This window comes from Herpailurus yagouaroundi, unplaced genomic scaffold (assembly GCF_014898765.1).
Source record: "Herpailurus yagouaroundi ecotype Mexico unplaced genomic scaffold, PumYag 221, whole genome shotgun sequence".
Taxonomy (NCBI): domain Eukaryota; kingdom Metazoa; phylum Chordata; class Mammalia; order Carnivora; family Felidae; genus Herpailurus; species Herpailurus yagouaroundi.
In genome coordinates, this window is record NW_024412452.1 from 10,577,037 (window position 1) to 10,639,974 (window position 62,938).

Sequence of the window (62,938 nt, forward strand, 5' to 3'; positions counted from 1 at the left end):
GGTTTGAACTGAACAGGCATTTCTACATGGATTTTGGGGGGCGGGGGGGTAAATACAGTACAGTACTACAGAAGTAGTTTCTCTTCCTTATGATTTTTTTTGTTAACACTTTCTATTCTCCAGCTTACTTCATTGTAAGAAAACAATACATAATACACATAATGTACAAAATATGTGTTGGGGCGCCTGGGTGGCTCAGTTGATTGAGTCTCACTTTGGCTCAGGTCATGATTTTGCAGTTCGTGAGTTCAAGCCCTCTGTGTCGGGGGCAGGGGGAGAAGGGGGGTCAAGGCTGAGAGCATGCAGCCTGTTTGGATCCTTTGTCTCCCTCTTTCTCTACCCCTTCCCCCTTCTTTCTCCTCAAAAAATAAACATTTAAAAATATGTGTGTGTGCATGTTAATTGACTAGGTGATCAGTAAGTCTTCTTCTGATCAATAGTTGGCTATTAGCAGTTAAGTTTTTGAGAAGTCAAGTTACATATCGATTTTCAACTGCATTGGGGGTAGCCTCCCCTAACCCCCACATTTTTCAAGGGCCAACTATATTTTCAATATGGGAGAGGTCAAAAGCATCAAATGCAACAGAAAGACAAAATAAGAACTGAAAAGCGTCTAATGAATTTGGCCTCATGAAATTATTGGTAACTTGCACAAGAAATTATTTTGATGGAATGGTGGGAGCAGACTACAGATGAAACAGTTGGGAAACGATTGAAGGTGAGGAAGGTGAGATGTTGAATGTAGAAAGGAGGATTTTGGCCATGAAAAGGGGAAAGAATAAGGGGGTAACTAGAACAGGAAAGGAACCATGGGAGTTTGTTGTTGTTTTCAAAATGGAAGACATTTGAGTTTATTAGTATGCGAAGATTGACCCAAAGGAAAGAAAGACATAGAAAGAAAGACAAAAAGACAATTGATAAAAGCAGAGAGGATGACAGGGGGTTCAGCTGGAAGGATTATCCTCAGAAGTACATGGATTTCTCACAGAAAAGACAGGTATCGATAAAAATCTTTTATTCAGGTGAGTGGAGCAAGAAGTTGATTGAATTCATGTTTCTTGGGTTTTATCCATGTTAGTTGAAATGTGGTCTGCAGACCATGTTGATCAGAATCACCTGAGGTATCTATTTTATGAAGAATCCCAGCTGCCATCACCCAGAGAATAAGATTTAGGAAGTCTGGGTTGGCACCCAGGAATCTGATCTTTAAACTAGCACAAGTACCACCCCCAAGTAATGCTGATCCATCATAATGGTTGAGAACCACTCCTTTTTTTCTCTGTGAAATATCAAGGACAATACAGTGTTTCCCCACCCCCTATAGAAAGTCATCCCTCTGCCTGCCACCTAGCAGCCAAGGTAGCACCCTCTACCTGTGACCTAGATTTACACCTTTGGATGCTCCCATTTGTGACTTTGTTTCTTAAGGGAGTGAAGCAGAAACAATTCAGAACTTACCACACAAAGCATAGTATGGGACTGGTAGCATCACCTGAGAGCTTCTTAGGAATGCAAACTCTCAGGCCCCATCCAAACCTACTAAATCTGCACTTTAACAAGATATCCAGATGGCTCCAAGCCACATTGAAGTTTGAAAAGCACTGGCTTAGAACATATCTGTAGTGGTAGAGTCAAGAGTTCTGCAGCAGCAATGGCCAATGGAACACGTAGCATGACCTCAGCCCTGGGTTCTGTTCCCCAGCCTTCCTTGATTCTTGCCTTTCTTGGTCAGCTACTCTACTTAGTGCAGGTAACAAACAATCACAAAATCTCAGCAACTGATAATAAATAATGCTGTTTCTTGCTCATGCTCCAGCTGGCTGCCTGGGGATATCTGTTTCAGGCTGCAGTGGATGAGTTGGCTGGGGTGACTTTAGTACATATGGCTTTCATTCTTTTGGGACCAGTGGCTTACTCAAAGAATGCTTCTTCCATGAGGGAGTTTGGAAGCTCTCAAAAGTGAGTGGAAATACAAATGCCTCTTAAGGCCGCAGTCACCCTGTCACTTTCCCCACACATCATTGCCCAAAGCACATCACATGCATAAATCCAACATCATATTCCTCCTATGGAGGTTGATGGAAGAGAGGAAATAAATATTTACCGAATGATGAACCTAACATACAATGTCACCCCTTTTCCAAGCCTGGTTTCTAGCTTTCCCACCAGTTCTAAGGGCCCCACAATAACCTTCTAGTAGATTCCTTTTCTGCTGAAGTTAGCCAGCACTAGCTTCTGCTGCTTGAAACTAAAACCTGCCACTGATCCATGGAAGGAAGTCTAGGCCAAATGCAGGAGAAGGTAAAACCCCAGGATGTGGCTGTCAGACTTGGAGAAAAAGCATGTAGAGACTATATGCACAAGATGATTAGACAAATAAAGGGATGAATGGAAAAATAGGAGGTCTTGGCTGGAAACCAAAATATTGGAGTTTTAAAGGTCCAAGATGTGGCTATAGGAGTTTAAAAGGCCCAAGGTATGGCCACAGGATTAAGTTCCTGAAACAAGTCTCCCCTTGTAGTTATTAAAAACCCCTGGGATGAAGACATAGCTGAATGCAAAAGAAGGTGAGTCAAGTGCCACATTCTTCCTGCACACTAACCAGGTAAGTCACAAAGAGGGCCATGTGGGCATCAAAGGGACAGGAGGGAAGGGAAGACTAAGGCTTTTTGAATGCCAGGGACTACGATGGGTATACTATAATTATTGCCTCTTCTAATCTTCACAACAATTCGGCAAAGCATTTTACAGATGAGGACATCAAGGTTCAGATAAATCATATTCCCAATATAATCCAGCCACTAGGAGGGGGTGCAAGGTAGCTTCAAGCCCAGTATGTTTGACTACATGGTCTATGCTTCTTCCTGTTGAACCATACAGTGTAGAAGCCACACAGCAAGCCCTGTTGTAAGAGGAACATAGGGAACTGTCAATCTCCCTTGCAGAAGCTGCAAGGACAGCTGTATCCTCAGGAGCAAGCTGGGTGTCAGTTAAGGATGGGATGATGTGAGAGGCTGTGGGGGAGGGGAAGCTTGTCTACCATTATAGCACAGGTTTGGAGGAAGGAGGTCAGCATAGAGGACAAACCAAAGACTTGCAGAACTATGCAGATGAAAGCCCTGTATCAAGGAGAAATCAAAAGAGCTTGCATTCCTGTATGTGGCTGAGGATGAAATTTAAAGGTATGGATCTAGTTTCTGTGATAGACCATTCTCAACGGGGGAACAGGAGTGATCCAATTAAATAATCAACCGGAGGGGTGCCTGGGTGGCTCAGTCGGTTAAGCTGCCAACTTTGACTCAGGTCATAATACCGCGGTTCATGAGTTTGAGCCCTGCATCAGGCTCTGCGCTGACAGCTCAGAGACTGGAGCTGCTTCAAATTCTGTGTTTCTGTCTCTCTCTCTCTGCCCCTCCCCTACTCACACTCTCTCTCTCTCTCTCTCTCTCTCTCTCTCTCTCTCTCTCTCTCTCTGTCAAAAATAAGTAAATAAATAAAAACATTAAAAATGCTTTTTAAAAAAATAAAAAATAAATTTAATCAGAGCATTTCATGTCTTTATTCAAAGTCCTGCAAGGACTTTCAGTCTAACTCAGAATAAAATCCAAAGTCCTAACCATGGTCTACAAGAGCCTGCATGATCTGGCTCCTACCTACATACCTCCAGATCTAAACTCCTGCCCGTCCCTCCTGCTCACCCACTAGAGCCACACTGGCCTCCTCACTGTTCCTCAATATGCAAGCCCACTCCCACCTCAGAACCCTTGCATCTGTTGTTCCCATGGCCTGGAACACACTTCCACAGAGTCTGATAACTTTATCAGAGGGCTCTTCTCTGATAACCCAGTACACTCACCAATGCTTTATTTTATTTCTTAGAACTTATCACCACCCAACATGTATGCATTTGTTTATTGTCTCCCCTGACTAGGAGGGACAAGCTCCATGATGTAATGGATTTTATCTGTTTTGCACACCACTCTGTGCCTAGTGCCTAAAACACTATCTGGCCTATGAGGTGGTGCTTGGTAAACATTGTTGAATGAAATCAATGGAGATTGCGTTGAATTGGCTGGTCAAAAGATTCTAAACAGAATTTCAGAAAAAATTTGGTTTTACTGATGCTGATAAAGATGTCTGCCTACTGGAGAACCTTTAATTTCCTTTCCCAGCTGGCTTCTGGAAGCTGACTATAACCTGTAGTTCACTCCTCATGGCAAGCTCTTCCTTAGGATGAGTCATTTCCACTGATGGGTATGTTAATCCATTAATAGCTTCATTTTCGTGATGTTTCTATAATCAGAAAAAGAAATTACAAAAGTTAATATGCGGCATATGGATACAGAAACTTTGTTTTATATATGCATCTGTTTGTGTGTGTATCCAAATAAAATAAATTTATATATGATAAACCAGGGAGGACAACATAGAATATGCAATTCGTTTCTATTCCTGTGAGTACAAAATTACTCTCTCACCTTACTGATCCCCTAGAGGGTTGCTACACTGTGACTCTTCTATCTAGGTTTTTCACAAACTGTATATTGCATCTCAATCTGCCACAGAACTTCAAGTACCACTGGATACTTTGGGTTATAAGGGCTAGATGCCAGAGCAGTTTCAACAAGCTGAAGGTTTTTTCCTTATCCTGGACTTGACTCAAATCATGTAACCCTTCCAGATTATTTTGTCAATGGGTTGGAGCACAGGTAACTCAGTAAATGTGGCATATGTTGCCTCAAGAACCCAGAATGATCTGCTATTTATTGTACCTTTTTCTTAAAGGTATTGATGCAAGGTGTTTTGGTTTGGTTTCGTTTGGTTTTGGGGTTTTTTTTGGCTACTTATTTTTTATTTTGAAGGTAACATCTCAATATTCCCAGGCACTATATCCCTGGACACTTCCTTGATGTGACACCTTGGAATCTTTGTGGGATTTCCCAACCACTCTGTAGTACATAATCAGAGAATTGAGGATAACTGCAACCTCCTGCTCTCTAGTCCTGTCAGAAAGAATGTCATCAATTTATCAGGTCAAAGCAATAGCCAGCAGGATGGTGAGTAATCATAATGACCAAATTATGATCCAATGCCACTGGAGTAGTCCTCAGCGAAGAAAATATACAACTGACCTTCCAGGTGAAAGCAATTGCCTCTCCTAGTCTCTACTTACTGGGAGATGGAAAAAAAAGATCTATAGCAGCCTACCAGATACCAGGGCTGGGTTGATTTTTCCTCCAGTAAAGAGATCACATTTGAATCAGCAGCTACAATTGAAGTTACCACTTGTTTAAGCTTATAGTTATCCAATAACATTATCCAAGACCCACTTCAAATAGGTGAGCGAAATGGAGATGTGATAAGAATCACCACTTATAAATATTTCAAGTCTTTGATGGTGCTTAATTACAAAAATGCCCCCAAATCTTTTGCAATATTGTCTTCAGCTTGTAATTTGGGTAGGGAAGGCAATCTCCAGGAACTTCCATTTGGTCTTTTCTACCATAATCGATAGGATCTCATGGGTAAGAGAGCAATGCATATGTATATTTTTATACCGTAACTGAATATTTCTACTCCAATTATACACTCAAGAACTAGGAAAATAAATACAGGATGGATTTGAAGATCCATTGGGCCCCTATGAGAAGAATGGTAGCCAAAATTTCATCCCCTCGCTCTTGTAAGCCCACCCTTACTGGTGGACCACAATGGAATTCAGGTTCCTTAGAGATTAACTCTGACTCAGATCCCAGTAACTATTAACTCCTGAGAGATATGGATATGTTTCTCTTTCCCCAGGCTAAGTTACCATGGCAAATAGGCACAAGTCTCTTTGGGGGAGTCTAGGAATGAGAGTTTTCACAGGGTCCTTCCTCAAGGGCTCCTGATCTCTCCTTCCTTCCAGGGGCCCTGGGACATTGAACTGACTCAGAAATGGAAAAAGGGAAAGAGGCCATGGCTCTTCATTGTGATGGCTTAAGTCAGGATTCTCTTTAAAGTATACCTAAGGTTGTTGGGGTTTTCCCCCCATTTACACAGTTTAAGGAGAACCCTATTGGGCTGTCTGTTTTGGCCCTGAGTATCCCATGTTAACCACCATCAAAATTTCCTACGGGTCAAAATATTCTGATTATCACTCTAGCCCTGCTGCCTTTTATGGTAGCCATACTCACTTTTCTCTGTTGAGTAAGTGCCATTCCATGGCCTCTACCACTCTGGGATATGATTATCACCATTGAAATCAAGGAGTACATTTCAATAGCGAATATCCACCCCTGCCCCCATCCTCAGTCTACAGAAGACAGTGTCTTGTTCCTTGTGAAAACACAAGCCTCTTCTCACCATTTTATTTTTCTACGCCATAATGAAGGGGAATGTTCTCTGAGCCTTCTCAACTCAGGAAAGGGGTGAGTGAATGATAAATCCACATTTAATAAATCTACTCAAAGCTTTCAAACTACTAAAGTCTTTGGATTTTTCTATATCATATCAAAGAGTTTCTGGTATCTCAACTTCATACAGCATATGCCATATCAGGTTTCAATCAGCTGATCAGGCAGTTAGATCCTCTAAAACTAAGCAAATTTAGGCCAAAGAAAAATTGTGTCCCTTATCTCTTGAACTCCATGACCACATATATTATCCATGTCTTATTTAAACAAATTAGCAAAATGTTACAATTTTTTTTGCTCAGTACCATCTGACTTTAATTGGTCCCCTGGGACATGGGACAATATGACTCTTCTCATATGTCCGGATGTAATGAGAGGGGGTAGGAGGGGTATGAGAACTGGCTTCTGCTTGCAAGGAAATTATCTCAGGGGAGGTCATTCATTAGACGGGCTTCAAGTAGAGGAAGAATAAGTACAGCAGACAAAGGCAAGGAGAAGGTATTCTTTTGCTATCAAGATAGGCCCAGTGAGGTTCCAGACACCTGGTATCAACCAGATCCCAAATTTCCCCCTTCGGATTTTCATGTTGCCACTGTTTCCTAATCTATGCCCTAACTTGTACCTAAAAGATTAGACAAGACTATGGGTTCAATTTATGTTAATCCAGCAACCCAGTTAACCTCAGCCACGTGGGACTACAGGAAGAGATTCTTTTAGGGCAGTCACAGGAACTCCCTGGTTCTCTAACCGTGCCTTGAAGCAAGACTTTAAAACCCTAAGACTTTCATTTTCTTTCTTTAAGCACATTTGAAAATAGCCAGACTAAGCCACAGCCTTTGTATTCCGTAGGCCCTTCACAGGGCCTATCACAGTAGCCACTTTGATCACTAAGGCATTGTCTTCAATATAGACTTCACTCCAGGTACCACAGATGATATTTAAAGTCATTGCTCACCACTGGGCACCATGCACCATGACAGCAAACCATCTTCTGATAGTAAACAGATTGTCACAGCTTTCAACTACAACCGGGTCAGGTAACCAATCCCACCTTTTCATTTCATTAAGGTAGTATTGCCTGCAGTCACAGCTGGTATTGGTCAGAGTTATTTGTTTTAGCCAACAGAATATATTCTAGCATGTTTCAATGGAGAGAGATCTATTGTAGAATATTATCGATAAGAATAGACAAGGAATTTGGGGTGATAATGCAGCCAGGAGAAACACCCGACCTCATCATGGAAGGTCCCAATGGAAATTCTACAGCTATCGCTACAGCTTTTATAGACATATATGAGGCTACGGACAAGATAGCAGGAAGAATCTCCAATACAGCTTCTCCCAAAAGAAACAAATGCTTCCACCACCTGCTTTGTATGGCTACTTCCCATATAGTTCACTCCTAGCATCTAATTCTGCACAAGTACGTTTACTTGAATGAACTAACCAAAGCCTGGGATTTTGTTTTTTTAATTTTCCATCTTCTCCTTTATGGGAAAGCATGCTGGAAGTGGGATGCAATGAATATTGGGTGACCCAATCTTCGTTCCTGCAGCAATCAGGAACACTTTTTGCCCAGTAAATATATTCCTGGAAGTCTCTCTCACAGATACAAAAGCACTCCTATGTAAAGACCTATGTGGGGCGCCTGGGTGGCGCAGTCGGTTAAGCGTCCGACTTCAGCCAGGTCACGATCTCGCGGTCCGTGAGTTCGAGCCCCGCGTCGGGCTCTGGGCTGATGGCTCAGAGCCTGGAGCCTGTTTCCATGTCTGTGTCTCCCTCTCTCTCTGCCCCTCGCCGTTCATGCTCTGTCTCTCTCTGTCCCAAAAATAAATAAACGTTGAAAAAAAAAATTAAAAAAAAAAATAATAAAGACCTATGTAAGAATGTTTATTACAGATGCATTTATAAGCAACAAAAATCCATAAACAAGGTGAAGGCCCAACACTAAGAACATGGTAGAGTTCATTACAGTCCATATATATCTCTAAGTATTGTCATTATAATAATATTACATATTATTATAATAATTTATAATACTATAAATTATATTATTATATTATAAATATTATATTAATATAATAATATATTATTATAAAGAAGAAAATAGAGTTCTATAAGGTGACTAGGAGGGATTTCCTCAGGATGATGTGGACTGAGAAAAGCAAGATAAAGACAAATGTATATTATGTGATCTTGTTTATGTTTAGAAAATTAAAAGAAAAAAGTATATATAATGCATATGTGTATATTATTATATGAATATAATAAAAACTATAGAAGAAATATACACTAGGTTTGGAACATGAGTTATCTGAGTAGATATGAAATAGTATATGTGTAAGGGAAAGGGAAATGTAGAAGATTACATTTGAAAATTACAGGATGGATTCTGGGAAAGTGGCAACAGCAGCACGAACATGATTATTCAGTCTCTACAAATCTCCAGATAAAATAGAGGAACAACTAGATAGCAAAACCAAAGCACATGGAAAATATTCATAACTAAGGTTGCCAGATTTAGCAAATAAATGCAGAATGCCCAGTTAAATTTGAATTTCAGATACACATTGAATAATTTTTCGGTATAAGTATGTCCCAAATATTGCATAAAAATAGAAAGACGAGACCTAAATGGGGGAGGGTAACCGTGCCAGAAAAAATCCCAGAAAGCAAGCCACCATATTTTTCAACACTACACAAAAACAACAGAAGAGGGAGCTCTATGAAATCAGAAAAGCTTTCCTGAACTCCATCTTTTTTTTAAGTCCAGGAAAACTAATTTCACACACAAAAAAAGAAAGAGAGGGGTATCAAGGTGAAACCCCACACAAAATTACTATAAGAAAAAAGAGAATAAGGAGGACAATAACATCCCCAAAGACAATGAAAGCATGCCAAAAAGACCTGCCCACAAAACAGGTAAAAATCGTAACCTACTACTTCAGAATGGATATCATTAAGAAAATGATAGAAAACACACACACAGAAAGCCTGGTTCAAATCAGAATTAGAAAAACTCAGATATGTTAAGAAAAAAAGAAAACAAAGGAAAAACTCAGAAATGAGGGTTGCCTGGGTGCTCAGTCGGTTGAGCATCTGACTCTTGATTTAGGCTCAGGTCACGATCCCAGGGTCATGGGATTGAACCCTGCATTGGGCTCCACACTGAGCATGGAGCCTGCTTAAGATTCTCTCTATCACTCCCTCTGCCCCTCTCCCTTGCTGGCTCGCTCCCTCTAAAAGAAAGAAAGAAAGAAAGAAAGAAAGAAAGAAAGAAAGAAAGAAAGAAAGAAAGAAAGAAAGAAAGGATAAAGGAAAATCTCAGAAGTGAGGTAACAGAGAGGCACCTGGGTGGTTCAGTCTGTTAAGCATCCAACTTCGGCTCAAGTCATGATCTTGAGGTTTGAGAGTTCAAGCCCCCTAAGCCCCCTATTGGGCTCTGTGCTGACAGCTCAAAGCCTGGAGCCTCCTTCAGATTATGTGTTTCCCTCTCTCTCTGCCTTTCCTCCGGCTCACATTCTGTCTCTCTCTCTCTCAAAAATAAGTAAGCTTTAGAAAAAAATTTTTTTAAAGAAATGAGGTGACAGAATTCAATAAAGAACATGAATCGAAAGGAAAAATCATTTCAGAAATGAAGGCTGAACTAGAAAGAACACATAAGAAAGTTAATGCTGCTGAAGAAAAATAGCAAATAAAAAAGAAGTAAAAATTTTAAATCAACAACAAATGAAGAGAAATAAAAAGAACAAAAGAAAGGTAAAGGAGATCAAACACACAGGTAGTAGGAATTCTTAAAGGAGAAAACCAAAGCAAAGACAAATAACAAATGCTACACCCTACAGATTAAAAATGAAACAAAACAAACAGCAACAACAAAAGTTTTCAATAAAAAAAGATTTAAAACTTCATATTGAAAGAGCATACCACATAGCTGAGATTACTGACCCAGAACAACAAATATTCCAACATATTCTAGTAAAATTATTGGACTTTAAAGAAAAATTAAAATTCTCTGACATCTAGAAAAAAAAAAGAATATGTGACTTTTTTAAGGAAAAGAAAATTAGATTTGCATCAGGATTTTTTACAATAATGCTTTAGGCCAGGAAAAAGAGAGAAAAGGAATAACATAAGAGACACTCAAGGAAAAACAAGTATGAAAGGATTTTTATATCCAGAAAGGTAACTTTCATATATAAAGGATACTGACAAACTATTAACAACATATAAAAACTGGGGAATATTGTTCTCATGAGCCCTTACTGAAAAACCTATCAGAGATATATCAGTGTCAGGCCACCAAAATAATTAGAGAGGCATTGATACAAGGACAGAAGTTGAGGATTCAATATATAATTACCTGTAAAACTACAAATAAATGAGAGCTAGGAGATAGAACATTAACATATAACAGATGTGTACTCTGGCAATGTAAATGTGATACAACTATCTTCTTTACTTTTATTTTTCAAAAACAGCTTTGTTGAGATATAATTCACAGGCCATATAGTTCACCCATTTAAAGTGTACAATTCAGTGCCTTTTTGTATATTTACAGAGCTGTGCGTCTCTCACTACCCTCAATTTTGGAACATTTTCATTACCCCCAAGGAAAATCCCATACTTTTTAGTTGTCATTTCCAACCTCCCCACCCCCAGCCCTACATATCCAAGGATCTGCTTTCTGACTCTATAGATTTGCCTATTCTATAGTTCACATAAATGGAATTACATAATATGTGATCCCACCAGCATATATGAGGGTTCTGATTTGTCCACTTCCTCTTTGGTAACAGCCATCCTAATGGCACAATCTCACTGTGATTTTCATTTATATTTCTCTGACAGCTAACGATGTTGAACATTTTTCAGGTGCTTATTCTTCATTTATAGATCTTCTATGGAGAAATGTCTATTCATATATTTTGTCTATCTTTAAATTGGATTATTTGTCTTTTTATCATTGAGTTATAATTGCTCTTCATATATTCTAGATACAAGTCCCTTATCAAATATTTGATTTGCATATATTTTCTCCCATCCTGTGGGTTGTCTTTTTACTTTTTTGATGGTATTCTTTGAAACGCAGACATTTTCAATTTTTATGACCTCCAGTTTATATATTTTTTTCTTTTGTTGCTTGTGCTCTCGATGGCATATCTAAGAAATTATTGCCCAATCCAAGGTCACAAAGATTTGTACCTATATTTCCTTCTAAGAGTTTTAGTATTTTAGCTTTTATGCTTTGGTCTTTGATTCATGTTGAGTTCATTTGTATCTATGGTGTCTAGTAAGGGTCCAACTTCATTTTTTTGTATGTGGTATCCAGTTGTCCTGGTACTACAACTCTTTTTTTAGATGGTAAGAGAGAACAGAGAAAACATGGGCAAATTTTTACATGTTCTCAGCAATCATATTGGTGGTAGTATTAGAAGAGCTATTGTGACACTCATGATGTGTAATATGGGATAAAACAAATGAGTCATTTTCATCCCCTGTATCCTTGAGAATCAGAATTCTCAACATAAAATAAAGAAGGCAGTCTTAATAGAAAAGAGGTTAAGTAAATGTGCTATAGTCCTGGATTAGAGTTATAAATATTAGTATGAATTCATGAATTATTTAGCTCTAGCCACTGAGAAAAATCTAAAGACAATGACCAACTACATAGCACTGAGTATCCCTTAACACCCAGAGTGTAGTCTTGAAATATGCTTTCTCGCTGAAAAAAACAAAACAAAACAAAACAAAACACAGTACTTTTGAAGAAATGGCTGATCCCAAATCTGGGGCAAAAAATGTACAAGATGGACCCAGAGCATCTCATAATACCAGATTGCAAGGAAGCTACTGAAGACTGCTAGGATTCTGTCAAAAGGATGCTGGAGCTAACTTGTGGAGGTTCACCACTGGCCATAGGACGATTTGAGCTTCAACAATAATAGTTATTACAAGGATTTGAAACTCGTCAAATATGTCTAAATCTAGGAGTTCATAATGATACTTTAAAAAAAAAAAAAGAGTTGGTTGGGGCGCCTGGGTGGCTCAGCCGGTTAAGCGTCTGACTTCGGCTCAGGTCATGATCTCCCGGTTCGTGAGTTCAAGCCCCACATCGGGCTCTGTGCTGACCGCTCAGAGCCTGGAGCCTGCTTCAGATTCTGTGTCTCCCTCCCTCTCTCTCTGCCTCTCCCCCACTCACACTCTGTCTCTCTCTCTCTCTCTCTTTCTCTCTCTCTCAAAAATAAATAAACATTAAAAAAGAATTAAAAAAAAAAAGAATTGGTCACCTTCAGAGGATGATAGGGAACCAATTTATTATCTTGAAATTAATAAATAAAAGAAATAAATATAACATTTATCCTGCTTTTTATATGAACTTCACTACAGGATAACAAAACAGTGGATGAGGGAAAATATGTTTTTATAAATACATTCCCACTAAAAAATGAAAGAGGAATGGTAGAATATCATGGCAGAATATCAACTTGGTAGCCCCTCCCAGTGAATAATACAGTTGTCAGGCAGCTGTTAAGTTCACAAAAAATGACAACCAGACAACGCACACTTCCTATAGTCTTGCCATGTAATACTTAGAGTTTTGCCAAGGAGATTATACCTGTTATTTATTTTATTTATTTTATTTTGCTTTTTAAGTTTATTTATTTATTTTTTGAGTGAGAGAGACAGAAAGCAAGGGAGGGGCAGGGAGGGGGGGGGGAGAGAGAGAGAGAGAGAGAGAGAGAGAGAGAGAGAGAAAATCCCAGGCAGGCTCTGCACTATGAACACAGAGCCTGACACGGGGCTCAAACTCACAAACTGTGAGAACATGACCTGAGCCGAAACCAAGAGCCAGACACTTAACCTACTGAGCCTCCCAGGCACCCCTGTACCTGTTATTTGATCCATCACCGGGATCAGCTGTCTGTAAGAACTACAGAAAAGAGAGGAACACACTGAACTGCACCAATAATATTTAAGTAACAAAATCCAAACTCTGGGTCAAAAAGCCTGCAAGCAAAAGGAAGGTCAGAGGAGGAGTTCACAGATTGAAAGATACTTATGTGATATATGTTTAAATGGGCAAGAGTAAACTACAGTATCTAGGAAAGCATATTTGGGTAATAAAACTATAAAAAAGAAAAATGCAAGGAAGTGGTCACTATCAAAGTCAGGTCTAACAAGTGGTTACTTATGTTGGTTACTTAGGAGAGGAGGGTTGTGTGCCTGGGATGGGGTACATGGAAAGGGCTTCTAGAATGACTGGAAAAGTTCTATTTTTGTTTATCTGGATGGTGCTTACCTTTAAATAATTCATTAAGTTATGCATCTTATTTGTGTGGTGTTCTGCAATGATGTTTTATTTTACAATAAAAATATATATTTTAAAAGTTTCCTATACCCCAGTCACACCTCAGACCAATTAAATCAAGTTCTCTGGAGGTGAGACCTAGGCATCAGTATTCTTTAAAGCTCCCTGGTGATTCCAGGGGTGCCTGGGTAGCTCAGGTTGTTAAGCGTCCGACTTTGGCTCAGGTCATGATCACACTGTTTGTGGGTTCGAGACCCACGTCAGGCTCTGTGCTGACAGCTCAGAGATTGTGCTTCAGATTCTGTATCTCCCTCTCTCTGCCCCTCCCCTGCTAATGCTCTTGCTCTCTCTCTCTCTCTTTCTCAAAAACAAAATAAACATTTAAAAAATTTTTTAAAAAATAAAGCTCCTTGGTGATTCTAAAGTGCTCCCAAGTTTGAGAACCAGTATGTAAGAGGAATGACATTTCGCTGTGCTCAGTACCAGGGACCGGGGTTCCAGTCTTCACATAGTCACACTTCATAGCAGTGGAGCAGGCGTTTTAACCTGTAACCACAAGAGCTGACCTATGTGTTATATGGTGAAAACAGTTTACTTACCAGAAATCAGGATTGGACAGGCTGATTTTTTAAGTCCCTCCGAGTTCTAGAGCCTGATAATCTAAATAAAAAGAAACAAATCATATATAAACAATAAAATTGTATAAAACTTTTAACAGTTGCATACATGATATGATCTCAGTTGTGCATCTATATGAAAAATTTGTGTATGTGTATGTTGTTTAGAGTCCCGGCATGAAAAAGAATTCAATACATACGGTTTAATGAAGAGATTTAATGAAGGAGCGATACACAGAGGTGTGGGCAGGATTACTGTATTCACAGATTTGCAACAGTGAAAAGCTGTTACTCCAACGCTCCAAACCTGAAGAACAAGAAGAATAAATGTTTACTGGAGCCCAGTAAGAGCTGGAGCTGTGGAGGAGCCATCTGACAGGAGCTGTAGTTGTCAGAGGATACAGCCATTTACACTGGATCCATTCTCTTGTACAGCTGTGTAGATGACTAGACCACAATGCATGTGTCCATTCTATTGTTATTGGCAAGTTTTTGTTCTCATAAATAATGTTGCTAAGAATATTCCCAGACACGCTTCTTGATGAACATATACACACATTTCTGTTTGATATGTACGTATGAGTGAAATTTCTGGGTCATAACATGTATCAATCTTCAGCATGGGCTGCCAAACTGTTTTTCAAAGCACATGTACCAATTTAGATTCTTACTAACAGTACATAAGAATTCCTTTTGTTCATGAATATCTGCTGAAGAAGAAAGACAAAATGGGAGTATCTACACAATCAGATATAAACATTTATTATAAAATTCGTAATTGAGACAGTGTGGTCTGGGTGAATAGAGAGATAAATAAACCAATGAGAAGAATAGAAACTCCAGAAACAGTCCCATACATGTATTTTTTTTTAATTTTTTTCTCAACGTTTATTTATTTTTGGGACAGCGAGAGACAGAGCATGAACGGGGGAGGGGCAGAGAGAGAGGGAGACACAGAATCGGAAACAGGCTCCAGGCCCCATACATGTATTAAAGACACTGAATTAATGATTAAGATGGCATTGTAGAGCAGTAGAAAAGAGGCCGTCTTTTCAGGAGATAATGTTGAACCAGTTGAATATACTTACCCAAGAAAAGAAACTTTACCGTACCTCTCACCATACCCGGAAAGAATCATTTCCGGGTGGATTACAGATGGAAATGTGAAAGGTGAAACAATAAAGATTGAGAAGACAGCCTGGGAGAATATCTTCATGACCTTGGGCAAATTCTTAAATAGAATACAAAAAGCACTTTAGCTAAGAAGGAAAAGATTAATGAATTGGGTCCCATTAAAATTAAGACCATTGTGGGGCGCCTGGGTGGCGCAGTTGGTTAAGCGTCCGACTTCAGCCAGGTCACAGTCTCGCGGTCCGTGAGTTTGAGCCCCGCGTCGGGCTCTGGGCTGATGGCTCGGAGCCTGGAGCCTGTTCCTTCTGTGTCTCCCTCTCTCTCTGCCCCTCCCCCGTTCATGCTCTGTCTCTCTCTGTCCCAAAAATAAATAAAAAACGTTGAAAAAAAAATTAAGACCATTGTTCATTAAAAGACATCATAAAAATACAATAGTATAAGGCACATATTGGCAATGATATTTGTAACACATTTTCTTAGTTCAGACTGCTAGAACAAAAGTACCATAGACCGGATGGCATAAATAATAAACACTTATTTCTCACAGTTTTGGAGAATGGGTAGTCCAAGATCAAGGTACCTGCAGATTTGCTGTCTGGTGAGACTCTGCTTCCTGCTTAACACACGGTGCTGAGGGAAACAAAGGCAAGAGAAATGAAGCTTAAATTAAATCTTACAGCTAGCAGCCCACTGATTAACACCTGGAACATGCAGACTGTGACTCACGGCTCAAGCAACTCATGGCTGCCTTCGTGTTTTTGTTTTATTGAAGATTAAAAGTAACCTTATCTTAACAGTAGTTAGCCCCTCAAGGTCCTGAAAGCCTTGCTTTAAAATTCCTTAGAGACTTATACTATCCCTAACCCCCACTAACTTAAAAGTGTATAATCAGTTACTCCTCACAACCTCAGTCCACTCCTCTGCCCACAGGTCCTGTTCCCGTGCCTTAATAAAATCATCTTTTTTGCACCAAAGACGTCCCAAGAATTCTTTCTTAGCCATTTGGTAAGAATCCCATCACACGGCCTGTCTTCTGGCTGTGCCCTCACATGCATGGCAGAAATGTGGAGAGAGCTCCCTGGGGCCTCTTTCATAAGTAGTTTACTCCTATTCATGACAGCTCCCCACTCATGACCTAATCACCTCCAGAGGCCCCACGATCACATTGGCGATCACATGGGCGGTTAGGATTTCAACATACAAAGGACACAAACCTTCAGGCCATAACACACATTAAACTGACAAAGGACACTTATCCAGATTACAGAAAGAACTCTTAGAATGGAAAAGATAGCAACCTAGAGGGACATTGATCAAGAGACTTGAATAAGCACTTCACAAAAGAAAACATCCAGATGTTAAAAAGGGCACAATCTCATGCAAAATATAACAATGAGATATTACCTCACACCCACTAACATGGATCAAATTAAAATGACTGGAGTGTTGGAGAGAATATGGAGCAATGAGAACTCTCATGCATATAAATTGATACAATCCCTTTGGAAGTGAAAATAAATTGAAAATCAAAAATACACCATGACTCAACAATTTTACTCCTATGCCTGTATTCCAGAAATGTATACATATGTGCTCCAAAATACATGTAGAAGAATGTTCATGAACAATGATATTTTTCTTAATAGACAAGAATGGAAACAGCTGTATGACCACTAATAAAGTCAATAAATAAGTTATGGTATACTCATACAATGGAATAGTACACTGCAATTAATATGAGCAAACCAATGCTACAACAACATGAATCAATCTCATAATGTTGAATGAAAGAAGTCACACACAAAATAATACATACTGTAGGATTCCATGTATATAAAGTGCAAAAACAGGCAATAATAATCTATGGTGCCAGATATTAGAACAGCTGTTAAGAAAGGGGAAGGGGGGAGGGGCGCCTGGGTGGCTCGGTCAGTTAAGTGTCTGACTTCGGCTCAAGTCATGATCTCGCAGTTCGTGGGTTCGAGCCCCACATCGGGCTCTGTGCTGACAGCTCAGAGCCTGCAGCCTGCTTCGGATTCTGTGTCTCCCTCTCTCTCTGCCCTCCCCTGCTCATGCTCTGTCTATCTCTCTCTCAAAAATGAATAAATATTAAATTTTTTTTTAAAAAAAGAATGGGGAAGAGGGAAAGGGTAGTGATTGGAGGGACAAAAAGGGCTTCTGGGATGCTAGTTTTGTTCTATTTCTTGAGGTAGGAGGTATTTCCCGGGTATGTCAATTTTTTGATGTTTTATCAAGCTATACATTTATAATTTCTGCAGTTTGTATCTATGTTATACCTCAATTACAATTTTATAATGAAAAATATGTATGTACAACAATGTTAATCATTGCATTGTCAATAATGTTATTGGATTAATCAGTTATGGCATTAAATACATTGTGGTACATCCATGAAATAAAATACTCTTGTCATTTAAAATAATTTCTATGGGCGGGGCGCCTGGGTGGCTCAGTCGGTTGAGCATCCGACTTCGCTCAGGTCATGATCTTGTGGTTTGTGAGTTTAAGCCCCGCATTGGGCTCTGTGCTGACAGCTCAAAGCCTGGATCCTGCTTCAGATTCTGTGCCCCTCCCTCTCTCCGCCCCACCCCTGCTTGTGCTCTGTCTCTCTCTGTCTTTCAAAAATGAATAAACATAAAAAAAAGAAAGAAATTTTAAAAACCAATAATAATTTCTATGGGCGTGCCTGAATGGCTCAGTCAGTTAAGCATCCAACTCTTGATTTTGGCTCAGGTCATGGTCTCATGGTTCGTGCGTTCAAGCCCCGAGTCCTGCTCTGTGCTAACAGTGTAGAGCCTGCTTGGGATTCTCATTCTCTCCTTCTCTCTGCCCCTCCTGCTTTCTCTCTCCCTCAAAAATAAATAAACTTTAAAAAATCTTTAAAAAATTAATAAAGTAATGTCTATGGAAAACTTTCAGAACATTTTGCCAAGTGGAAAAAGCAGGTTACAAAAAAAGTATATTAAGTACATATCTATTTATTTTTTAAAAAAACGTATGTGTATGTGTTTCTGGTGTGTGTGTGTGTGTGTGTGTGTGTGTGTGTGTGTGCACTCACATAAACCAGATCCTGGAAGGATTCACTCCAAAATATTAACAACAGTTGTTTCTGAGTGGTATTATAGGTTGTTTTTTTTTTAACTTTCTGGATTCTTTGACTTTTCTACAATAAACATGTTCTACTTATGTTTTAAAAATGCTTTTTTAAAAAAGAAAAAATCTATTCAGAGCTTTGTTTGCATTTCATTAAATATTCTTTTATACATTCCCTGATTCTATCAAAGTAATCTTTTATTCTCCCCATGGTATCTGAATCAGGCAGAATGGTAAAATCAATCTGCTATGTAAAACATTAAACTAAAAATCTGAAACGGCTTTGGTTAGAGCCTTCCTGTTGTGTGGTCCTGTTTCTCCCACCTAATCTTTCTGAACTCGATATTCTCTTCCCCCATGTACTGCTGAAACTTGGATTTAAAATTGTTCTGTTTCTCCATATATTTTCTCGGTGCTTGGATTTTTGCTTTTATTTTTCTGTCTACTAAAGACACAGCCACAAAATCTCCAGACATAAACCAAGGTAGGTGGCCTATTTTTAAAAGGTAACAATAGGGGTGCCTGGATGGCTCAGTCAGTTAAGCATCCGACTTCAGCCCAGGTCATGATCTCATGGTTTGTGAGTTCAAGCCCCACCCCAGGCCCTGTGCTGACAGCTCGGAGCCTGGAGCCTGCTTCTTTGGATTCTGTGTCTCCTTTGGATTCTGTGTCTCCCTCTCTCTCTCTTTACCCCTCCCCCACTCATGCTCTGTCTCTCTCTCAAAAATAAATAAACATTAAAAAAAATTTTTTAAGGTAACAATAATCATACTAGACCTCATATATGAAGTACCTACTATTTGTCAGACACAGTGCTGAATGCTTAACATTAATGAATCAATGACTCCTCACAACCCTAAGAAGTGGGTGTCTTTATATCTGTTTTACAGACGAAGAAACTGAAGCTCAAAAACGTTAGGTAACTTGGCCAAGGTCACCTGTTTAGCAAGGGGCAAAGCCAAGATCCAAAGGGGTAAGGGGACATGGAGAAGGGTCGACCTGTAAAACTATCCAGGATAGAGACTCATATAGTGAGGACCTTGGCTGTACAAATCTTTTGCACCTACCTGATAGTCCCTTCCCATGGAAATCAATGTTGGGACAATGAGGCTAAAAATGTCAGGAATGAATCATGGAGAGAATCTGGAATCTCCAGGAGTCTTTTTTTTTTTTTTTATTAAAAATTTTTTTTCAACGTTTTTTAAATTTATTTTTGGGACAGAGAGAGAGCATGAACGGGGGAGGGGCAGAGAGAGAGGGAGACACAGAATCGGAAACAGGCTCCAGGCTCCAAGCCATCAGCCCAGAGCCTGACGCGGGGCTCGAACTCACGGACCGCAATATGGTGACCTGGCTGAAGTCGGACGCTTAACCGACTGCACCACCCAGGCGCCTCCAGGAGTCTTTGGTTGTCTTTGACACCAGAGGCCTCACTCCACATCAAAGGCCTCTTTTTTTGTAAGTGTGCCCACCTCTTGGTTGGACAGAATGAGACCTTGTAAACTCTGCCTTGAACTACCAGATCTCCCCCTCCCCCCCCCACCTCCGGCTCCGTGTTGGTCCAGAGGAAGCATTTAGCAGGCAGTGAGGGCTGCCTGAAATATACGACTATTGAGATGTCAGTTTAGATGACTGCATTGGGCTATCATCCAGAGTAACAAGGACATTGAAGATCCTGACCAGTAAGTGCCAGGAACTTTACAAGACTTTGCTGAAACATTTAGGCACCATGGCAGAGTCATCCAAATATGAGTTGGAAGTACCCTCAGAGATGTAACCACATATTAACTGGTTACTGTAATTGGAAAGCTAGAAGTCAGAGGCCTAAGGTAATGGTTCTCAAACTCGAGCTTGCACCAGAAGTATCTGGAGAACTTGTTAGAACACAGTTTGCTGAACTCCATCCCCACAGTTTCTGATTCAGTAGGTCTGAGGTGGGACCCAGTGTTGTGCATTTTAAATAAGTTCCCAGCTTATACCAAGGCAGCCAGTCCAGGACCTCGCTCTGAGAACCATTGGCCTAAGGAATTAGTACAATAGTCACAGCTGTATGGATTTCTTAGACTGTACTGGCAGCCCTTTCCTTCATGGCCAGAGTGAAGAGGGAGATTTTAGGAGTGCTAAACTGGTTCAGACAGGGCAGAGGAAAGCCAGGACAGTTCCACCAGGAGGTGGACATCATGGGAGCCACCCTACAGTCTGTCCACCACACAGAGTAGGTGATTGCTATTCCTTTCCATCTTCCTGATGTCCAACAGATGACTACTGATCAAACACACACACACACACACACACACACACACACACACACACACACACACATTTAGCCAAGGATAAATGCTAATTTCTTAGAAATAGCACAGTCTGAATTTATATTGCAGAAGGAAAAATTTTTCCATACTGCCTCATACATTTAATGACAGCCATTTGCTTGAGAGTACCTGAAATTACACAGAACAGTGTGAGTTTCCCTTATTCATCTTACTCCCTCAACCTTTCCTCACTCCCTGCAAATTGCTGGTGTTCTGGGCCCAGGATTAGGGCCCATTATTAAACTATATGCCTCTTCCTAACCACTGATTAGCTACACAAAGAACTGTCTTTGGACTTGCCCTTTCTCTTAACCTTCAACCAAATCAAATTATTAGCCAAAGCCTATCTTCCCTCTCTCTCTGACAGTGCAAGAGGGTGAGAGAGTGCGTTTTCTCTTCACATTACATAACCAATTTCTTCTTGATTGACGTTTTAAATAATTTTTGTTTCCTTTACTAAATCTGTACCCTGTTCTGTGATAAGTGTTTTGCTATTTCAATCCATCTCAAACTGGTTTTGAAGTAGGTGAACTGTTAGGAAACAATTCAAAATAAATAAACATCTAGATGCATGACTTCCTGTGTCTTATATGCTTATAGACTGGGTAAGAACTACAGTGAGGTCATGAAGGGGATGATCAATAGTAAGAATCACTATATTCAGTCTCAGTGTGGTTAAGAAGTGCTGCAATGGGTTACTAGAGCGGACACACTGAAAGGATAAGAGGCAGTAGTCAAAGAAAGGGGTGCTTGAAATCAAGATATTGGAGGGACACAGAAGCCAATGATAACTGGTATTTAGACATTTGTACTTCAACCTGCCATTGGTTACTGACCTTGATCATTCTTGTAACAAAGGAAGTTTCCCAAGGCCTGCTCAGTTCACGTTTGATTTTACTGATTACCAGTCCTCTTTATGGATACTCTGGTGACTAAAGCAAATGTTCTCCAGGATGGGCGCTTCAAAGGAAAATGTCTTCGAAGAAAGTGTTCCTGGGTGATCTGTGGGTCTCCCCAGCTAACCTTTCCAAGAGGGGAGAATTTGGATGCAAGCCTTATGGTCATGCAGTTACTTTCCTACTATAGCATAATACAACTCCCAACTTCCCACGCATCGGCTCTGTAGTGGTGCGGGCACTGAAAATGTTTAGAACCATTATCATACTTTCATAGGCACCTCTCCTTGGGTCCATTGGACAATTCAGGAGAAAGTGCCTGGTGGAAAATTAGAGCTCTAATTACGGATTGGCCTGCTGAGATAATGTTTGTAGGCACACTTTTCCATGCTTAAATCAGAGGCACTCCGTGGAAAGGATATATTTCTGTTCTTGCCTCTTTGAAAGTGCCTTTTCTGTCTGTAAATTATCTGTCCCAAGAGATTCTCTGTGAGTTCGGTAAAATTGTATCATGAGGAGTTGTTGTGTTTTTTTTATCTGAAAATTACTCAGCTTAAGAGAACATAAAAGTGAAGTCGTGTTAGTAATTGTAATCACGCTAAGGAAGTTTGCATTTCTTCAGCAAGCGTAGGCACAGCAGGTAAGAGCCACTGGAAACAAGATTTTTCCAAAACTGCTCCTCTTACTGCTGAACTTCCATTAGCTTTGAGATCACTACAGTCTGGATTCATTTATCCCATAATTTCTTTGAAAGCAATGATTTATTTTTATAAAAGTGAATTAATGTTCCTTATTTCTAAATCCAAGGATTATGTAAAAGCAACAAATCACCCTAAATTGCGCACATTTGGTGAACACCATTTGATGCATTTCTATGCATATATGCAGGTTGCATATTTAATTCGCAGGCCATACAATTCAATTCACCCTTTCAAAGTGTACACATTGTTATTTTTAGTATCTTGACAGAATTGTGCACTCATCACCGCTATCTAATTTGAGAACATTTTCATCACCCCAAAAAGAAACCTAATACCCATTAGCAGTCACTGCCCATTTCCTTCCACCTCCACCCCCTGGAAACCATAAATCTACTTTCTGTCTCTATGGATTTGCCTCTTCTGGACATATATACATGGAATCAATTGCTAGATTCTTACACCACCACTTACTAGCTATGAGACCTTGGCCAAATTACTTGGTTTATCTGAACCTTAGTTTCTCCATCTGTAAAATGGGATTATACTGCCTACTTTAAAGACTTGTAAGGATTACTTGAAATAACACATATATATTGAGCACTGGGTGAAGTATAGAATTGTTGAACCCCTATATTGTACACCTGGAACTAATATAACACTGTATGTTAAGTGTACTTAAAATAAAAACTTAAAAAAAAAAAAAAAGGACTTGTATAGGACTTATCTTATGGTATTTGTCCTATAAACATGATATCCCTTCCCTGAGACTGGAATAGCTAGTAAGTTCAACTCTCGAGCCAAACCTATTTTTAAGGAATTCTCAAGAACAATTTTATTTGCTACTAATGGATTTCAAGGTCTTTAAAAGGAGCTTATGTATTTTTAGTCATCAAGTACATCAAAAGCAAACAAGTACAATAAGTTTTAAAAGTAGAATTCAAGAGGGGCACCTGGGTGGCTTAGTCAATTAAGTGTCCGACTTTAGCTCAGGTCATGATCTCACACTCCATGAGTTCAAGCCCTGCATCAGGCTCTGTGCTGACAGCTCAGAGCCTGGAGTCTGCTTTGGATTCTGTGTCTCCCTCTCTCTGCCCCTCCCCTGTCATGCTCTGCCTCTCTCTGTCTCAAAAATAAAAAATAAAAATAAAAATAAAGAATTCAAGATTGATGATAAGACTTTATCAAGTCTTTTTTTTCAGATTTATTGAGGTATATTTGACAAAATTTTAACATATTTAAAGTGTGAATCCAAGTTTTAAAATTTGAACATTTTTGTGTCGTATTGTTCATTGGGTTATGTGTATTTGGGCAAAATTTTCTTGATTGCAATGTAACACGAGGAGCCATTCAATTAGATCAACTGATTATGTAGTTCTACCCAGATACCATTCCTAGACAAAAAACTAGCTATACCAAAAAATTATCAAAAGATAAATCACAATATTAGAAACTGTTTAAACTGTGATGATCAAACTATAATTGCTGAATGGGCAGAGAGTGAAACATTAATGTACTCATAAAGACATGAGTTCCTGTATACACTCTACAGGAACCGGTCTGCAACATCCTGGACCTCAGATGCAGAATTAATTGTTTTCATCACTTCATGTCTATTTGCTTCCAGACAAGGCCTTTCTCTAGTTTGTTCTTTTTTTTTATCTTCATTCCCCAAAGCCTATCTATCCCCTACACCCCAGACACACACACATAGAGGCAATTATTCTAATGAATTTGTATCATATCCTTTATATATATATAGGAATATACATATCATACATATATGTATTATAGCACATGCATAACATGTTTAATATATACATATATAACATATGTCTCGCAAAACATGTATTTTTTTGCGTGTTTTAAAAATTATTACTATTATGCTTTAGACCTTATCCTATTTCTCATGTTTTATCATATTTCTCAATATTACTCAGCATATTGATAACTAATAATAATAACATTTGTATTGCTTGGGCACATCTAGTTTCTTGCTTCTCTATGCTACATAGTCTTCCCTGGCATTTATCCAGTGCATTTTACTATACAATCCCCAGAGATCAACACGTAGATTGCCCTCCGAATCCCTGCAAAGAGCATTGAAATCTTATTCTTGTCAAGGAATTTATTTCATCAGATAGAAAGATTGCTACTCAACTTTCTTTTTGTTCATATCTTTTTCTATTGTTTAATGTTCAACCTATGATTTTACTTTGCTTTCAGTGTGTCTCATGTACTTACACATTGTTGGATCTTGTTTTATTTTGTTTTTTTATCCTAGTTGAGAGCTTCTAGATTTTATTTTTTATTTTTTTTATTTATTGGGGGGGGTAAGAGTGGGGGAGAGGGGCTGAGGGAGAGGGGGAGAGAGAGAGAGAGAGAGAGAGAGAGAGAGAGAGAGAGAATCCCAAGTAGACTCCACACTCAGCAGACAGCCAGATGCAGGGCTTGATCCTACAACCCTGGGATCATGACCTGAGCTGACATCAAGAGTTGTGTGTTCAAGTGACTGAGCCACCCAGGTGACCCAAGAGCTTCTAGATTTTAATTGATAAATTTTATTCATTTATATTTATTGAACTTTCTGGGACTTTTCTTATATTTTCTTTTTAAACATTTTTTTTCTTTATTTTTTATTTAATTACCTTGTATTTTCTTTGTACTACATTTTTATCCTTTGCTCATTTCTAATGGAGGGATAAAATTTAATGCTTTTTTTTTTGTTATATGATTACCCTTAAGTTTGATATATTTATTTACCCCTATTTATTTAACTTATTAACATATTATCTTCCAAATAAAACAATGACTTTAACATACTCCTTTAAAAAAAAAAAGTTTATTTGTTTTTGAGAGAGAGAGAGCACACAAGTCAAGGAGGGGCAGAGAGAGAGGGAGACAGAGGATCCAAAGCAGGCTCTGCATTGACAGCAGACAGCCCAACGTGGGGCTCAAACTCAGAAACTGTGAGATCATGACCTGAGCCAAAGTCAGACACTTTACCAACTGAGCCACAAGGTGCCCTGGCTTTAACATACTTTTATGTCCCTTAGGACCATGACCAATTTGATATTGTCCAGAAAATTTGTTCCAGGTTGTTATAGATATACTTTTTCTCTTTTTTTCCTTTGGTCATTTAGGTTTCAGACAAAGATAACACTTGGTAAGTTATTTAACTGCCCTTGTATGTCCCATACACCTGGTAGCATTCTCTTGGTTTATATCTCTTATTTTAAAACTTCTCCTAAGAGCATTTCCAGTGCTCTTTATGTGTAACCTCTAAGGCCTTTTGTGCCAGAGAATACCTTATTATAGTCTCTGGGAAAAAATGATGTCGGGGCGCCTGGGTGGCGCAGTCGGTTAAGCGTCCGACTTCAGCCAGGTCACGAACTCGCGGTCCGTGAGTTCAAGCCCCGCGTCGGGCTCTGGGCTGATGGCTCAGAGCCTGGAGCCTGTTTCCGATTCTGTGTCTCCCTCTCTCTCTGCCCCTCGCCCGTTCATGCTCTGTCTCTCTCTGTCCCAAAAATAAATAAACGTTGAAAAAAATGATGTCAATATTATTCTTCTTCCTTTGTAGCTCATTTACTCTGGAGATTCTTTGTCTTTATTTTTTTATGTTTATTTATTTATGGGGGGGGGGGGGCAGGAAGAGAGGGAGAGAGAGAATCCCAACCAGGTTTGGAGCCTGATGCGGGAGGGTTGATCTCACAAACCCTGAGATCATGACCTGAGCTGAAATCATGTGATCATGACCTGAAATCAAGAGTCAGATGCTTAACCGATTGAGCCACCCAGGCACCCCTGGATATCGTTTGTCTTTAATGTTTTGGGGAAGATTTTAGAATTTTGTCTTTTTCTTTGATGTTCTTATATTTCACTATAAAGTGTACAAATGTGATTTTGATTTTCTCACCTACCAGCTTGATATATAATAAAACTTTTCAATCCCGGGAACTTTATCATCATTATTATTTAAAACATAACTTAACAATAATTTTATTCTTCTATGGGGCTCCTGGGCGGGTCATTTGGTTGGGCGTCCGACTTCGGCCCAGGTCATGATCTCACGGTTCGTGGTTTCGAGCCTCATGTTGGGCTCTGTGCTGAACAGCTCAGAGCCTGGAGCCTGCTTTGAATTCTGTGTCTCCCTCTCTCTCTGCCCCTTCCCTACTCACGCTCTGTCTCTCTCTGTCTCTCAAAAATAAATAAACATTGAAAAAATTAAAAAAAAAAACAATGATTTTATTCTTCTCTTATTCTGGGACTCCCGCTATCTGGATGTTAACATTTCTACTTCAATGCTTCATATCTTTTTAGCTTGCATTTTATGTTACATTTTCTGCTACCTCCTGGGAGTTTTTAATGTGATCTTCTGACTCACTAATTTGTTCTTTGGGTGAATCCATCTATTTTAATATATAATATACACATATAAAATCCAGCTATAAATTATATACATTATATCCCATCTGTTATATCAACTATGCTTTTATAGTTTTTTCATTGTATTCTTTTTAATGAATCTTCTTTCTTTATTCATATTATTAAATAACCTCTTCTATTTTTCTTAGTCTTTCTTTCCTCATCTCTTCTCCCTCTCTCCTTGAAAATAATAACTTCATTGCCATCAAAAAATAATTACTTCACTGCAACTTTATAAGTGCTCTAGGATACTGAAGAAAGAATCACAAAAACCTCCAGGAAAAGAAACGTGACATTTTATTCCAAGCCAAACTGTCACTCAAATCCATAGCCAACAGATAAGCAGCTTTGAACATAAAATATTTCTGAGAGTTCCTGTGAGTTCAAACGGAGGATTCTATTAGAAGATAAATTTAGGTCTACCTGAAGAATTGGCAAGAGAGTATTGGATGTATGTTACTGTGGACCAGGACGGGACACATGCCGCGACTATGGTGGAAGAACAGATTAGAAATGATCTAGAAATGATATAACTGACAAAAATTCAGAGGGGAAGGGGGCACAAAGATAGGATAAGGTATAAACACATTGTGGCATAAATGTGTTTCTTCATCTTTAATAGCTTGGACTACATAGCTGCCAAATCAAGTGAAAGAAGTATACTTAATACCAAGGTTAGGGGCGCCCTAGCGGCTCAGTCGGTTAAAAGTCTGACTCTTGGTTTCAGCTCAGGCCATGATCTCACGGTTTGTGAGTTTGAGCCCCTTGTCAAGCTCTGCGTTGACACTGAGGAACAGGCTTAGGATTCTCTCTCTCCCTCTCTCTCTGCCCTTCCCTCCCTCTCTCTCTCCTAAAGTAAATAAATAAACCGTTTTCAAAAAAAGTACAAAGTTTAACTCTAAGAAAATGAAAGTATCAATTAAAATTAAGTGGGGGTAAAGGAAAGGGGAAAGAAGTAGAAATATTCCAATTTTACCATTGCTCATAGTGGAAAATTAATAGACTCTACCTAAAGAAATACAAGATTAAGATAGTTACATAAATATAAAAAAAGACAAGAAATAACAAGTGTTAGTCTGGATATGGAGAAAAAGATACCCTTTTGTGTTGTCGGTGGCAATGTAAACTGATATAATCATTACGGAAAACAGTATGAGAGACAGAGCGTGAGCAGTGGAGGGCAGAGAGAGAGGGAGACACAGAATCTGAAGCAGGCTCCGAGCTCTCAGTTATCAGCACAGAGCCCAATGCAGGGCTCAAACTCATAAACTGTGAACTGTGAGATCATGACCTGAGCCCAAGTCGGAGGCTTAACCGACTGAGCTACCCAGGTCCCCCAGTGCAAAAATATTTTAAAGCTAAAAACAGTAAAAAAAACAAAATATTACAGGGGCGTTCGTGAGTTTGAGCCCCACATTGGGCTCTGTGCTGACAACTCAGAGCCTGGAGCTTGCTTGGGATTCTGTGTCTCCCTCTCTCTCTGCCCCTCCTTCCCGCCCCTCTCTTTCAAAAATAAATAAACATTAAAAAATTACTAAAAAACAAAAACAAAATATTATAAAAACAGAGCTAAAGCCTCCTATTAATTAATGTAAATGAGCCAGATTTCAATTTTAAGACAAAAAGACTTTCAGATTGGCTCACAAAACAAAAGCCAACTGTGTTATAGTCTCGAGACAAACCTAAAACAAATTAGCACTGTTATACTTCCTCCAATTTCCTGACTTTTTAGTAGATGCTATTTTATTTTCCATTGTGAAGGTTTATAACATAGACATTTCATTCTATAACCTGAGTTTCTTTAGTGTTTATTCCTAGCTCTATGTTTAAATTGGTATTGCAAATAACACTTCCAAACATCATTTCTAGTTCTTTATTTTGATTCTCTTCTTGATTCTATTTCTATCATTAAAATATTTTTTTCAAGAAAGGCTTATATAACAACAGCAACAACAACAACAAAAATGACAGCAGTACAAAACATTTTAACATTGGTTCAGCCCTCGCTATGTGCTGAGAACTGTGCCCAGGTACTTTACATCATCTCGTTTAGTCCTCAAAACAACCCTGTCTTGAAACTATTATTATCTCTATTTTATGGTTACTCACTCCTTAAACACAGTAATTTTGCTCTCTTCTAGCTTCTGTATCTAAAATTGCTTATCAGTCACCCCTCCCCCCCGCATTTAAATTTTACCTTCAAGAATGTGGAAGGTTTGGGACACCTGAGGGGCTCAGTCAGTTAAGCGTCTGACTTTGGCTCAGGTCATGATCTCGCGGTTTGTGGAGTCGAGCCCCACGTCAGGCTCCGTGCTGACAGCTCAGAGCCTCGAGCCTGCTTCGAATTCTGTATCTCCCTCTCTCTCTCTCTCTCTCTCTCTCTCTCTCTCTGCTCCTCCCCTGCTCATACTCGGTCTGTCTTTCTCTCAAAAAATAAATAATAAGACATTAAAAAATTTTTTAAAAGAATGTAGAAGGCTATTATACGAAGGGCAATGTCTTCATTTGAACTTAGCCAACAAAAGGTCCCACCATCCTTAGAGGGCAGTGGGAGATTAAAGATAATAGCAATTTTTTTCATAACAGCAAAATTTTGTCCTAGCACATTTGAGAGTTGCACCAAATAAGCCCTGAAAAATTGACTTTAGAGACCCTCCATTTACTGAAGCATGAAAGAGGGCTGAAAGGAAGGTGTTTTCTTTCATGGGTAGGATATAAGTGTAGCGAAAGGAAGATCATACCAGAACTTTAAAGTACTCGAGTCTGTGTGAGCCATGAACAAGGAATGCTTTATCTGAAGTCACAATTCTGAAGGCAAATGCTGAAAACATATTGCTTTACAAATTATCGGTAATTGGAATCATCCCCCAATCCTGGAGCTTACATACTTCCCGAGTTGTGGTAGTAAAGAAAAAGGCACAAAATTCAATTGTATGGATTACCATATTCTTAACTGTATCTTTCTCTACTGCTCCCGGGGTATATGAAGAGTGAATCATTACTTCTCCTTTTACTTTTCTTTAAAATACTAGTTACGGCAAAGTTCTTCCTCCTACTCATTCCCGCCTCTCACTATTGTAAGTGGGTGTGGATGTGGTAGTTAAATTTATCATTCACTCCATAGGTCAAAGAATACTGGAATTATGATAGACTAGACGAGGAATGGCCAATCTCCAAGATTAACGATTCTAAAATGAAAACAGCAGAGAATAAGAACAATGGATTTGGGAGCCACAAGCTCGGGTTCAAATGCCATACAACCTATGCGCCCCTGTGAGGATGAACTGAGTAAATACATCTAAAGTACTTAGAAAAATGCCTGCCACACAGTAGGTGCTAAAGAAAAAACATAATGGTCCCAAGCTTTTATCTCAAGGGGCTGAAGATGACTTTATATTGGTTCCTGGGAAGCATTTCGTGTTTTCCAATTAGTGGCATGGAGCAGACCCTCAAATATAAGCATTATAAGACTGCCTCCAACATTCACAGGTGTCCTTGAAACATTGGTTTTCTTCTTAGTGATGAGGCACCAGGCGAAACAACTTGCCTTTCATTCTGGATGGAGTATCCCAACATACCCAGATCTTTTCACACTCCACCCATCCAAGAATTTCTGTAAAATGGCAGACTCCTGTATTTCACAGGACAACCTCTTTGCTTTGCTCCCTTCCCATGAAATTTCACAAAGTACCCTATGTACTTGTGGCTTTTAGTTCTCCAGAGCCTTTGGTATGATGCCACCATTCTTGCAAAGTAACATGCTGTCCTTTGGAATGGAGATAGAGTCAGGGACACTGCAGAGTTCTGGAGCCCCATTTGGTGGTGGGGGCTCCCAGGCTCTGTTCCTGATTCATCAGTCACCTGACTTACTAACCTCTGGTTTACTTTTTTTCTGTTTGTGAAGTTGCTCCAGGCTGGTTTGTGGAAGGGGCCAGGAAAAAGGTGGGGAAAAGACCCAGAATGGGATATCCAGTGGTGGCAAAGAATGACAAAAGTCTTGGGTGACAGGTGCAGCACAATCAGGGTCCACGCTGTACATAAAACCCGGAGTTCCCGAAAGATTGGATCTGCTTATATTCAGTTTTAAAAAATGGCAATGGGGGTGGGGGTGGTAAGGAACAAGCAAACAGACTAGAAACAAAACAATCTTATTCCCTTTTTTATGCAGCTTCTGGAACCCACTTAAGTGGTAAGACATCCTATTCCAAGGAAGAGAAATGCTTTTCATTACTTGGCAATAAGCTGGATTGGCGATTTATTAGCATCTATTTCAACATCATAGGCATCTCATGTAATGAGAGGAGAGGTTGATCAACATTTATGGAAAAACATTTAGGAACTTCCATAAATTTGTGTTTCCTGTACAGAGCACTGACAATCCGGAGATGTAATGACGATTTTGAAATCTGGGTTTAGGAATTCCTTTGAAATCGGTCCAGGCTTGTCAGTGCCTTTGAAAAGCATATGGCTAAAGGCAGCAATGATAATAAAAACCCAAGGAGGCACAGCTCAATCACTCGGTTGCTTTTTCCCCCCCAGCTGCCTTTGCAATCCGTCCATTATATGCTCTCCGGGCCATTGGCAGGAAATCTGTAAATGTCAATGTGAGGAGTTTCTGGTGCATTATTATAGCAGGGAACATTATTGTTTTTTTCTCCTTTAAAAAATATTTTGGCAAGATACCTGAGACTCTGGAATGGGCCGCCAAATCACAGTAGGATTCCAGATGGTTGAGATTCCGGCTCCTGATGCCCTGATGTCTCCCCCTCCCTCCCCTCTTAGATATTTTCATTTGTGTTCTCCTCAGAGATAAATATTTTTATGTCAAGCAGCCTCAATAGTGGTCATTATTGAACATTTCTGGGTTAACCTGGAGGTGAATGAGTTCAATCATATACACTCGTGAGGTTCAGCCTTCATCTCTCCCCTTTCCAGGCTCCTCTTGCCCCTTTCAGCAGCCTCCCCCACTCTCTCTCCCACTGAGGTGTCCTGTGAGGACCTGACCTACTAATGCTCCCTCTTTCTTCCCCCATTTATCTGGCTGGCCCCTAATATGTGCTCAAGCATTGGCAGAGTGATGTGTGAGCTTCTTTGTGATCCTGCCCTGACCTCTACAGTGTGGGTGACTGCCCTTCTCAAGGCTTGTGTGGCAAACCATGCTGTACTCCATTGCAGGAATAGAATGTAGTGATCACTCATGGAGGCTTCAGTCAGACTTGGTGCAGCTCCGGGCTCTGCCTCTTGCTCTGTGTGACCTTGGGCCAGGTACTTAACCTCTCTAAGCCTCAGTCCCCTCATCTGAAAACCAATAATACTAAAATTATCTTAGATTGGCTGTTGGAAGGACTAAAGATAAAACTTGTAACATGGTTGGGATAACACCTGTACGCAGTAATTGTCCTGTGGACATTTAGCCATTGTCATTGCTATTCTGACAGAACCTTATTTCAACCATTGGGTGGATGTCTGACTCCCATTCTGGATGGTAAGCTCCTTGAAAGCAGGGACTACAGCTTTGACATCTCTGACTCCCAGTTCCTAACTCGGTAGGTATTAATACATCCTGCTCAAAGGGTATTTGTATGTTTCAGTGAGGCTGTTGGAAGGACTGTGCCCTAAACAAAAGGTATGACTTAAATCAGGGATACCTCAGATATATGGAAGGCAGGGATATTTCCACTACTTTGCTCCTATGTCCATTTTTGCCCCCAAGGAAGGAAATACCACATTATTAGTCCTTTCTGAGAGTGTACGAGTTGCTCAAAGCCTAGGACATTCCTGAGCCATGTTTCACTGGTGGACAAAACTTGCAACAGGTGAGAGTTTGAGTTCCATTCTTTTACTCCCTGCCTCCAAGCAGTGAGCAGAGCAGGCTTGGCTGTCCTTCTGGTCAACCCCCCTGTCCTATACTCTCTACCCTGACCTGTGGGAGGGAGGGGTGTTTGTAGACTCTGCAGTGTAGACTCTCAGTTATCCTCACTTCAGAAGAGACAGTATAGGAAGCACCACCCAGGCTTTCAGAACTAAGCCACACACTCCAGCCCAGAGAAGCCCTGCTTTTGGTAGGTGACTTCTACTTGTGCACTATTAATAATGTGATGCTCTATTAACATAGATGCCCACCTCTATGTATAGCTGAGAGAACCCCAAAATAGATAAGGGACACATGGTATAATCCAGACACCAAAATCCCACCCCAAATTGAAATAGGGGATATGTGGGACAGAACTCGTTACGCTCATGAGAATTTTTAAGAGTACATGACCCCTCCCAGGGACTACAGAAAGGATGGCAACACTAATCCAGGCACTTCTGAGACATTCAGAGAAAGTTTTGAGATGGGCCAGAGCAGGAGAGTTTTGCATGTAACTATCCTTCTGTTCCGATTAAATCATTTATGATGAGCCTATGTGGCTTCGACAGTAAAAAGGAGGTGATTGAAAGAAAGGAGGCATTTTCTGGTTGGGCAGCAGTGAATAGGAGCCAGCACAGGGAAATCACCTCTTCTCTCCTTCTGAGTTGTACTTCAAAAGTCCTTCCTTCCCATTCTGCTTCTTTCTTTGAATCACACTACCTTCTCTCCCAAAACCCTCTCCGTTTGTAAATAAATAGCCCTTGACTGGAAGTCAAGTGCCTGGACTCTTGCCCAGCTCTGTTGCTAATTCACCAGCCAGAGGGCCTTGAATCTTTAACTTCTTTAAGCGTCAATTTCTCATCTGGAAATCAGATATAAATACTTAGCTCTCCAGGCGCCTGGGTGGCTCAGTCAGTTAAGCATCTGACTTTTGATTTCAGCTCAGGTCATGATCTCACATTTCTCACGTTGGGCTCTATGCTGACGGCATGGAGCCTGCTCAGGATTCTCTCTCACCCTCTCTCTCTACTGCTCCCCTGTTCACTCTCTCTCTCTCTTAAATTAAATAAACATATTAAAAAAAAATACTTAGCTCTTAGGAGACTGTCAGGTCATCAGTGTGAGCCTTAATCCAATTTGACTGTTGTCCTTATAAAAAGGGAAAATTTGGACAGACGCGTGTACAGAGGTAAGACAATATGAAGAGACACAGGAGAATACAGCCACCTACAAGCCAAGGGATGCCTGAGGCTACCAGAAGCGAGGAGAGACACCTGCACAGATTCTTCCCTACTTCCTTCAGAAGGAGCATGGCCCTGCTGACACCTTGTTTTCAGACTCTGGCTTTTGTTATGGCAGCTCTAGGAAGCTAATACGGCATTAAATGTCCTCAAGATTTGCCACTGTGGCCGGGTGTTCTGTTACTGCCAAACACATTGCTAACTGATACACACGAGATACATATACATTAGTGTAATTTGCTGCTGTATAAGAAAAAAAAAACTCCCAAAACATGCAACTTAAAACAACAACAAAAAAACATTTATCTCGTACAGTTTCTGTGGATCAGGAAATTCAGGCTCTGGTGAAAATTTCATCAGGTTAAAGTCAAGATGTTGGCCTGAAAGTCTGACTGAGGTTAGAGGATCCACTTCCCTCTAGAATATCATCATTGATTTGACTCCACTCTAGGGACTCCCAGTCCATTGTCTTTTGGTTCCATCTTCTAGATCCTCCTAGAAGACAGGATACAACTGGCCCAACCTGGGCCAGGTCTCCTCCTCTAGACTTAATCAGTCTTAGTTGAAAAGCCCGAAGTCCTTCTTCCTCTGGCCCCCTTCTTCTCATCTTTTCTACTCTTCTGCTCACACTTACCCGCCCCCCCCCCCCATCCATGCCCTCACCCTACCCCAGGCTTCAGGCTCTGGGTTCCATTGTGACAGAGGCCCTGGTGGTCATTATCTTAGAGAATATGTTGTCTTGCCGGCCAGTGGAGCCTTCTTATAGCACCTGAAGTGTAAATAACTTTAGGTCTTGCAGATTCTTCAGAGTACAATACTTACAAGACAAACAGACCTTTGTTCTACCAATTCCTATCACCTCCCACAAGTCATTTTGATTCTAAGGACCCACTCCCCAACAAGGGTAAAGATGTACTAAGGGGTTTCCACAGCACACATCACTCTTTTTATCCCCAAGTCTGGGCGAGTGTCTTATGACTCCGACTTGCTATCTATAACTGGGAAACACAGGTACAAACTCTTCTGGGAGGAGGGACTAATGGCAGCATGTGTCACTCCATGAAGCAATCTCTAAATTGTGAGCCTAGAAGGAGAATGTCACTCAGCAGCCATTCTGCCCCATGGCAAAGGCTGAGGGAAAAACACTAATCAGTATTGGAGAGGAAGTGGGTCGGGAGTGTGGGGTGGGGATCTCTTAGTCAGCTGCCCTGATCCTATCCTAGAAGAAAGAATTTCTGGAATGTGACAAAGGAAGTTATATCCAAATTGGTGGGTGATGGCTTCAAGATGAATAATATCTCAGCTATATTTGAGCTCCTCTCAAACATAGAAAATTATGCTGCAAGAAATAGCATTTAATCTGAGCTTTAGTCCCTGCCAAGTGAGGCCATTTAAGGATTTTTTTATTTTTTTTTAAAAAAATTTTTTTTTTCAACATTTATTTATTTTTGGACAGAGAGAGACAGAGCATGAACGGGGGAGGGGCAGAGAGAGAGGGAGACACAGAATCGGAAACAGGCTCCAGGCTCTGAGCCATCAGCCCAGAGCCCGACGCGGGGCTCGAACTCACGGACCGCGAGATCGTGACCTGGCTGAAGTCGGCCGCTTAACCGACTGCGCCACCCAGGCGCCCCAAGGATTTTTTTAAAAATGTTAAGCCCGCCAGAGCAGATTTGTCCTATCAGGGACAATGAGGGCAGAGGAGAAAGTGGAATAACACGATGGGCTTCTAACGCCAAACCTGATTTGGGTACAGCATGGAAAGTCACCTTGGGTGTGGCAAGATGAGGAGGTGAGGCGGAGGACCACATAATTAGATTTGGGTTATTGCCAAGGGCCTCGTTTTATTTGAGTTCTGAGTTTGTGGGTGTTTATGACACTTCTAAAGGCAACTAAATAAAAGTAAGTTATAAATGAGGATGATAAATGGGACGGAAGAGTCACTAAGCCCTCAGCAACTCCGTGTCCCTATCTTTCAAATGGGATTGTCTTTCATGCCTAGAAAATACTAGACTTACAAAAGAGTAAATATCTCCATAATGCCATCATGTTTTGGGCATGGAGATTATAAATGTCTCCCTGCTATCTCTGCAAATCCGGGAGGTCTCAGTTTGGGACAGGCACTTCCTCAATTATAAAACAGCAATATAACAGGGAAACCTTCAGCTTCCTCAACTCTATTGATCCACTTGGTAAAAATATCCCTTTAAAATCTGTACCCAAAGTGGGGCTCAAACCCTCAACCCTGAGATCAAGAGTTGCACGCTCCACTGACTGAGCCAGCCAGGTGCCCTCCCTTTAAAGTCTTCAAAAATGTTTACACATATGTAGTTGCCATGGTATGAGTTTAAGTGATGATCAAAGTGAGGTGAATCTGGAACTCCCACGAGCTTGCAATTTAGGAATGATTGGGAAAGACTGGACCCCAGTTATCAAATAAATACACAAAGAAGTTCACTTTCATTTGGTTCAAGCAAAAAACAAAACAAAACACAAACAGGTAAAGGACATTTAATGGGTGGTGAGTAAACTGTGGAGCCAGACATAATCTGTACCCCACTGGCAGGTCATCCGGACAGACGTGGATTGTGTCTGATGTGCACCGAGCCCCAGACTGGGTGCTGAAATGGCTGCAAAGTAAGTGTCAGTGCCTGCCCTCAAGGAGATTGAGTCTCATAGGGGAGATAGATGTCTATGCCAATAGCTATTTTATGCAAAAACACAAAACCTGATTTAGACATCAAAAAAGGCAGAGGAAAGGGGTGGGCCAAGAACATAGATTAGAAACGGAGGATTTGAATAGTTTGAGAATTTGTAACACCTTGTGCTGGGGCCTTGAGGAAGAGCCAGGCAGAGTGTCACTGGAGAAGTCCCTGAGTGACACGCTTAAAGAAGACACAGGGACCCTGTAGGCTTGAAGGCTTAGGAAGGGTGGGTGAGAAGGAGCAAGGACAAGGGGCATGAGGAAGGGCAGACTCTACATCTGAGTCACACTCCTGGGCTTTCCAGAAAGATGAAGCTCAAGTGGCCAAAGTGATAGAAAGACCGGGCATGGACGCTCAGTCAGATGCTCCTAAGGAGAAAAGGAAAGGCTGCAGCAGCCCTGGGACCCGCCACCTGGGGAGGCTGTGTCTGGAAAGGCAGGTCTGGTGTAGGCAGGAGATTCTCTGGTTTGAGAACCAAATTGGGGGCTGGGTCGGGAAACCGTAGGAAGGCGCTGCACGGGATGTGAGAAAGAATAGACAGTAGTGTGCAGTGCTTAGGGACAAAGATCTGGAACCCAACTTTTGCATTCACGTCCCAGATTTCCCACTTCCTATCTCTCTGATCTTGGATGAAAATGCAAACTCTGTTCCTCAGATTGCTCATCTTTAAAGTGTGCAGAGTAAAATCACCCACCACTTAGAGCTGTGATGGGCAGGAAATGAGCTGACAAGTATAAAAGAATAGCACACAGCTGGTAGTCATCGGTGTGAGCTAGGATTATTCCCTAGTCATTTGATGTGAGTGCCCAGCCTATCTTCTCTATCCCCACTGATATTTTCAAAAATCCATTCCATTTTTTTAAAGTGTTTTTGTTTGTTTTATTTTGAGAGAGCACATGAGCGGGGAAGGGGCAGAGAGAGGGGGTGGAGAGAGAATCCCAAGCAGGCTCCACGCTGACAGTGTGGAGCCCGATGTGGGGCTAGAACTCACGAAACTGTGAGATCATGACCTGAGCCGGAACCAAGAGTCAGACACTTAACTGATTGAGCCATCTGGGCGCCTCTAAAAATCCATTCCATTTTAATTCAGGGTCAAGTCATTCGATTGTCAATATGCGGACTCCTGGGATGCCATGGTGGCTCAGTTAAGTGTCTGACTATTGATTTTGGCTCAGGTCATGATCTCACAGTCATGGGATCAAGCTCTGCATTGGGCCCCATGCTGACAGCGTGAAACTTGCTTGGGATTCTCTCTCTCAACCTGTCTCTCTGCCCCTCCTCCAATTGTGTGTCCATGCTCTCTCTCTCTCTCTCTCTCTCTCTCTCTCAAAATAAATAAACATTAAAAAAAAGTGGACTCCTGAGGCCAGTGGACTGGGGCTCAGGCTCTCCATGGATCCATTACTGCTTCTTCGTTCTACATCAAAGATGAAGCACACCGCAGGACAGACCCATGGGGGGTGGGGCGGTCAGCTATTGGAAAGCAGGTGCTACGTTGGTGACGAGAGGCCCTGTAGGAAAAGCAGGAGTGGGCAGGGACCTTATCGCCCCATTGAACAATCACTTTGGACCCCACCACTCCCACCATTCTTAAATTCTCTAAAATAGGAAGAGTCATGAAATACGTTCAATCACAGGTTTGAGTCCCTCTTCTTTCCACCCACCTTCCCATCTCCTCTAGCCCCTCCCTCAAAGCTGACACTCCAAAGAAGAGAGTCTTGACACTCCTCCTGCTCTGGAGAAGGCTTGGCCTCTGATAACACAAGAGACACATGGCTCTTCTTGAAGGCAGCAGACCCACCAGGCAGCTCGGGAGCTCCGAGGCGAAGGGGCTGGCAGCAGGCAGCGCACAGCCTATATATGGAGCTGCCAGGGAAGTGACTGTTTCCAGGGTGAACTGACACAGCCGTTCAGGAAACGAGCAACTCAGAACTTAGCAACGTAATTGAAGCCTGCCAGGCTCACCTCTCACACCTCCACCCCCAGCTCCTGCTCTGCGTGGGGCTGCTTTGGAGGATTTGCTGCCGGCACCCAATAGCTGGGTGAATTCTGCTCACATGTGTTTCCCAAACAGCCCTGGGGGAAGCCTGGGTCTTGCACAGGGGTGGGACTTGGGGGCTCAACAAGAGGGCTTCCGTGGTGGAAGTAAAAGCTGCCAAGCGAAGACAGGGACATATGAGCAGAAGGAGACAGCACAAAGGCACCGTCCAGGGAAGGGAATCGGCCCAGATTGTCCCATTTAGAAATGGAAAATGTGTGCTTGAGGTGATGACTGGTCCTTCTCTTAATCACTGTCATTAAAACAAAGCAACCATAAGAGAAATGGCAGATTCAACAAGAGAAATGAAGGAAGAGAAATGAACTAACAGCATACATTTATGAAGATACAGTGGACTCCTGGGTCCTCATGAAAACTGGCCCACATCAATTCCCAGAATACTTTCTACCTTAATCTGCCTGATGGCAAAATGGCCCCCACATGAGGTAGCTCAATGGGGCTCTGTTCTCTTCTCTCCAGGATGATGACCCAGTGGCGATGGCCACAAGAACCAGGAAAGATCTGGATATAGGCAGCCAAGTCGAAAAAGATTTGCTTGGACAGAAGTCTAAAATTAGCATGGAGAAGAAATGGTCAAGAGAGGCCTATCCAGAGAGAGAGAGAGAGAGAGAGAGAGAGAGAGAGAGAGAGAGAGAGATTGGCCAAAGAGATGGGACCTCCAAAGCCAGGATGTATGGCAGAGTTCCCAGCACCAGCCCTGAAAGCCAATCCTGGCCACTCAGGGCCTTTGAAGAGAGACTCCTTCTGTCTAGGGCCAGAAGCCACACTGAACTGACCTCTAGTCCACCCCTTTCTTCTCTCCTCGTTGTAACAAAGAAATATTTGATTTAGTAGACTTTTGTGTCAGTGCTATTTAAACATTTCGTTGTCTTGATGTGGCCTATTTTAATTCTTCTTTTTCTATCCTTATCCTTAGTTTATTGCTTCTTTTTCTAATTTTCAGTCTTCTCATTCTACCTTCTATTATTTTCCCTCAACTTCACACCTTAGGTATTAATTTTTTTTAACGTTTATTTATTTTTGAGACAGAGAAAGACAGAGCATGAACAGGGGAGGGGCAGAGAGAGAGGGAGACACAGAATCGGAAACAGGCTCCAGGCTCTGAGAGGTCAGCACAGAGCCCGACGCGGGGCTCGAACTCACGGACTGTGAGATCATGACCTGAGCCGAAGTCAGACGCTTAACCGACCATGCCACCCAGGCGCCCCAAGTATTAAACTTTATTCTTTAGAAAACTATTTGCTTCTATATGGTAGCCTTTCTATTTACACTTTTAAATCTTTTAAAAATCTGACTTTTCTTTAATTTTCCTGTACATTCCTTTAAAAGATTACTTGTTTAGATATTTACAGATTTAATTTCTATTGCATTTAGTTTTAGCTCAATGTTTTATTCTTAAAGGGTTTTTTTTTTTACAAAAAGTTATTATTAACTGTATCAATTATGTTTCAGAGCAGGAATGTGGCAGATTGTACTTCCTAAAAAAGGCCACAATATTTTCATCCCACATGCTCTTCCAGAACTTTGCTGCTCCTCCATCAAGAGGAGGCATCTAAGTCCCCTTGCCTTGAACCTGGGTGAGTCTTTGTGACTGTCTCAACTACTACAGTATGGTAGAAGTAATGCTATGGCACTCCTGAAGGTAAATGATAAAGATGATCACACACACACACACACACACACACACACACACACACACACACTCCACCTTGGATCGCAGCCACTATGCAGTGAGGAGAGGCCCACGTGACTAGGAAGCAACCAACTCAGCTGACAGCCAGCACCACTTGCCCTCCTGGAAGTAGATGGTCCAGCTTTCAGGAGAGCCCCTTCAATTTACAAGGTATGGAACAGAGCTGAGCTTTCCCTGACAAGCAAGCCCTGCCCAAGTTACAGGTTTGTGAGCAAAAGAAATAATTGTGGCTGTTAAAAAAATTTTTTTTAATGTTTATTTATTTTTGAGAGACAAAGAGAGATAGAGCACGAGTAGGGAGGGAGACACAGAATCCAAAGCAGGCTCCAGGCTCTGGGATGTCAGCACAGAGCCCAGTGCAGGGCTCAAACTCACAAACCTCGAGATCATGACCTGAGCCAAAGTCTAACGCTTAACCAACTGAGCCACTCAGGGGCCTCACTTGTTGCCATTTTAAACCACTAAGTGTTGGGTGCTGTATTATGTAGCAATAAAATAACCAAAACAAAGAAATAGAAACTACCTTAGGTATTTTAAAGAGGAAGAGGTTTACTAGAGGAGATTGGGTACTTACAAAATGTTTGGAAGGGCTGGAATGAACCCCAGAATGTAAATCATTGAGCTCAAAAACACTACAGAAGATATAATCTAGGAGTGAACTAGAAAGTTCCTACTGGCCAACACAACCACCTTTCAATGACTAAGAAGCCAGGGATTGGACACTGGACACTGTTGTGGGAAAACCTTGTGTCTCCTTGACGTGACTTGGCAGCAAAAAAACAACCCAAAGAGGCACGAAGATGACTTCGGCCCCACGCCTGCCTTCCGAATCTCACAACACTACTTGGCATTACCTAATTTGCATTCTGAATTCTAGCTGCAAAGGAGTCTGAGACCCATCAATTTCGGCTTCCTGGCCTCTGCCATACAGGGAAGCCCTTAAAGGCAGGGTGAAATAGAGATTGAGCGATCAGCCGAAAGTAGCCACAAACATAAAAACTATGCTTTTATTTCATTTTACATCTCCTTTTCTTCTCTTCTCCATCTCTATTACTTTGCTCTTCGTGATTTGTTTTTATACAGGGCAGCAGCATTAATGGATGTAATCACGATCGCGCTGAGGAGAGTGAATCCTCCACACAGGGGCGATCAGAGTCTTCTGCACCCAGGGGCACCTGCAGGACCCATCTGGTCTCTCCTAATTAATAACATCAATATTTTTATACTCACAAAAATTTAATAGGCTGGACATCCATACTGCTCTGCAATTTTGTTATGATGTATCAAAACACCTTTCTAACAGTATATATGAGATACGTATTACGTGTAACAGTATATATATGAGATATACTATCTCATTTTTAACAGCTACAAGTTTCTCAATGCCAAGAATTACTGTAATTATGTAATCTTCTGGTTGATATATAGCTTGCTTCAAATGTTTTTCTGCTACAATCAATGCTATCAGGAATCTTCATTCACATCTACATTGCGGGAAGTTTGGTTTGGAATAGATTCTGGAAGTGTAGCTATGTTTTTCTTTATATTTAAATGCCCTCTTATTGTTTAAAAATTCTAACAAGGAGTTACATAAAGTGAAATACAGAAATCCCTCCATATATACTTCCCCAGAATTATACACTCAACAGTTTAATGTATGTCCTTCAAGATCTTGGTCTGTTCAGAGACAAACACACACTCCAGAAACATGTAAATATAATTGTTTGTTTTTCAAAAAATGGGATCATTTTATATTTATTTCTAGGTTGCCTTTAAACCTAACAATATAATAAAATTAAATGTATAATAATAAATATTATCATAAATAACTTTCTGTTTAGATACACCTCACTCTTTTAATGCCAAATGCTGATTATTATTAACCTTTTCAACTCTTGCTTATCTGAAAGGTAAAAATCTTTATCTTGTATATCTTGTTGTTTGATTTGCATTTATTTTATTAGTAATGAGGTTGAACATCATTTTATCTCTTTATTATTTGTATTTTTCCTTCTTTAAGTTGTCTATCATAACTTCTGGCTATCTCTCTATGATTTGCCTTTTTAAGTTATTTGTAAGCACTCTTTCAATATTAAGCCATGTCTACTATATGCAGAGAGATTTTTTTTCCTCCAAAAGTGTACTTTGTTTTAGATTTTATTATGGCTTTTGTCAAAAAACATTACAAATTTTCACATAGACAAAGTTGCCAATCTTTCTAATGTGGCTTCTGAGTCTTATGCTTGCTAAGACCTTCCTCATGCCAAGATTATAAAAATATTCTCCTATACATGTTTTGCTATTTTATAGCTTTAGATTCATTATTACATTTTTATTCTTATTTTATTTTTATTTTTTAAAATGTTTATTTTTGTGAGAGAGAAAGCAAGAGAGTGTGTGCACACACAAGCTGGAAAGGGGCAGAGAGAGGGACAGAGGATCCGAAGCGGGCACCGTGCTGACAGCAGAGAGCCCGATGTGGAGCCTTGAACTCATGAACCGGGAGATCATGACCTGAACCGAAGTTGGATGCTTAACCAACTGACCCACCCAGGTGCCCTTATTTTTCTTTTTTTAATGTTTATTATTTATTTTTGAGATAGAGGTGAGGAGGGAGGGGCAGAAAGAGAGGGAGACAGAGAATCTGAAGCAGGCTTGGAGCAGTCAGCACAGAGCCCAACACAGGGCATGAACCCACAAACCATGAGATCATGACCTCAGCCAAAGTCAGACAGTCAACCCACCGAGCCACCCAAGTGCACCTGTTGTTACATTTTTAATACATCTTGAATTTACTTTTGAATATCTTACAAAATATGTACTCTACTTTTTCTTACAGGTCTACCCATTCTCTCAATGCCACTCATTCAATAATCAAAATTTTGCCATTCATGTGAAATTCTACTTTTACCACACTCTAAATTCCTTATATATGTGGGTTGGTTTCTTGACTATTCCATTAATCCATCTGAGTATCCCTCGCTCTAGCACTACATTATTTTAATAGATTTTTATGTTTAAAAAGCATTAGTCATAATAATAAAAATTATCTTATTATTCTTTCGTGTTCTTCCAAACATACTTCAGAACTAATTTGTCAAATTGCACCCCAATTCCTAAAAAATCCCACACCTCATTGGCTTTTTTCTTACATTCATGGGTACACTTTCAGACTCCCTGTTCTATTTCTCTAATACTTGTGATAATACACTATTTACCCTACATTTATAAGTTGTCTTGATATTTAACAGCATGATTCCCTCCCCAACCTTATTCTTTTCAAAAAGCATATTAACTGCTCTTTGTTCTTTGCACTTTCATAAATATCTCATAATCAACTTGTCAAGAACCACCATTAATTTGTTTACACTATCAATAAATTTGCATGGGTCAGTTCTCACAATTTCTTAATTTTCAGTACATGAAAATGATAGATCTCTCCATTTAATTAAAGCTTCATATAGTATCTTTCAATAAAATGTTATCAATTTATTTTTTAAAAATATTTTTTTTATTTGAGAGAGAGAGAGAGAGAGTGCTAGTAGAGGAGGGGGCGGAAGGAGAAAGAGAGAAATTCTCAAGCAGACTCCATGCTCAGCATGGAGCCCCATAATGGGGCTTCGATCCCACGACCCAGGGATCATGACCTGAGCCAGAATCAAGAGTTGGATACTCAACCGACTGAGCCACCCAGGCGCCCCAGATATCAATTTCTTTACACAGATATTACTTTTTTGTTATGTTATGTGTCAGTATTTCATATTTTTGTTGTTCTTATGATAGAATTTTTAAAATTCTGCTTCATTTTCTTTTCCTTTTACATTTCAATTTCTGGTTCATTGCTGCTGATATATAGAAAGAATAGATCTAAAAAAAATTTTTTTTTAATGTTTATATTTGAAAGAGAGACAGACAGAGCATGAACCGGGGAGGGGCAGAGAGACAGGGAGACACAGAATCTGAAGCAGGCTCTGGGCTCTGAGCTATCAGCACAGAGCCTGACTTGGGGCTCGAACCCACAAACTGTGAGATCATGACTTGAGCCAAAGTCAGATGCTTCACCTACTGAGCCACCCAGATACCCCAGAGAGAATAGTCAACATGACTTCGCACCAAGAGACTTACAAACTCTCATATGATTTCTCATAATTCATCTGTTTGTTCCTTTAGATTGTTTGCTGTATATAATCATATCATATGTGTGTTGTTACTGAAGTTGCAGTAAATGTACAGATTACTCTGGAGAGACCTGACTAGCAGCTGTGGAGTCCCCCTTCAGGAAAGGACATGGGACCCAGCTGCAAGGAACAGAGGTGTAGCTGAGCTCCCAGCTGTTAGCACATTTCAGGTTCACCTCAGCTTTCAAGCCAAGGCCATGCTTTTTCCAGGAAGGCCCTCCCCACTGACTGAGTACAGAGGGCTAACTACGGGAACAGGCCGATTCTTCTCAGTGCGAGGTTTTACTAACGGGCAAGTTTTGCTCTGAAATTCATCACTGGGTTTCCTGAGACTTTGTCAGATATGCAATGCGGGCTGAGGCTCTCCTCCCTGTGTATCACTCCCAAATAAGCCCCTTGTACTCCTGACTCCATCTCATTGTCTGCTTTACAGAGAACCCACTGACTTTGACACATTGACATATTTATAATGAGTCTTTCTATCCAAGAAAATATATCTCCCCACTTATTCTATTCTTAAATGCCCTTCAGGAAGATTTTATAGTTTTCTTCTTATTCATCTTGCACATTCTTCAGTTCATTACTAAATTTTTAAGTTTTTTTTTTTTTTTTGCTTAAGTAAATGCTATCTCTCATTCATACCTTTTATTTACGTATTTTACTTTATTTGAAGTTTATTTATTACGAAAGAGCATGCACACATGTGTGAGTGGGGGGAGGAGCAGAGAGAAAGGGAGAGAGAATCCCAAGCAGGCTAGTGTGGGGCTCAACCCCACAAATCATGAGACTATGACCCAAGCCAAAATCAAGAGTCGATTGCTTAACTGACTGAGCCACCCAGGCATCCCTTATTTATATATTTTAAAGCTACATTGTAGGTCATAAGGGTTTAAAACTGTTATATATTTTCATTACCATTCATTTCTAAATCATTTTTCTTTTGGTTTCTTCAAACAAACAAAGAAACAAACAAACAAACAAACATAAAGGCCAACAACAACAACAACAAAAACCTGCCTCCATCGGTAGGAGAATGGATAAGCAAACTGTGATATATTCAAACAATAGAATATTAGTCTGTGATTTAAAAATGAAAACAAAAACAAAGCACAAACTACTGATACACGCAAAACATGGAATGGATAAACTCACAGACTCTGTGTTGAGCAAAAGAAGCCAGATGCAAAACAACACATACTAAATTATTCCATGTATATGAAGTTCAAAAACAGGCAAAACTAATCAATAGGGATAGCATGGAAAAAAGCAGTTACCTCAGAGAGGGATGTCTGTTAACTTGAAAAGGGCACAAGGGAACTTTCTGGGGTAAGTCACTGTTCTATGTCTTGATTTGGGTAAAAAGTCCTCAAACTGTACACTTAAGATTTGCTCCTTTTGCTGTATGTAAGTTATAATTCCATAAATAAAACCCAGTGTGTTTGGTTGGAGGAGTCTGCTTTTCCTGTTGGTTCGCCACCTAAATAAATAACTACCCCACTGTCAATTCCAGAACCTGAGATTCCCTCCTCTCCCTTCTGCCCCATGGAGTGGCTAATCACCCATGTATGTCCATTATATTCTAGCTCCTAAATGACCATTGACGCTTCTCCTTTCCTGTTACTATCACCATGGCTCAGGCCTCAAGACCTCTGTCACCTGATTTGCTGCAGTGTCCTCCTAAGTGATTTCCCCTCCAGATCACCTTCCATACAGTAGGCAGACTGGTCTTTCTAAAATAAAAACTACATGTCCTACACAGCTTAACCCCCTTCAAAGGCATCTTATTGCCCCAAGGATACAGTCTTGATGCATAAATATGCTTTAAAAGATCCTCTGTGACCCTGAGCTTGCCCCTGTCTCCCACCTGGCCCCACTTCTCCTTTCTGGCTTTTTTTACTCCTTGTGGTCCAGCCATTACAGACTTCCTTCAGTTCCCTGAATCCTCTGTCTCTGTCCTTCAATCTTCTCTCTCTCTCTCTCTCTCTCTCTCACTTTTTGATCTTTTGCTTGGAACATTCTCCCCACTCAACCTGTCCTTTTCCCATGGCTAACTTTTACTCAACCTTCTGGTCTCAAATGAAATGTTGCTTCCTCAAGGGAAGCCTCCCCTGAAAGTCTTAACTAGATTATTATCTCCTGCCTCATGGTATGATCCCAAACCACCCTGTCACATGCATCACACCTTTCTGTAATAATTTGTTAAAGCAGCTGATACAGTAACTCCTCAATAAGTATTTAGATGAATGAATAAGTGAATGAATGAGAGCAACGATTGGGTTGGGGGGAAGCTAGTCACAAAATCCTGGTCATGGTGACCAATCCCACCCCCATATGAGATGGTACCCAGGAAACCGGAAGCACATTTGGGGTGAGCAGGGTTATCTACTGTTTCTTAACTGGATATATTGCATCTCATCGCCTCTTAATTTTATAGCATGTGCTTGTCCTTCAACTGCCTGATTGGTTGATTCTTGATCGTCAGACTGTAGGTGAGCAAATAACGCATATTCCCATTACGCAGGTGAGAAAAATGCAAGCGCAGAAAGCACTGGTAATTTGTTCAAAGCCACAGAACAAGTTAACAGTAGAGGTGGTTTGGAATGAGTTCCCTAGGCTCCCAGGCTGGGGGTCACTACTCCATAATGGGGTTCTCTGTGACCCTGTATGCCATGTGTCCCTAGACTGGCCTTTATGGGAACTGGTGTTTAGAAATCCTATTGAAGCTCCTTTCATTCCCTACGTACCCTGTACCAGAAACCCGCTGTACATCATTGACAAAGCCAGTTCTGTTCTGGGCCCCTGCTTGCTGCTGCCCAGGCAGGGGACCCCGGCAGCCCTGCCCCTCATACCCTCACTGAGTATAAGCCTCTGCTGGAGTCTTCACATGGCACCCCGCATGAATGTGTGGGACCCACTGGTTGCCAAGCTGAATATGGCTCCAGATTATTCTAGGAAATAAATACATTGTTTTGCTCTGGATTGCAGGAATTGCTAATTAGGGATTTTTATTTTGGGCAGTGTTCCTTGGAGCTGGCAGACAGAAGGAGTAGGCGACTTGCTCCAGGGGCACTGTTAAAGCAAAAGGAACTATCCATTTCTGCCCCTGTTATGAGAACATGCCAGAGCCATTGCTGCCTAGCTCCTGCCCGCAGAGCCCAAGGCAGAGGCCTCTTGGAAGTTTTCCTGGCTCCCAGTGGTTTCCTTTTCTTTGGGAAGGCCCTTGAAACACAAGCACAAGCCCCTTGTGGTCTCATCAGCTGTATATTACCCTCCCCCTAGCCAGATAATTGTCCTCAGGAGGATAGCACAGGTCTTTCTTGGTATTTCCTACCTGGAACTGAGAATGAGAATCCATTTATCACAGCAGGCTGATATGGAGAGCTTCAGCCAGGTTTTCAGTCATCAGTGAGAGAAAAGAGGAAGAGCTGAGAGCATTTGAAAAACTCTTAGCCCCTGGTTCCACTAGCTCATGACACGCAGCTGTGTCCCTCCCCTCCCCTGTAGGTTGGTTGGTTGGTTGACACGCCTTTGGATTCTGTGAGCTGATAAATTCCGTTTTGGGTGGTGGGGTGTGGGGGGAGGTGTAATTAATTTGTTTGGCCTAAACTAGTTCAGGCTGCATTTCTGCCACTTTCAACCAGAAGCCTGACCTTCTGACGGTTGTCAGGGTTTGAGGACACACAGAGGACTCAGGCTATGGCTCAGTGGCCCATCTGTGGATAAACTGCCTGGGTATTTTGGAGTTACGCTGTCTGGTTCTAGTACATTGGCCAATCTACTTTAAAGCAGTAGGGCACCTGGATGGCTTGCACTGACTCCTCTGCCTCCCCCTCTCACTGCCCCTCCCCTGCTAGTGCTCTCTCCCTCTCTCAAAAATAAATAAACATTTAAAGCAGTTTAAAGAGAACTATTGTGAGACAGGGCGGGGGAGGATAGAGGATAGAAGACAGTGAGATGAAGTCAGGTCAGTGGAAGCGGGAGAGGCCAGGGGGGAGAGAAATACACCGGGGAGGAGAGGCGTAGCAGGCTTGTTTCTGATTCTAATTCTGTTCCAAAGCTAAAGCCTCTCAGGCCACTCTGTCAGCCTCTTTTTCACCTTCTCAACTCAAGAACTGAAACGCAATGCTCTGAACACCATTACCTAATCAAATAAAAACGTATATCAAGGTTCAAGTCCATTATTGCCCACAAAGGAGGAACCAGACTTAGACACAAAGGGGTGGAAGAAGGCTGATTCCAAATCCCAATGTGGGTAGCAGTGTGGAGAAGTCACTAAGTCCATCCCCCTGACACTGCCTCTGACCCTTCTGGAACCCAGCCCAGTCACAGCTCTCCTGTGATCATCTACCTCTCAGTTCTGTCCAGTGTTGACTTTGCCCACGGGAGTTGAATGGAAGACGGGAGAAGGAATAACCTCCCTCTGTCCTGTGACAGAACAACTAGAAGCTGCCTTGGAAGAGTCTAGGAAGCTTTTCCTAAATGGTTCACAGCCACCTTGTTCTCTTCTCTGCCTCCCCCATGACCCGGAACTAAAAATCACAAAAGGAAGAAGGGTACAGAAGCCCCCCACACCCCACAACCCACTCTAGTCAATGCCAGAACAGCCTGATCTCCAGTGCCCCTTGTGGGAATGTGAAGAGCATTAGGAAGGTTCCCCTGGATCACAGAAAAGGAAATACTAAGGCCCTGTGGAGAGATTCCTATAACGTTTACAATGCAAATTAAATTTACAATGCAAATTAAAATATCACCAGGATACCTCTTGGTGCTTACCAGTTGACTCTCGTATGCTGCTGTCTGGCTCCAAAATTGAAACAATTTTCTTGGGGCGCCTGGGTGTTGCAGTCGGTTAAGTGTCCGACTTCAGCCAGGTTTAAGGTACAATGTCTTGTAACTAACAAGAGTATGTATAGTGTGACACCATTGGTATAAATAATGATGATGATGGCAGTGTTACAGTTGGATAGAGGAATGTTGAATGAATATTCATGAAGAAAAGGCTATAGGAATCAACTTGAAACTATTTAAATGTATTTATCTGGGTATAGAATTGGGGAAGATATTTTCATTTTAACATGTTTATCTTGGGGCGCCTGGGAGGCTCAGTTGGTTAAGAGTCTGACTCTTGGTTTTGGCTCAGGTCACAATCTCATGGTTTGTGAGTTCAAGTCCCACATCAGCTCCGTGCTGACAATGCAGAGCCTGCTTGGGATTCTCTCTCTCCTTCTCTCTTCCCCTCCCCCACTCACTCCCTCTGTCTCTTTCTTTAAAATAAATAAACTTAAACATAAAAAAATATTTAAAAAAACATGTTTATCATTTTCCAATGAGCATTAAAAATGGTAAAGACAGAAATTATAAACCAATGACTGGCCATGGCCAGGGGAGGGGACAGAGAAGGACCCTGGCAGTGGGTCCCTTGCCTCAGGACAGATGATCAGACTGCATCCATCACAGTGGTCAGTGTAGCCTAAGGGGCGCTGCAGGGGTCTCCAGGATGGGACTTGTGTTCTGCAGAGGTGGCAGTTTGGAGACATACTTCATCCCTGCTGTAGTCTCACTGGCCTTGTTCCTTGTTAGGCTGATGGCTGGATCCTGCCTCTGTCCCTGTTTTTAACTAAATCTTTTAAGAAGGGAAGAAGAGAGGAAGTGGAGAGGGAAGGTGGGGAGAGAAGAAAGGAGAGGAAGGAGGGAGAGGGGAGGGGCAGAGAGGAAAGAGAAGGGTGAGAGATGCTGTGTCCCTGCATCACCATGGCCCCAGGAAGTGGGCCGAGAAGCTGCTCCTCAGCTCTGTCAGGAGTCGCCATGGAGACTGAGTGCTGGCCTCTTCATGATTAATACTCTGAGGCAGCTGTCTTCTTGGAGTCTTTTTAAATATATACACTATTATTTGAACACAATGATATTTAGAGCAGAAAGATCAAGGTGGGGGGTGGAGGAGGGGGCAGTAGCATTACCAGAATGATGACAGGGGCTGGGCCCTTCTTAGAAGAGAGAAGAGGGAGGCTCACGCCTCCCCCTTCTCCTCCTCCTCCCTCCTCCCACCCTGGATCCAGAGCTTCCAGTCTTATCCACCGCAGCATCAGTAACAGTGTCCCAGGAGCCTGCGCAGTGCCTGGCACAAGGCTGTACTCAATGAACATTTGATGAATGAATTTTTTCATTCATTAATTCATTCAGTAATTGTCTGTTCCATGCTTGTCCAGAAGGTAAACTCTGCTTCCCCAACCTTTTCCCATGGAAATCCCATGGAAATTTCCTCTCACTCTCCCCAAGGCCACACACACACACACACACACACACACACACACACACACTACCACCAATGACAACTTCCACACTGGTTCCCAAGGACCTTGCGTTGCTTCTCCTCAGCACATGTCTGATGTGACCCACAGTGCTCCTATCCATCCTATCCATGGCAGTCACTCCATGGAACCTTTGCAGGGATGGACACCAGCCAGATCAAGTTTGTACATCATACCCTACTTGAAAAGCTAGAGGGATGTCATCCATCTAGGCAATCCTAGAGTGAATCCTTTTGTAAAATGAATAATCTTTTCCTAAATTATCTTGTGGAGTAGGCTAGCTAGTCCATCCTATCACTGAATAGAAGTGTGGTCTTGAGCAAGTTATTTAACCTTATCTAGTCTGTTCCTTTTTAAAAAAAAAATGTTTATTTATTTATTTTGAGAGAGAGAGAAAGAGAAAGCACACCCAGGAGAGAGTGGGGGAGGGGCAGAGAGAGAGAGAGAGAGAGAGAGAGAGAGAGAGAGAATCTCAAGCAGGTTCTGGACTGTCAGTGCAGAGCCCACACAGGGCTCGATCTCATGAACCATGAGATCATGACCTGAGCTGAAATCAAGAGTCAGATGCTTAGCCAACTGAGCCACCCAGGCACGCCTAGTCTGTTTCTTCATCCGTGAAATAGGTCTCCAATTCCTTATTCCATAGAGCTTTGGGATGATTAAATGATATGTTTATAAGATGCTCAAAGTGTGTGATTTCCCTTTTTCCCTTCCAGTTTGTGTTTTTATATTTAAAGTGCTGAATTAAAGTAGAACTCATAGGTCTAAGCTCCTCTTTCTTCCCCTCTCAAAGACCTTTATTCTATCTAGGCCCAGAATCTCTTTTAGAGCTGTTAAAATTTAGAGGTAAGAGGGGCTGAGCTGGGAAGGGCTATAAAATGCCCATTCTCTTTATAGTCCCCCCTTCTTCTCCTCAAGGAACCAAATACAGATGCAATTACCCTCCAGAGGTAATCATCCCATATGTGAGAGTGTGTGTATGCGTGTCCACTGAAGGTGAGTGGGTCAGAGATGGGTGTGTGGGCCAGCCCACACCCAGAATGCAAGCTGTGTTCCTCATTTCCTCTCCTATTCAGTCTTCCCTCCACAGCCCTACTCCCAGGCCTGACCTGTAACAAGAAGTTGGAGTGACTTGGACCTTTATCAACACAGACCTAGCCCAACAGCCCTTGGCAGAGAGCAGCAAAGGTCTGGAAACTTGCCAAAGGAGTAGGGGAATTATCCATGACTAAGAAGGAGGAGGAATGCTGTGGCAGAGGGAAGAACAACAGAAGGGACGGGGAACCTGGGGCTGGCCAATCTGGCCCGACGGGGCAGCCTGGGGAGCCCTGGACACCGGCCTAGCCAAACCCCTCCATTCCTCCTCCCTCCCAGGCAGTAAGATGCCAGAATGGATTTGAGACATGTGTGCCCTGTGTGTCTGGTGTGGGCTCACCTGGCCTTGGCAATGCATTTGGATTACAATCAATCCCCCGGTCTGAAATAGTGTATAATGGAAGTAGTGATCTGTGTGTTTCATCCTTACAGATCTGTGCTGGGTTTCTGCATTTCCGACATGCAAACATGTGTGTAGCTAACATAGAATTATATCTGTGGCGTTTGTTAGGACATGCTGCTCATACATGACTCTTGAAAACCTTTGTATGATTTCCAGACATGGGGAGAAGGTGAGTGCAAGTGTGTCAGCATAGATTTTGCAAGTGATTATGTGATGGCATATTCTGTGACCATACTTGTGGGGTCATAGTAGAGTGGGGTTGGGGCAGTTAGGGATGGAGAAGGGTCTCAGGGTCCTGGTGGACTCAAAACCAAAATCTACCTCTGGCCCGTAGTAAGCACTTAAGGAAGGAATACTGTGTGAATGAACATTGAGAAAATGAACTCATGAATGAATGTTTGGATGATGGACATAGGGTGAAAGGCCTGAGAATTTGGTGAGGTTGGGGCATTTTTTGGCATTCTCTCAAAAATGAGAATACCAGTGGGCGAGAGAGGCTGGGAGATATACTGCAAATCATTCTGTAGCCCATCACCCCTGAATGGCTTTGTTCCTATTCCTAGGAAAGCAGAGAAAGAAGAGGGAACCCCAGCCCTGCCCTCCCCACTTCCAACTCCTAGAGTCCCAAGAACAGATGCTCTTTGTAAAGAAAAACATGCTATCCTGTGTATTGATTTAATCTCCTAATTTGGTTCCAGAAAGGAGTTAAGTGAACTATACAACAAAATAAAACCACAACTATTTAAAGAAAATAAGACAGAGGGAAAACCACAGCGGAAGATAGAAGAGATCAGGAGAGTAGGCAGGCTTCTTTGCTGGAACTGACTGACCTTCTGCAGCCAAGATTCACAGCCACCTTAAGATAAGGGTTTTTTTTTTTTTTTCCCCCAGAAGAAAAAAATTCTTCTGGAAACAAAATTTTCCAATTAGTCCAGGTGCTGATTTCAGGGAAATATATCCTGTGGATTATCGGTGTGTTGCTGGGAACAGCATCCTTAGAGTAAAAGTCAAGGCAGAAAAAAAGTCTACAAAAGCATTTCATACCCTGTAGGTGAAGGAGGAGGGAGCAGGAATAGGCCCTACTTCTTTGGAAGACAATTTGCCAATTGTCTATCAAAATTCCACATACCCTTGACCCAGAATTACATTCATTGGAATTTATCCCACAGATATATTCGCATTTATATAGTCAAGAACGTTTAGTACAACAAGGTTGGTAAAAACCAAAGGTTGTAAGCTTCTACGTGCTCATGGATAGGGGACAAACAGACTTCCCTCATAATGGAGTACTAAGCAGCCTTAGAAAAGAATGACAAAGCTCTTTATGTTCAGACATGGAGCAATCTCTCAACTATTATAAATGGAAAAAAATTATATTGCAAGACAGTGAGTATGCCAGCATATGCATATTTTTTTCTGAAAGAATACACTAGACACTTAGATGTTGCTACTTCAGGAGGTATATGGGGAGGGAAGAGACTTTTACTTTTCAATTTAGAATATACCCTTTTGTACTAATTGATTTTTCCTCTCATCGGTAGCAAGCGTTATGGTCCTTTTTAATTGAATTGTTATTTTTCCTAGAACTAAAGGAAAAAAAAAACTATTAAGAAAATGAAAAAACACACAGGTGGAAGCAAATAATGAATAATGGCAAACATCTCTGTAGTTTACTGTGTGCCCATGCGTAGCATTTAATATGCTCTAACCCAATTACTGTTTACAGTAAATTTATGAAGTAGGTACACATAGCTCCATTTCACAGGTGAGGAAACTGACATTCAGGGAGATTAAGTGACACAGGTTGTACGTAGCACAGAGTGGATTCAAATCCCCAACTGTGGAATCCAAAGCCCAGGCAGCTTTTCCTCGCCGACCCCCGGCCTCTGCCTGCAGGCGGGAAGTGCACTAACTGAACGCCGGGCCCCACGTGGCGCAGCGCCCCAGTCAGGCGCACCCGCGGCCCCGGCGCGCACGGGGCTCCACGCTCGGGGAGCGCGCGCGCACGCAGCGGCGCGGGCTCGTCGGCGGCGGCGACGTCACAGCCCGAGCTTTCCTTTTCGGGAGTCCCCGGCACACATCCTGTGTCCATGTTTGGGCATTTACGTCACGGCGGCAGGGCCGGGGCCTCCCGAAATGGCAGTGGCCCGGGGAGTCGGAAGCCCGGAGCCAGCGCGGCCGCTGCTATATAAGTGGGGGGGCCGCGGATCGGGGGAGCCCGGCTGCGCTTTGGAGAGGCGAGGAGCCGCCGCCCGAGGCGGGTCCCGGCTAGCAAGGGAGCCTCGACCCCGGGACCTCTTTCCCAGAGGTGAGCGCCTGGAGCCAGGAGCCCGGCCGCCTGGGTCTGTGAGGCGCAGGGCACCCCAACTACTGGCCTCCCCGTCACCCGCGCGCCAAGCCCAGCGGGCGAGGCCCCCGGCGCCCCGCAGCCGCCGCCGCGCCATGCTCCACCTTAGCGAGTTTTCCGGCCCCGACGCGCTCCTGGTCAAGTCCACCGAGGGCTGTTGCGCGGAACCCAGTACCGACTTGTCCCGGTTGCCCGGCAGAGACGCGCCGGCGGCAGCCGGCTACCCCGGAGGTAAGGAGAACGGCCGAGGGTGCTCAGACGGCGGCGCAGCGCGGGGGCGCATGGTGCCTGAAAACGGGCAGAGACGGAAACGCTAGAGCTGTGGGGGTAGGGGTGCTAGGAGGCTCGGGAGTCCTGGGGTGCTCACCCCCATTCCCTGCCCCACTGTGCCTCCAGCGCCTCCGCAGGAACCTGTGGGTGTATCAAGGCGTCCTTTTGCCCATGCACGTGTGTTTGGCGTGTGCATGTTTGTGTGTGCGTCTTGGGGCGTATGCGGGCTCAGGCTGGATCAGAATGTGGAAAAGGCACCTTTAATGTGTCAGTGCGCCCCAAGGGCCCAATGGGTGGGGGCTTGCAGACTCCGGAGGCGCACCCTTTGATGTGCCCGGAGCTGATTCCTGCTCCCTCCTCAGCAGGCGACTTCTTGAGCTGGGCTTTGAGCAGCTGCGGCGCCGGGGGGGACTTAGCCGATTCCTGCTTCCTGGAGGGGCCTGCACCCACGCCCCCTCCTGGCCTCAGCTACAGCGGTAGCTTCTTCATCCAAGCAGTACCCGAACACCCGCACGACCCGGAGGCACTCTTCAACCTCATGTCGGGCATCCTAGGTCTGGCACCTTTCCCCGGCCCTGAGGCGGCAGCATCTCGGTCTCCGCTGGACGCCTCTTTTCCCGCAGGCCCCGACGCCTTGCTGCCGGGTCCAGCGGACCTTTACTCCCCGGATCTGGGCGCTGCCACCTTCCCAGAGGCGTTCTGGGAGGTCTCTCCCTCAGCAGGCGCCCCCTCACAGTGCCTGTATGAGCCTCAGCTCTCCCCACCCGACGTCAAGCCAGGCCTTCGGGCGCCTCCGGCCTCTCCAGCGCTGGACACTGCCTCGGCCTTCAAAGGCCCCTATGCTCCCTGGGAGCTACTTTCAGCTGGAGCCCCAGGGAGCTGTGGGTCACAAGGAGGTTACCAGGCGGCCCCCGACGCCCGCTTCCCCTCGATGGGGGCCAAGATTGAAGACCTGCTATCGATCAGCTGCCCGGCGGAGCTGCCAGCCGGCCCCGCCAACAGACTCTACCCCACGGGGGCTTACGACGCTTTCCCGCTGGCCCCGGGTGACTTAGGGGAGGTGGCCGAAGGCCTCCCAGGTCTCCTGACCCCTCCTAGCGGGGAGGGAGGGAGTAGCGGTGACAGTGGAGAGTTTCTGACCGCTACTCAGCCTCAGGTTTCCCCCCTAGGCCTCCGCAGCGCCGCGGCGGACTTCCCGAAACCTCTGGTGGCAGACATCCCTGGGAGCAGTGGGGTGCCTGAGCCTCCTGGGCCACCGCCGTCGGTCCCATTCCCCCCTACCAAGGCGCGGCGTAAGGGGCGCAGGGGCGGCAAGTGCAGCGCGCGCTGCTTCTGCCCGCGGCCGCATGCCAAGGCCTTTGCTTGCCCAGTGGAGAGCTGTGTGCGCAGCTTTGCGCGCTCCGACGAGCTCAACCGCCACCTGCGCATCCACACGGGCCACAAGCCCTTCCAGTGCCGCATCTGCCTACGCAACTTCAGCAGAAGCGACCACCTTACCACACACGTGCGCACTCACACGGGTGAGAAGCCTTTCGCCTGCGACGTGTGCGGCCGCCGCTTCGCGCGCAGTGATGAGAAGAAACGGCACAGCAAGGTGCACCTCAAGCAGAAGGCGCGCGCCGAGGAACGGCTCAAGGGCCTTGGCTTTTACTCTTTGGGCCTCTCTTTCGCCGCCCTGTGAGGGAGAAATGGGTTTGTAGATTGGGGCGCCGCCTCCTGGCACGAAAGAGGCGACCTGGTCTGCCCCCCTCCCCTCTCCTCTTTCCGGCACGTCCCGGGGCCGGCCTCTGGTCCCCCTTCCAGTTCCCTTGAAGCGCCCGTCGTTCACGCCTCGTTCAGCACCAGCTCCGTGGACAGCTCCCGCGGTCCGGGCTCCAGCTCCCGCGTTAGCCGCGCTATGAGGGAAGCCCTCTCATACACTGAGCGGGCACTTCCTTGGGACTTAAGACAGTGTTTTGTAACTGGCTTGGCGCACGCCCCACGCCCCCCCTTAGACACCCCCCCCCCCCCCCAGAGGCAGGCTGGGGCAGCGCCGAGCCGGTCTCGCGCGGGATTTTGTACAGCAATGTCGTTTCCAGCAGCCATTGGATGTAACGTTTTGCTTTGGGGTTATTTCCTTTTGTTGTTGTTAATTTTTGTAAAGCAGACGCTACTCTCGAGCAGTTGACAAAACTGTTTATTTTTGCAATTAAAATTATTGTGCTAAAAGCTTACCGAATCTGCCATCCAAGCTTCTGACCCATTTCCCAACCACTCCCCCAGGAGAATATGTGCCAGAAGAGAAGGGAGATATGACGCCAATGGAATCATTATGCAGCTTCTGTCAGGCACTGTGGAACACAGTAGGCATTCAATAAATATGTACTGAATTAACAGATGCATTTAATCACAACTGACCTAAGGGCTCAAGGTGTTTCTGAAACTTGAGAGTGATTGAGAGGCTTAGGTGTTAAACATTGATCATATATTATCCTTAATCCTCACAATCCTGAAATTCCATTTCAAAGATGAGGCAGGAAAGTAGGTAACTTGCTGGGTAACCCAGCTAGGAACAAACAAGGTCAAACTCAGATCTATCTGGCTCCAGAGCCAGTGCTTTTTTACCAACCCCAGAATGGTGGCACCTCAGCTTAAGAGCAGTGTTTGGAAAGGCTTCCTGCCAAGTGAAATAGGTTCCGCAACTAGAGGGAGCCCCAAGCAGTAGCGACAGCAACAGAAGACTGCAATATGTCAGTGCTGTTTGTGAACACCCAGAGTCTTGGGTATCACAGAGGCTCCAGCCAGTGCCTGTGCATCTGTATGAGAAGCACATGCTGTCATGGCCAAAAGGGATTCAGCGTTCAGCTAGACCATGGATGGGCAGAGCCAAGCCCAGCAAGGAGAGGGTGCTTTCCAGATTCTCACAGGCTAGTTGCTCACAAAGGATCTTTTCCAGGTGGCAGCAGCCCATTTACCATCCAGCCATGCACCTGCCACAGTCCCTTTTCCCTAGCTCTTCTTCCAGGTGAATCCTTCATGGCTTGAGGAGGGGGTTTGGAGCAAGAAGAGGGGAAAACACATGATTTTGTGATGGAGAAGATGGGGAATGCATGCAACTTGCTCCCCCTTTACTCCCTGAGCTTACAACTCAAAAGCTTTTATACTCTTTCTGGCCACCTTGGGCACAACCTGGAACATTAAAAGCCTGCTCTGCCACCCTATCTCTCCTCCCCAGTAACTCCTCTCTGCTAAGGAAAGGATAGGGCCTGTCTTCAGGCTTTATTCTTTTCTCTTTTGCACTGAGCTATTCCTGAGTTAAGAATGCCTTACAGCCCTCTGATGCCAGATCAAGCCGGCTTCTGATCCTTTGGCTTCTTTGTCTCTTCACTGTCAGACATGCTCACCCTCCACCCCACAGTCAAGTGGACCAGAGACAAAACGATCAAGTCCGAGAATTCCACCCATTTGTTTCCCCAGGTATTAAGTACTTCCACATGGTTGAATATCTTGTATCTAATAGACCAATTTGTGGTAAAGGACTCCACTCCACATTACCTCTTCTAGAAGAGTTAGCATTTTTAAAAGTAGCCTGCAGAGGGCAATGTTTAACCCTGTAGAGAGGCTCAAATGGTGGACCATCAGGTATTGTAATAGGTAAGTGGCAGATTCGCAAAGACGTAAGATGATGATTTTCATTAGCTTACTATTGAAGTGACCATACCTTTCACTTATAGGTATGGACCACCTGACTTCATTTCCCATGCAATGTAAGGAAGAGCACAGAGGCTCAGATTTCAAGTAACTGATTGCAAACCATACAACCTAAGCAAAGAGAGAAGGGCAGACAGACTGTGGGTGGGTAGTGTCTAACCACCCCACCCTTACCCCCTTCATAGCATTCTGCCAGGTACCGTCAGCTCTATCATGCCCCTCTCTTGTCCTCACACACACCTAGGCCTAAATAGCACGGATGAGAAAATTGAACCCCCACAGAAGTGACTTGATAGTGGTACTGGTATCAGAGCCCTGCTTGACTCTAGAACTCCCAGCTGAAAAGCCCCTCCTGTCACTCCCAAGAGAAATTGTTCCATTTACTGGACATTCCTCTAGGGATTCTGAGGGAAGAGAATATTAGGCCAGGCCCACACAGAACTAGGGACTAACAGAGAGCTCTTTCCTTACTTGAGCCTCTTTTTCATCTGGCCCTCAAAATATGGGTGTTTTTCCAGACTTGGTTCCTAGCTCTCACCTTCCCTATTTCAGCAGTGTTTTTGGAAAGCACATTCACTTCAAGGCCTTTAGCTATCACTACTGCATAAATGACTTCTAAGCCAGCCAGCCCTGGTCTCTACCCCAGCTGTAGCCACTTGGTTGGACTAATGAACACCTCCATATGGGTGTCCCACTGCCATTTCAAATACTATCTGTCTAAAACCAAATCATTCTTCCATATACCCAATTTCTGTTAATGGTGACTATCATTTGTTTGGGTCCCTGGTCTCATCCAAATAACTTAACAGTTCTGTGGGATTCACCTTTGATCCCTCCTCCTGTATCCAGGCTGTCACTCAGACCTGTTGGACCTTCCTGGAGTTCTTCAGGGTCTTATCTACTCTCATTTATGGTACATATTTCCTTTTGTCTATTGTAATTTTTAGCTTGTGAGTTCATCTTCAGTGGGGATTTACCTGGGCAAAAATACTCCGTGGCCTGGCTTGAGGGTATGTTTTTCCTGAGCAGTTTTGTGTGTGCTTGTGCCATGCATCCTAAGAGTACCAACTGGTGGACATCAGTCTTTATGTTAATTTTCAGCCCACGGTTCCTATATCACACAGGAGTTGTGAGTTCAAACTCTAACCCATATTGTTATACATTCTCATAGGCAACTCCCCCAGTCAGAGCCCAGGTCAGAGCACATAAGCAATAAGCCTCCCTCCCCATATCTCCTGGGGTTAGTCATAGCACATCCCTTGCTTACATTTCTTGGTCTCATTTCTCTTCCCAGTTTTGGCCCATATAGATTTTCTTTCCTTTACTGCAATCTTGGTTAAGCGTTTCAGAGGTTTGTTATGTTTTGTGAATCAGTCCACATATTCTGTAGCAGGAGGGTCTTTGGCTTATCCATTCGACAATATTGATTAACACTGAAGCCAGAACATATTGGTTCCTCTATTAAAATGTTTCCCATGTTTATCTTCTCTTTGCCTGTTGACAGTACCTCAGTCCATGCCACTCCCTGCACATACACAAATACTATGGCTATGACAAGCACATAGAAGCACATGATAATAACATGTAGTTGGACGGAACTTAGAAGAACAGAATTTCTGACCTCTCAATGTGTAGAGAAAGAAACTGAGGCCCAAGAGATTTAGGGATTTTCTTCAGGGCACACAGATGGTGGGAGACTGAAATGGGCCTTGAACCTGGGCCATCCAGTTCCAAGACCAGTGTATATCCCTGTATCTACTCGTTCCACAAGTATTATTGAGTGCCTACCATAGGCCAGGCCAGTGGCCCCTAACTTGTTTCCTTTCCAGTATACTTGAAGAACTCAACACAGACATTAGTAACAGTGGTCACTCTAATCCCCATTTTCACCGTGGAGAGACAGGGAAGAGTAATGAGAATCTTGATGAGGTGGGATATGGGGGAAGAGAGTGACAAAGCAACCTAGAATGCCTGCTATTTCTTCCCTCATCCCCCCACCCCCTGTGCCCTGTTTGAGACAAGCCTGCACTGTACCAAACTGCTCCCTGTGGTCCCTCTTCCTCCATTCCACATTGCACATCACTACTGATGTAATTTCCCTAAACCATTGTTCATGGTGTTTTATCCCAACTGACCACCACTTCCCCCTTCCTACAAAAAATACACTGCAGTTAAAGCCTTACATGTCTGAGCCAAATTCATCTTCTACCCTCCTCTGTCATCCCTACTTTTGCTCTTTCCTCCCCCCCCCCCAACCGACCATGAATTATCCAAATCCTCCCACCCTGAGCTCCTTCAAGAGCAGAGACCATGTCTGATCCACATGTGTGGGCTCCATATCACCATGCCTACTGCCCAGCACATTCAAGGGCCTAATTATTGTGTGGATTCGTTGGCCAAAAAAAGGCCTAAAGTGCTAAAAGGGGAAAGGAAAAGAGAAGGGGGAAAGAGCAAGGAAGGAAGGTGGTTGGAGAGCATGAAGCTGAGAAAAGATCAGGAGGGAGAGTTGGGCAGAAGCAGGACTGAGGTCCTGATCCAAGTCATGGGGGTCTTATGAGTGGGACCACACTTTTGGCTGCTCTGTGCCTGTCCAGGTCTTGCTAAGCCCGTGATTCTCTACCTTAGCTCTGGGCCCCCAGATACGTCTGTCACTCAGCTCTTTCTCTTTTGGTTTTTCTGGCCCACATGGAGTGGGATTCAGTTTAACATTTTTAGAACTGTGGTTCCCATAACAACCAAGCAGGAATTGTTGTCTGTGAAATGTAGCACGAGCACACATGCGCACATGCACACATGCATACACACATATGCGCATGTGCACATACACATGCACAGCCCCCCCATATATTCAAATGCATGCACACCCACATACATCCACATGAGCATTCACTAATAGACATTCACAACATGCAATGTACACCCACATGTATGCACATGCACACACTCACCTGTGCACATGCACACATGTGCATATGCACAGATATATACCTGCATGCATACATATATGCACAAAAGTGCATGCATACATACACAAGCATGTCCTGTATTATTTTTGCATATTCATAAGAAACATAGAATGAGGATGAACAAACATTACGAGAACAATATATGGACATTTTTGGTTCTCTGCAAAAGCAGGTGGATTTAGGGAATCTGTACTTTAGAAGAGGAGGGTTCAGTAAGCCTAATACAGCAAAAGGGTTGCAGGAGGGCACTGTGTTTAAGCACAGACATTGGAGTTTATTGACTTGAGTTCAAATCCTGACTGTGCCATTCTTTGGGCTCTGAATTTTAGCTCCCCTGTCTGTAAAGTAGGAATAATAATATGCACTTGATAGATTTGTTAGGACAATTGAATGATATGCATAAAAATGCTTAGTATGATGCTTGGCACTTGGCCAAGAGGAGCTGTTATCATTTAGGTCTTAGAGGAAGTGATTTCCCACTCGCACTAAGAAGACTTTCTGAAGGAGGAAAAAAATTCAGCTAGGGGAAGGAAGAGAAAAGTGGGGAGGGGTGGGGGGGGTGGTAGTTTGACCTGATTGGCCACTATTCAGCCTGTCTTTCTTAAATTTGCCTATCCCCAAAAGCCACCAGGCAAGTTTACAAATTATCTTTCCTGATACTAAATGCCCAATGCCTTTGCCAGAGCAGGAGTAGGAGGGGGTCAAGGAAAGTCCCCATCAGCCTCTATTGGAGAATCCTGGGGCTATGCTGGATTCCTAGGCTGTTGCAGCCAGACTGCCCCTCTTAGCCCTGGTGGTGCTCAACCCTGCCCAAGCTCGGCTCTGTGCCTTTGCCCAAGTACTGCCCCTAGCCTGAAATTCCATTTGTCCTTCTCCTCTTCTAAAGCCCAGCTAGCCCTGGGCTCGATAGCCCTAGCACCATGTCTGATTTCTCAGGCCCCACTGCAGCCCTGTGGACTTCCTCCAAGCCTGGAACAGCCAGATTGTTTCTACTTTGGCTGGATAGGCCTTAAGCCAAGGGCCAGGCCCTCCAGATGCTCCAGGCCTAGGGAGTTGGGCTCTTCTCTCCTAACCAAGTTCGAAGCGGGGGGGGGGGGGGGGGGGGGGGGGTAGGGAGAGGGGGTGGAGTGGGTGGGAAGGAACCAGGGCTACAGACCACCGCCTCTTTTTTCCTCCTCTAGGTCCGGGATGGGATTTGTGAGGGGGACAGGTGCTCCTCGATGGCATCC

General features: G+C 42.9%; 1 protein-coding gene across 2 annotated transcripts; it reads left to right on the plus strand.

The window, feature by feature from the left end:
* The first annotated feature begins 54,469 nt into the window (after positions 1-54,469).
* EGR4 (early growth response 4) lies at positions 54,470-57,271 on the plus strand. 2 transcript variants are annotated; one of them, XM_040458525.1, is made up of 2 exons: positions 54,470-55,014; positions 55,416-57,271. In XM_040458525.1, exons 1-2 carry the CDS (start codon positions 54,573-54,575, stop codon positions 56,732-56,734), a joined length of 1,761 nt encoding a protein of 586 aa, XP_040314459.1. In that variant the 5' UTR covers positions 54,470-54,572; the 3' UTR covers positions 56,735-57,271. The 2 variants fall into 2 exon arrangements, with proteins under 2 accessions (XP_040314459.1, XP_040314461.1); XM_040458527.1 differs by having other exon boundaries at positions 54,818-55,014; positions 55,419-57,271.
* Positions 57,272-62,938: the final 5,667 nt, after the last annotated feature.

Bases quoted from the DNA above. Each gene is read 5' to 3' on its own strand.
- EGR4 (XM_040458525.1), top strand. From the start codon at position 54,573: ATGGCAGTGGCCCGGGGAGTCGGAAGCCCGGAGCCAGCGCGGCCGCTG. The intron at 55,015-55,415 runs GTAAGGAGAACG...CTCCCTCCTCAG, and splicing joins GGCAGCCGGCTACCCCGGAG to CAGGCGACTTCTTGAGCTGG.